The sequence below is a fragment of the Akebia trifoliata genome, chromosome 6 (assembly GCF_017979445.1).
Source record: "Akebia trifoliata isolate Shusen 1 chromosome 6, ASM1797944v1, whole genome shotgun sequence".
NCBI classification, from domain to species: Eukaryota; Viridiplantae; Streptophyta; class Magnoliopsida; order Ranunculales; family Lardizabalaceae; genus Akebia; species Akebia trifoliata.
The window spans coordinates 21553190-21625278 of NC_141380.1; the positions used below are offsets into that span (position 1 = coordinate 21553190).

Sequence of the window (72089 nt, forward strand, 5' to 3'; positions counted from 1 at the left end):
GGAATTTATTTTTGATATTTTTTGAAATTTTTATTGGATCGACAAAAAATAAAAGTAGAAAGAAATGGAAAGAAATAAATTCACTCAAAATCAAAGCTACTACACATTTCCTAAGTAACAACACCAAAATTTTAATGGGACTATCATTGTCCTTCCCATAAAAGTTAATATTTATGCAAATTTCCTTGATTTGTGGAGAATATAAATGATCGAACCTAAAAGAAATTGACTAGAATCAAACAAAGAGTATGAAATCAAATCTAACCAAAATGTAAAATTTGTTTTTGTATTTTTGAAGTAACCAAAAGAAAATAAAACTTGTTGAAAATTAAACTAATAGAAATAAAAGTTAAACTAAAGACAATGGATGGAAATCACCATTAGAGAGAGGATCCACCTAGAGCAACTACCCTACCAAACTTAGTTTCTATTATCTTTTTTAACTCAATCCAAGGACTTAATGTTAGCTCCTTGGTTTAGGAGATTTAGCAAAGAAAAACTTAATTTAGAAAATCAAATGTAGAACTCCTTCACTCACTAAAGGGTGAAATTCCTACCACAAAACATCTAAAAAAGTATGAAATATCTTAATCTTATATAAGTATGATCCATCAACTCTAGCATTTATGATGTAGGAGTTCACTATAACCTTGATCCATAGGAGTTGGACAAGCTTAAAGTAAACTCATGAACATTAAAGTAAGATAAGAGAATTAAAATTAAATAATAGCAGAAAGTAACTAAGCTTCTCCTCTCTCCAATGGAAGGGAGATTAGCCTAAGGTTATTACAAGTGATATAGAAAGATAGATGAAGAAGAATAAGTCTTGATTCATTGAATAAACTCTCAATTATAAATTTACAAAATTTTAATAGAAAATCTAATATAAAAATAGAAAAATACATGAGAAAAGGCTAAGGGACTCAGGTTAAAGGAGGAGAAGCCTTCTCCTCATTGGAGAAGGGGTCTATTTATAGAAATTCGATGTTGTAATAGGATCTATTTTGAGTCACTATCACTAATGTGAATAAGATCATATGCAAAGCAAGACCTCAAAAAATTAGGGCGATCTATCTAAAATTTTCAACTACACCACATGACATCATCAATTTTTTGACCAAATTTTTAATGGATTGCGCCATTTGTCATCATGGTTATAATGCAAAATGGCTTTCTTGATTTTGGATTCATCTTCAATGATTTTCTCTTTAACCTACAAAATGAACACGCTCGAAATCAGGATTTTTTGACAAATGCAATTATTTATATGCAATTAAGCCTAATTAACATGGTAGTACATGTAACGTGACAATTTAAGGTTTAATATGATTATTTACTTAATATAACAAAATAAAAATGGAAACCGAGATAAATGCATGGGAAAAATGTCGATAAATCAGTGTTTTGAGGCATTAATCAAAGGTTTCATTAACATTCTTTTGTTTTGATTTTGAAGTAAAGCACAAAAGATTGGGAATATTTTGTAATTGACTCCTAGTCTCAATACCACTATCCAAATTTCTCATAACTTCAAGATTGGATGATTTTTTCTCTCTCTTACTAATCTTTGATTTTTTGAAAGTTTTTTTAGGTTCATCAATTTTTGTCTTAGTTTTTTGTAGTTCATCTTCTTCATGATCTTTCTTTTCATTTACTTTTGAATCACAAAAACTCCATTAATTGACTCCATGATAGTTAAAGTCATTTTATTGTAGACTCTATAAGTTTTGTTAGTCAAAGAGTATCCCATAAAGATTGTATCATCACTTGTAGCCTCAATTGTTTCTAGATTTTCTTTATCTCTTAATATATAACGATCACTTCTAATGACTCTAAAATATTTAATACTCAATTTTCTACTTACCCAAAGTTCATAGGCAATCATGATGGTTTTACGTCTAAGATAAACTCTATTGAGAATATAACAAGTAGTATTTACTATTTTTATCAAAAAATTCTTCGAAAGATTTTAATCATTTAAGATTACTGTTGACATTTCCTAAAGGGCTTTTTTCTTCCTTTCAGCTACTCCATTCTACTGAGAAGTCTAAGAGCTGAAAATTCATGTTTAATCACGTTGTCTTTAAAGTACTCTATAATTTTGGAATGATCAAATTATGTACCATGGTCACCCTGAATCTTAATCATTGTACTTTATTTTTCATTTTGCACCTTCGTACAAATTTTGTTGAATTCATCAAAGGTACGTGAATTTTATCTAAGGAAAACTATCCAACTGAATCTAAAAAAATCATCAACCATAATAAGACAGTACATTTTTCCACCAATACACTCTACCCTAGTTGGCCCAATGAGATCCATATGAATTAGTTCTAGGGGTCTAGAGGTGCTAAGGAATTTGCTTTTCTTATGGACTAATTTAGTTTGCTTACCTATCTAACAAGCTTTACACGGAGATTTTTGGGGTTTTTCTAACTTAGGTAAACCTCTAACCAATTCCTTTTTACCAAGCCTAGAGAAGTCCTTAAAGTTCCTGTAACCTAGTCTACGATGCTAAATTTCTGCATTTTCTACTTTATTCACATTCAATCATGTATTAGAGCTATTGTCTGTCACATAACAATTGTTAGTAGTTATAAGCCCTTTCATGATAACGTTTCCAGTATTAAGCATTCACAATTTCACACGCATTGCTAGAAAACTTAACAACATGATCTTTATCACATATTTAATAATACTTAAAAGATTATGATTCAATCCATTAACACATAGTACATTATCAATTTTAAATATGTTAGGACCTTGAACAATTCATTTTCCAATAATTTTAGCATAATTACCATCACCAAAAGTTACCCTACCATCATTGCAATCATTCAAAAAGCAAAATCAAAAATTATCTCCAGTTATAACTCTAGAGAAACCACTATTAAGATACCATTTAGAAGTTTCAGAAGCTTTAAAAGTAATTGGAACCACAAAACATTTTAAGTTCTCGTTTCGAATCCATTTGTTAGAAATAATCTTTTGTGATTCAATTCTTTGGGAAGTTTCAGCTTTTCTCATTTAGCCTTTGAATTTCTTCTTTTATGACTCATGATTTTTTATTCAATTCTTTGATACACTTACCTATCCTTCAAAAAAATTTCACTTTAAATTCTAAGATCATTTTTTTTATTTCTACATTCAAATTGCACATGAAATTTAATTTAAAATAATGAAAAATGATTATACTTTTAGTCATCGTTATGTGTTGAGAATAAATTGAGTTTTTTTTATTAGAGTAGATTGACTTTCTTGGCTGATTTCGTGCAATTTTTTCATTTTCTTTTACAAATATGGTTTTGGATGTGTATTATTTTGAACATATCCTAAACATCTTTTATCTCCAAATGAATTTTCCGTACAAAGTAACTTATCAAGTCTTTCAGAACTTTGAAAAAATTACACTACTTTTTGTTTGTTGGATTCAAGTCTTTTAATTTTAGCTTCAGCTTGAATGATTTCTTCATTTAGAGATTGGTTTAACTTTAAGAGTTCATTCATCTTTTTTTTTTCTTTTCAAAGTAATCCACAAAGTCTTAAATTTTCACCAATTCCATTACAACCAAATCTTAACCTTAAGTTTTCACTTGTTAGGTTTTGAAAATTAGAAATTTCAGAAGTTAACTTCGAGTTTTTATTAATCAAGTTTTTTATATCTAATTTTAGTTTTGTAATCATTTTAACTTTTTTTTATGTTTTTTTATATAACAAATCATAGGCTTCAATTATAAAGTTAGTATTGTCATCTTCTTCTTTAGCTATATTTTCAATAATATTAGATTCCTTATTTTCAGTAGCTAAATTCATTAAAGACCTTAAAGAAACTGGTTCTTGTTTTTCATTTAAGTACTCATACTCATTTGATGAGTCATCATTTCATTATCTCATGTGACTGTCATAGTCTTGTTTTTATTCTTCTTTCGAGTATTTGCACACTCCCTAGAGATGTGACCAAAGCCTTCGCAAGCATAACATTGAATATCTTCATTTATGTTATCTTTTTTGTTATCTCTCTTCTTAAACTTGTTGGATTTATTTTCAGATTTCTTAAAGACTTTTCTTTGTTTGATATTCTTTTTAGTTTTATAGAATATTTTAGTCATCAAAGCAACTTCTTCATATGATTCTTTTTCAATTTTAGAATCTTCTTGCTCTTTAAATGAATTATTTAAAGTTTTGAAAGTAATATTATTTTCTTACTCGTAGGATGATAATTTAATTCATATGTCTGCATAGATCCTACAAGTTCTTCTATCTTGATTTGATCAACATCTTTACTTTCCTCTATAGCATTGATATTAAGATAGAAATATTCAAGAAGTAACTTAAGGATTTTTTAAACTATTTTAGCATTTGGAATGGATTCTCCTAAACCTCACATAGATGTGACTACTTTATTTAATTTAGTGTATAAGCCCATAAAAGACACATTTTTCTCTATTTTCATAAACAAAATCCCCATACGCGGAGGAAAGAAACTCGATCTTATGATTCAACTACTTCCTTGACTAAAGCTACCATCTTAGCTCCAGCTTCAAAGTCAACTATATTGACTGCTGAAATGAGCTCTATTGTTTCATCTGGAAGTGTGGTATCCGCACCCGAGCATAAGGAGATTGGATACTAAAAGACCACTTGTAAAGCACATAACGCTATCTCCTTACACTTACACTTACAACATAGGGGGGTAAGGGGGGAGGTATGATTGAAAATCTTTTTGGCTTTACCACCCAGACCATCCTTTATCTTTGTTTCAAACTTCGTAGTTAACATTTGAAGTTCATTCATGAATAGATTCTAAAAGAACCCACACTTGTTTAGCAGATTCAGATGAAAAATAATGATGAAATTCATCAGGAGAAAAAGCACAATGTAAAACACTTAAAACTTTATAGCTGGCCTTATGCATTTCACATTCATCTATTTTACATTCCATTCTTCTCTTTTTAATGGGAGTAGAAACATCATTAATCACAGTTAGTGTCATAGGTTCACTTCATCTGTCTACCATAGCATTCCAAACATTTCATCAAGTGCATTAAAAAAAAATTCTCATTCTAACTTTTCAATGCGCATAATAAGAATCATCAAAATATGGTGGTCGAGAGACTAAACCACCTTCCCCTCCTATTGCCATACTCATTTTAAAATGATCACACCAGGGATGTTAAGCCCAATCGATGTAACATTGCTTTGATACAAATGGAAATTACTCTAATGAAAACCTAAAAGGAGGGGTGAATAGGTTTTAACAAATCTTTTACCAATTTTTTTTATTTTTCTTAAACAAGAAAAGATAGCATATAATCAACAATCAAATAAAATAAATCACGCGTGAATAAGTATTTAGAGACATTCAGACCATCTAGTGAGGCATAGTTTTATATTGGTCTAGTGACCTTGGTCCCTACTCCTCTCTCAAGAAGCTCATTACTTGAGCTTGTGTCTTTATTCAATGCTTTCGGGTTACAATAGCTTACAATGAATAACAAGCACGTGGTCGCGACATTTTTCTGGACTTTCACCGATCTCACTATAAGAAATCTCCACGAATCCTTTTTGAAGCAAGATACAACTGCAGGTTGTGAAGAATAAACCTCTATAAGGTAGATCTGAAAACTTTGCTCATAATCTCCTCTTTACAACAAAATCTCATAATAATAAATGAGGAGATGAAGATAATTCTCACAAAATGATTTCCTATGAAAAGAATTACAAGATGATAAAGGAGTAGCATACCTCAAAGATTTATCAGAGACGAGATAGATTGGTGAATTGCTGATTTTCTTAAAGAAGGCCCTCATTTAAAGGCAAGAGGTATGGTTTAGAGAAACCCTAACTGACTCAAATAAGGATCTATTCAAACATATTAGAAGACCTGCTCAAATGGAATAGGACTCATTCAAAATCCTCGCTCAAAAACGAAATGAGAATCTTTAAAAATTTGTTGAAAAAATATCACTCGTCGACTTAAGAAAGTTCAATCAACCGATCAAGAATTTTTGGGTTGACCCAATGATCAACCTTTGAAGAATAAAAAGATATGCAACTCTCATGTTCGGTCGACCCAAGAATTCCTCGATTGCCCCATGAAGAAAAGTTGGGTTGACTGACTCATCGTTCTAAGAAGAGAAACAAACATACCCACCTCTCGGGTCCAATCAATCGAGTGATCCTAGGTCACCCCAAGGAGGAAAATAGCTGGGTCGACCAATCGGTTGTCCCTTGAAGAGAAGCAAAAATATATGCTTCTCTCAGGTTCGGTTGCCCAAGCCTTATGAACACTCACACCCCCCCTTTACCTCTTTTTATTTTCTTCAACTTGAGGTGGTTAAGATTGATCCTCCATCTTCTTTTCCACTTATCTTGAGTTGGCTTGATCTCCAATAAATTTGACATTTTGTGACTTCAACCTTTGGACTTTGATATTCCCCAATTACATTGAATATTAATAAATACCGGGAAATGTCTAATCTAGTCTTGGATTTTGACAAACACACTTACAAAGTTCTTTATTGGTAATATATAAGAAAAACTCAAAAATGATAACCAAAGGAATCAATGAAAGCATCATTTTGTTCTCCCTCATTTGGATCCACCAATGGCTCTTTGAAATTCAAGGGACATTTAAAGGGAGACACTAGATGAGTTCTTTTACCCCTTTTTTCCATCACAATGATAATGGATTAAGGATTCAACCTCACAAATGATGAAGTAGTTCTTAAGTCTTCCTTGCATGTGTCAATGAAGAACTCCTATTCTAATTCTAATGGATTTAACTCCATTGACTTGTTGAAAATAAAAGAAAAGAAATAAATTAGAACTCACCAAAATAAAAAAAAAAATTTCAAATCACACTTAAATTAATGAGAAATCCTACAGATCTTCAAAGATGAACTACAAAATGGACAACACCTCCACCCACCAAAAAGAATCTCTCTAAACCTCTACAAGACACCCCATTTATAGGTTCATATGGGGAATTAGTTAAAAAAATAAAAATAACAAAAGTGTCCCATAACATAAATCTGCCTCTGTTAATCACTCTACATTGTATAAAACTGCCTCTGTTGATCACTCTACATTGTATAGAGCGATCAATTGATCACTTAAGAGAGCAACTAACAATTGCTCTACATCTCTTTGTTGCTCTGTTGGATTCAAAGTCTTGGATTAAGTAAAAAAATTGGATTTTTTTTTTTCAAAAAACCTTATCTATGAACAACCCCCTTAATAAAATTTGAAATCTCTAATTAGCACACATCTTGGAGTCCTCTTAGTAAAAGTTGGTACGGCAATAAAAGCTCTCTAAATGTATTAATTGGCATGCTATAATCAAAAGGTGGTATGATAACATAAACTCTCCGTTTTGTGGTTAAACGGATGAAAGCCGCTCATAATTTACAATAAAAAACAAAAACAAACAAATTACAAAAACGGTAAAATGGTTCATTGCAAACCATTCTTGATATGAATAGATAAACCACATAGAGTCTGTTCTTACACATCCTTCTTTGTCTCATATTGCAAGTTAGAATCAAGCTCTTCATACCTGCAATGCGGTTGCTGCCATCTCCTTGTAAGCTTTATGTTGGATGTGAAGACACTTCTCTCTAGGAGTGTGTCAGATTCAGATATCAGGAGTGCGTTATTTTCAGCTCTTGGACCGAAAATCCCCTTATAGAGCTCTTTTTGCTTCTCGTAAACTGCCTTGTCATGCTCAGCAAGTAAACGTAATTCTTTGGCAATTGCTTTGTCTTCGGGTGCATGTTTACGGGCCTTAAGAAAGTCATCCCTAGCAGCATCTGTTCGCCCAAGTTCTGCTCTGGCTTTTCCTCGTCTGAATAGTGCTTTGACATTGTTTTCATCGTCTATCAATACCTGAGAGCAAATCACACAACCTGATCGATCAACAGTTTCAAAGATAGCCAAATAAGAGTCCAATCCCATGTATCAAAACTCGTTGAGGCAGCTCAAAACTAGGCCATGTAGACTTTGACTCAACTGAATTTCCAGTTTACTGATCCCTAAAACTTGTTTGAAGCAACTCAGAAACTCGACCATGTCAATTTGAATGTGCACCTTGTCTTGATTAGAAATTTATCTCAAGTATGCGGTTATACATATCATGTTTTCTTGATAAACCAAAAATTATTATTATCTGATACTTATTTTGAATATTTAATAAATTTAATACATAGTGACTCGCCCAAGTCAACTAGGAACCATTTACTTGACTTGACTCGATGGACATTCGAGTCAAGATTTCGAGTTTTAAAACTATAGTCTAAAGAAATGGAAATCTGAATGAAGTTGGCACACATAAAAAAGAGCCAACAGAGTTTTTTAGATGTCAAAACAGCACCTAGGATTTTGAGACTTTAGAACTTGTGGATTGAATAATGCATTAAAAATTCCCATGCCAGGCTGATACACTAAATAATGGGGCAGAGTTTCTGTTTTTTTTTTTTTTTTTTCGTTTTTCATAGACATCAGAAGTTTAAAAAAAAAAAAAAGATCTTGGAGAAACTAAAATGTGCAATAAGATTAATTAAAAATGAAGAAAGGTTGGGAATGTGAGAATGAAAAGTACTCTGAAGCTGACACAAGGATTCCCTGGAGTAAAGATGAGAAGCTTGTGTAACTTTCTTTTTTTTTCTTTCTTATCCCTTTGGATAGATCTAAAGCATGAAACCAGGGTTTTGATCAGAAGCTTATGTAACAGAAATTAAAATGAACATAAAGGAACCAATTATGTTCATGAAATCAGAAACATACAATGTTGCAATGTGCAATGGCTTCTTCATAGCGCTTGAGCTTCAATAAACAAGCTGCCATGTTGAGGTGGCACGGGTTCTTCACAGCCAAGGCCTTCTGTCGATACTTCCCAGATAATTGGACCATGAAGTCTTTTCCCATGTATGAAATAGCCTAATATGAGGGAGAAACATTAGCACAACTTCCCTTGCAAACTCAGAACAACATTTTGAATGATCATAAAATAGGGAAAATTAAGATATAATTAGTCTCTAACCATTTCATATCGTTGCATTGCCTCCTCCAGCTTTTCATCCTTGAAAAAAGCATTCCCTTCCGTCTTTCTTTGATCTGCTTCTCCAATCCGTTCCTCCACGACTATATCACTCCGAGCTTTCCCCTAAAAATGTATCAGAAGTTTGTAGTCAGCATCTTAGAGATGCTGACACTAATAGGTTCAGAAGACAAATATATGGAACATTCGCACACACAAAAATTGCTAGAATTGTGGCTTAATCGAGGCATCATATTGGAGTATTAGATTACGTACTGTTGTATTAAGGTATCTAGTGAAACATCCATCATTATCTTGATGTAATTAGAATTATATTATGTAGTTGTAGTAGTTATGCTGCATTGTATTTCGGTATATCGAGATACACCGAATCATATTGATGTAGCTAGGGTAGTTAACTAACTTGTAGTCAATTTCTCTATTTAAATGGAATTCCACCAGAGGTTTGATCTGGGTTTTTCATTTAATCTTGTGTGTTTTCATGGTATCAGAGCCATGGACGGCACCGATCTTGCGATTAGGCCGGCCATGCTACTAGCTTCTAAACCAGGTCATCCAAATCAAACTTTCTTACGTATCATCTCTTATTTCTCACAGTTTCCTTTGTTTCTCATACCTATTTCTTTCACTTCAATACATCATCATTATCGAGGACCCACATAGTGCTGTTGGATCAAATCTCTTACTCAATCCAATCAACCAATGGTCCCACTACCATTAGGCTTTAGATCTCCATCTTCTTCTTGATCTTCAATTTTATTTTGTTAAATAAAAATATTTCCTTACCTCTGTGTCTTAATCTCTCCTTCAGTTCTTGTATTGGTTAGTTTTATCAATTCATAAATTGGTTTTCTTTCCTCTCTTTTATTTTCTTTGATGGGCAAACCGGTTTCTCAAACAAATTCCTCTCATTATTCTCATATTCTTCCAAAAAAGGCATATATTAAAAATAAAAAAAGATTGCACACAGGTGCAGTAATTTTGCTGGCCAAGTCAACTTCTTTTGGAATCTTCTGACCCACGTCTTGCATTCATGAAGCCGATAATGTTTGTGCTTGATAATTCCACCGTTGGTTAGAGGATCCTCACTCAAACCTTGTTAGCATTCTCAAGTTCAATGATCTCTCTCTCTCTCTCTCTCTCTCTCTCTCTCTCTCTCTCTCTCTCTCTCTCTCTCCCCATTGCAATAAAAAAGATATTTGCTAGCCCAATCACGAGGCCCAAAGCCCATTGGCTCAAGATGAGCCCAACCTCTTGTAAAGGCCCATAGAGGCCATTTGAGTTGAGTGTATGTAGTGCTCCTCGTCTATATCCCACATGGGCATATTGTCTACTCTCTCTCTCTCTCTCTCTCTCTCTCTCTCTCTCTCATAGAGGCAACAATCAAGATAAACTCTTCTTTTTAATCAATGACATGCAATTTGCATTCAAGATTCATCAACAAACAAGTGGTGATCTCTAAGGAGTATGATCAACTGTGATGTAGTTAGGGTAGTAGCTAAGTAACTAACTTGTACTCAGTTTCTCTATTTAAATGGAATTCCACCAGATGTCAATTTGATCTGAGTTTTTCATTTAATCTTGGTGTTTTCACATCGGCATCACAAAATATTATAGTTGAGGAAATCATTGTAGATTCTTAGGGGTTTGGGAGACTTACTTCTTCTTTGGGTTCATCGAAACCAATAAGTTTAACCTCATATAAGAGATTCGCCATAGGTGGAACACATGAGCTTCCTTCTTTACCATAGCCCAACTCCCAGCCCACATGCAACAGGGCACATTCACCAGCCTTCATGCTCGAGACACCAATACCCAATCCCGTCATCTCCTTTTTCTCTGTCATGAAATAAGAATAATGATTATTTCATTTTGTTTTCTAACAGCCAAGGAAAATCAATAATCAGTAGGATAATGGAAATATAGAAACAATGCGGCGAAAACATGAATAACTAGTCGTACTATAATAAAAGAGAGCCTCTATTGCCACACCAACTTTTGCTAACACCACCCCAAGATGAGTGCTGATTCTTTGGTGATTTACATATGAATTGGGGTGCTGTTAGCAAAAGTTGGCGTGCTAGTAGAATCTCTCTAATAAAAACCAGATAAATGCTAAGAGGACCAGAAATAAGGTTGTCCTTTTCATTTGAAGTGCATTTTATTTACCTCTAACTGAGCTTTTTTTAAATTATTATCATAATTCTTTTTTGAAGGTTTCACTGTAATCATGTTCAAGATTAGGGGTAATTTTTCGCAGAATTAAAAGGTATGTATCAACTTTTACAAATGATGATGTGAGACCATTCAAACAAAAACTGGTTAACAAAGGTCCACGATTCTTTTTTCCTGCAACTAACATCATCTGCTTTCAAATAAAAATCTAGGGCAAATAATCAAAATCCTTGTATGGAGTTCAGGATCTTTGAATCAAAATTGATTCAAACATCATGTTAGTCCTCGTTTCCATATGGTAGCACATTTTATCAACTGGTTTTGGTTCTTCTTTTGTTCTTTGTTTTTTATTTATTTAGTTATTTATTTATTTATTTATTTTTATTTATTTAATTAAAGGATTTTATCAAAATTAGATGAAAGAAGATTAAAAGCTTATTGGTCACAAAAAAAAAAAAAAAAAACTACCCAGATAACCAGCAAAAAACTAAAAGATAATAATGAAGAATTGAGTACATTTACCCATCTCCCCTTACAGCCGTATCCCAACTAAAAATAAAATCCTCGAAAAAAGGCCTCTAACTCTCAAAATATCTTTAGACCATAAGAAAGGCTTTATATTTAAAACAATGAATTGTGTGCCATCCTATTTCCTTCAAAAACCCTTTTGTTTACTCTCCGTTTAGAGACCCCAGCAAATGGCAAATGGTAACAATATCCAAATTAATCACTCTAGTGAAAAGGCCTATTAAAGTAACCTTCTGGTGGAAAAGGCCTGTTAAAGTAAATTCCCTCCAATGGTAAAATCTCCAATTTCTTTTTTCAACTTTCCTGATCAGTGCTTTTTTTCTTTCCTTTTCTTTTCTTCTTGATTGACAGTAAAGGAAGAACTGTAAGAAAGGTTAAGGAAAGATAGTGCGTGCACAATTATTGTCTTTAAATGCCTCCTTATGCATTGGGCGTTCCTTGTCATTGGGAACTTGCAGTGAGTCTATAAAACATAATAAAAAATTTATAATTCCTTCACTATATCCCTTATATGATGATATTGGTTTTTCCAAGGATAGTCCGCCTCCTTCCCTCCTAAAATGCTGCAGGACAAATCCCATAAACAGCAAGAAAAAAAAATGGATACATAAAAGCAACATAACAAACAAATAGGAAGATAAACACCTAATTTCGATTACAGAGAAAACTAGCAAAATATGGGTTAAGCAACCTTATCATAGTCACCAAAGTCTCTGACTTAATGAAAAAGTCGTGATTAAATCATGACTTTTTTAATAATACGTGACTTTTATGAAATTCACAATTAAATCACGAATAATGCGAAAATAATGAGGATGCAAATGAGAATGACACTGATTTGTTAAGGAATCCTAATTCAGACTCATAATTGTCAACTTTTTTTATATTTTGAATAATATAAACCTTGAATATGTTGTGGATTTGTGGATCTGTGGTTACTTGTTTGTGGATGCATAATGATATCAATATGGGAATTGCTGATTTATCATTCTAGTTTAATATGGAACTTAATGATATAATATAAGAATGCCCACTAGTAGGAATAATTACATAGCCCTAACCAAGCACGATTTTTTCCCATCTTTTTTCCAATGTTTCCCGATTTTACCGGATTTTTCCTTTGCCGACTTATTCCCGAACCCCAACTTGGTGACTATGACCTTAATAAGTCCAAGTATATATCAACTTCCAATAACAGTATAGAGATGAACATCAAACTTCAGTTTGCCTATAATATTAAGACCAAGGGATTCAAAAACAAAAATAAAATAAAAATAAATGGAAAATAGGGAGAGAATCATGAAAATTGGATTATATGTGAAACCTAGATCTCCTTCAATATGCAGCAAAAATCAGACCTCAGGCAAGGGCAGCAGAGACTAAAGGGAAACTCAACAACTCTCATCACATATGTGAACTCAATGATAGCTATTATAGTTTATGTATTCGTTTAAGGCCTCCTTTTTGTTTAAGTGAACAAGTAGGGCCCACTGAATTGTAAATGGATAGAGGATATCTAAGGTCATGGTTCAAACATCGTTTCATCTAGAGATGCCTACGGTGAGATGTCGCAGTCTCAGGAGTGATCAGAATGAGAGATTAAAAGTTTGTCTTGGTTGCTCGAGTTTATCTCGGTTGTCTCAGTCAAGATGTCTTTTTTTTTTCAACTGACCAAGACATACCTCAAGATCAAGAATTTAAAGAATGATTCTGGTAGCTCAACTAGGTGCTACTCGAGGTTGAGAAATTGGATGGCTCCATTGACTCAGATCTGAAGGAACCTCGGACAAGATTCCACAAATTGACCATTCTCATAAATGGCTTGACACTAGCACAAAAAGCTCGAATTGATGGGTGCAGATTGATGTCATCCGCGATGAGGACTCCATAATTCCATGGAGGAGGAACAATAGTATGAAGCTACTGTGGCAGGGGCTCTAGAGATTGGATCAGTTCATGGTTACTATAGGCACCAAAATTTTGAGGAGACCTTTACAAATTTATAAATAAAAATCCCTAATTTTATTAATGGGCCTCAAATCCAAGTTGAGTCCATTAAATGGGAATGTGCCTCTTACAGGCCTGGGTTTTGAGTTTTCGCAGATAAAACCCATGATCTAAATAAAAATCAAGTGATCCACACATTAAATATTGAACCCTACACCCAAACAAATGAGATCGGCCCAATAATGATCCATAAAATCCTTAAAATTGGATTTGGACAAATTTAGCCCTTTAAACAAATTAAACCTCTTTAAGTTGGGGTATAATTGGAAAGTTAAATTACCTTTAAGTTTATAAATACAATAGCCCCTCTTATTGAGAGGGGATCGGGATCACTTTCTCTCAGAAGACAAAAGCTCTCCCTCTAGAGAAGAAGAAGCACTCAAGCCCTCCTCCAAAGATAAAGCAAAAGTTCTTCAAAGATCTGGACTCCGATTAAAGAGAAGATCAAGCATAAAGCCCTTCTCCGGAAGCCAAGGAAACCTTCTCAGCCGATAAAGCGCAAAGCCCGGAGAGAAGAAAATCTACAGAAACCTCTACAGAAGATCAAGTACGCAGCAAAGCCATTACCCAAACAACTTTCTCAACCGATAAAGCGCGAAGTCCGGAGAGAAGAAAAGCTACATACATCATCTTCATCTATTTTGTATTTGACTGTTAATCAAAGGAAACACTGAGATCTGTATCTACTTTTCATCAAAAATCAATAAAAGCATTTGCGATCATATTTCACAAATCTTGAGGTAGATCTGTTGAAATTTATTGTCGACAAATTTCTTGCACATCTCAACCTCTCATCTTTCAGTAAACTACAAAAGATCAACCAAAGCATCGATGCAATCTCGCAATGTCAACACTGTCGCATCAGCTACTACTGAGAAAGGTAAGAAAATCAATTCTTCAAACCTTGAATCTACCAAGGTTATCAATCGCGATCATCATATAACGCGAACAATGACGAAAACTAGTGGATCCAAGCTAATGGAGCCTCTTCAACATCACTCCAAGAAACGTGCCACAAAAACGGCATTCACAATAAAGGCATCGTGGGCGAACGTTGTAGAAAATGACTTGTCAGATTCTGGATCTGATTCGAAGTCAAGCGAGGGATCGTCTAGATCTCTATCAATCACTTCTCCGTCACAAACTCACACCTCTATCAGAGCAGTGATGACAGCTGAAGTGCTAACAAAGGAGGAACAAGTTGCTCAGATGGCACACCATCAACAAATTAACAAAGGCAATGGAGGACAAAGACATCCAGATTGCAACCCTTGTTAGTTGTTTGGAGCATAAAGACAAGGAGAATAAATCGAGCGCTGGACCTTCGCATCCTCCAGGATTCACTCCTGAAGTGTATACGACTCCGCGTCAAGAAGAACGAGAAGACTATGCTGGCTCACGTAAAGCTACGCGAGACCCACCACAGGGGTTTGTTGCCTCACTTTCTGTTCAACAGCTACAAGCAATGATTACGGACACCATTCGTGCTCAGTATGGGGGCATGCCAGAGTCCTCATTAGTCTATTCCAAACCCTACACTCAACGCATCGAACAAATGCGTCTTCCAGCGGGATATCAGCCACCAAAATTTCAACAATTCGAAGGAAAAGGCAATCCAAAGCAGCATATTACTCATTTCATCGAAACTTGCAACAATGCCGGTACATTCGGTGACTTCATGGTGAAACAATTCGTTCGCTCCCTACGCGGCAATACGTTCAATTGGTACACCGACTTGGAACCCAACTCAATAGATTCTTGGGATCAACTTGAAAGAGTGTTCCTCGGCCGCTTCTACAGCACTAGAAGAACAGTGAGTATGGTAGAGCTTGCTGCCGTCAAACAAAGGAAGGATGAACCAGTCATCAAGTACATAGAGCGCTAGAAAAATCTTTCCCTCAACTGCATGGATCGACTTTCTCAATCTTCTACTATCGAGATGTGTGTTCAAGGAATGCACTGGCAACTCCTTTACATCTTGAAAGGAATTAAACCACATATTTTTTAAGAGCTAGCTACTCAAGCCCACGACATGGAGCAAAGTATAGCTGTGCATCAGACTCTACGACCAAGTGAGTCTCGAAAGCAAGAGAAGAAGGATGGCAAGTCCTTCAAAGCTAAAGAAGTCTTGTCTACCACCACCAACAAACCTGTCAAGATCACAGGTAAAAGAAGAGAAGATCAACCAAGAGCTGATTCAACACAAGAAAAAAGAAAAACTTGGAAAACTCTCAAAGAGCTTGAGGCAAAAGAGTACCCTTTTCCTAATGCTGACGTCTTGGGCATGTTCGAAGAGCTGCTGAAATTAAAGCTCATTGAATTTCCAGTGCCCAAACGACCCGAGGAAGCAGGTCACGACAATGATCCAAAGTATTGTCGCTATCATAGGGTAATTAGTCACCCGATTGAAAAATGCTTCGTCTTCAAGGAGAAAATTATGGATTTAGCACGTCAAGGGAAATTGAACTTGAATGTGTTGAAAATGTTGCTACTTCCAACATGACCTCTTGTCACTTTTGGATCTTTTGATCCAATATTCTTAGCAAATCAGTATGCAACACAGACTCCATCTCCCCAAACACAAAAGTTCTACTTCAACCACCCCAACTCATGTTCGACATTGAAAAGGCCCATCCCACGTCGGGGGCTACGCCAAATCAAAGAAAGATCATCACATTTCCCACTCCACCTCAACAAAGACCACAATCTCATTTGACTTCAAATTCAAAGTCAAACATCTCAAAGTCTGCTTCAGTAGATGACGAGGGGTGGACGGTTGTTGCTCGTCGAAAAAGACGTTTTACACATGTGCCGACTCCTCCAACTCCAAAGCCAAAGAGAAAGCGAAGAAAGTCAAAACCAAGTACAGGATCAAAGAAACGAAAGAGAGCAACAAAGAAGAAGGCTTTCCGAGTTCCGCCCACAGACCCCAAAGACATCCTTCAGCAATCTCCCCGTGTGCCGATTACTCTTCTAGAATTCTTACCCAAGAAGCTCTTGAAGGAAATCTGCACGGTTTCATGTCATCTAGTGGAAGCGTAAGTGCTAGAAGATGATATTGATGATAGGTCCAATAATTGAGATCAACGACTTGAGAAAGACAATAGCGCCTCGAAAATAGAAGATTCGCAGGTTGACTTGGATTTCTCCAGTGAATTCCAAAAAGTTCAGCTTACTTAAAAGCAAAGCTCAACTGAATCAAAACAAAAAGTTCAACCTGACATAAATCCACAACAAGACAGTATGTGCATGGCCACAATTACCTTCACTGATGAGGATCTCCAATTGGAGTCTCGACCTCACAATAGGCCTCTTTACGTCACAAGTTATGTGAGGGAGAATAAAGTTCAAAGAATTTCTTGGATTGTGATTCTGCGGTCAACATTATGCCAATTCGTACCATGAAACAAGTTGGGATCTCGTCGAATCAACTTGCTCGCAGTAAGTTGATGATCCAAGACTTCAACTTAGCTGGTCAGAGAGCTATTGGCATGATAAGAGTCAAGCTCTCTATCGTAGATTTAGAGTCAACAACACTCTTCCACGTGATTGATTGTAAAACTTCATATCACTTGCTTCTCAATAGACCGTGGCTACATGAAACTGGAGTAGTACCATCCACGTTACATCAATGCTTTAAGTATTACCAAGATGGTGTGCAGAAATGTGTAGTGGCCGAAGATCAACCGTTTGACAAGGTAGAAATGTATTTTGCAGATGCAAAATTTTATTTTGGAGGTGATATCATTCAAGAAGCACTTCTAATTTCGGTACCTCCATCTAGTAAGCAAAAATCTGACAGAGGAAAGCATACTATGAATGATACCGAGAAAATTTCTCCTAGTCCTCAGCTTCAGAAAGAACAAGTAAAGAAACAAGAACCAGAAACTCAACAGACCAAGGTGAGTCAATCAATGGTGGACGCATCATCCATAGTTGTGTTGTCAACCCCAATACTTCGTTACGTGCCGCAATCGATACGAAAGCCGGGACAATTACCTTTCGAAGACATTTCTTCAAAGACTAAGCCTTTTGTCTCTAAAGTCAAATTGGAGATGCTAAAAGAAGAGTTAACCCTGCCAGTTACACCTCTCCAGAAATCTTACATAGTAAGGACACCCATGGAAAATGTTATCTCAGCTACATCAAACACGAAAAGTCATGAAGACAATCTCACAAAAGTAGACTCCAAAAGTTGGTTCGGTCCTAAGACTTCAAAGTTACTCGAGATAGTCGGTTATGAGAAAGGTGAACGTGCGCGATTGGGTGAACTACCACAAACTGATCAAATTCATGGTTTAACCGCAACACAAGTCAAACTTGTTCGAGTTGGAGAAAAAATTTCATTCACACGAGCAGGGCTAGGTATAACGCCAAAGGCTCCAATCAAAATTTATAAGATGAAAACGGCCTTTTCACAACATACTACAGTAGAAGTCATTGATGAGTCTATTAACGAAACACCAGTTCCACGCACATCGGTCTGTCTTTGATCGAATTGGTGGCCATATCTCGACCACATCGGTATTTGATCGATTGGGTACTTTAGATGATCATCATAATGTACAAGTTCATAAACCTCGTGCATCTGCATTATCTAGACTCGATCAGAATGTTGGAGTAAAAATACGAAGGGAATCATGACGTTAACCTAAGCAAAAAAATAAACATGTTGAGCATAAAGACAGTAGTGGCTTGCATAGCACTATTCCGTCTCGCATGAAACGACAAGCAGCTTTAGAAGTCTCAATATCAGATGCGTTAGTTGTAAAGCGATGTACCATTGTCCTCACAAATCAAAAGAGCGACAGTCAACCTTCAACTACAAGGATAGAAAATTCTAAAGATATTGTTTATGTAAATCACATTATAATTGAGGAATTCCCTGAAAAAGATTCTACGTCGTCAGATGAAGAACTCGAAAATGCTCCACCAATTTTTTAAGAAGGCGGACAAGTCACCATCAACGACTTGAAATAAATAAATCTTGGGATAATTGAAGAGTCGCGACCCACGTTCGTCAACACCCTTCTAAATCAGAATAAAGAAGCCGAATACTTCAAGTTGTTACATAAATACAAAGATGTCTTTGCTTGGACTTACAAAGAAATGCCAAGACTTGACCCTAAGATCGCTGTTCATCAGCTCGCAGTCAAACACGGAGTTCGTCGAATAAAATAGGCACAACGTCGTTTTCGCCAGAGTTGGTACCACAGATTGAAACAGAGGTCAACAAATTGATCGAAGCTAGTTTCATTCGAGAAGTAAAATATCCAACCTGGATTTCCAACATAGTTCCAATAAGAAAGAAAAATGGACAGATTCGAGTATGTGTCAATTTTCGCGACTTGAATAATGCATGTCTAAAAGACGATTTTCCGCTCCTAATCTTAGAACTTATGGTTGATGCGACTGCAGGACATGAAGCTCTGTCTTTCATGGATGGATCTTCTGGTTACAATCAAATTCGAATGTCGCCAAAAGACGAGGAGCTTACAGCCTTTCGTACCCCAAAAGGTATATATTGTTACAAAGTTATACTTTTTGGACTTAAGAATGCTGGTGCCACTTACCAGCGAGCTATGCAAAAATCTTTGATGACATGCTACATGACAAGGTGGAATGTTATGTTGATGACTTGGTGGTAAAGTCGAAGAAAAGAGAAGATCACTTACAACATCTACGTGATACCTTCGACGGATTGCGACAGTATCAGTTCAAGATGAATCCATTAAAATGTGCTTTTGGAGTTACCTCAAGTAAGTTTTTGGGATTCATGGTTCGGCATCGTGATATTGAAATCGATCAAAACAAGATTAAAGCCATTCAAAAGATGCTAGCACCAAAGAATATTCATGAACTCAAAAGTCTACAAGGCCGGCATGTTTACATTCGTAGATTCATTTCGACGTTGTCATCCCTTTAGTCGATTGATGAAGAAAGATACATCATTTGAATGGGATGAAACTTGTGAGAATGCTCTGAAAAGTATCAAGGAGTATCTTCTCAAGCCTCCTGTTCTGTCTGCACCAATTCCCGAGAAGCCACTGATTCTCTATATTAGTGCGTAAGAAATGTCACTAAGAGCATTGCTAGCTCAAGAAAATGACAAAGGAAAAGAAGGTGCACTCTACTATTTGAATCGAACTCTTGTTGGAATAGATGTAAATTATTCACCAATTGAGAAGACATGTTTAGCACTCATCTTTGCTACAAAGAAAGTGCGGCATTACATGTTATCACACATAATCCGACTCACCACGCGAGCTGATCCGCTCCAGTACATTATGACAAGACCAGTCTTGTCAGGAAAACTAGCTAAATGGGCCCTTCTCTTATCAGAATTCGAGATTATTTACATCCCTCAAAAAGACTGTAAAAGGGCAAGCATTAGCCGACTTTCTTTCTGATCATCCTATTCCGGCTAAATGGGAATTGTCTCACAACTTGCCTGACGAAGAAGTATTCTCTATTGATGTGCTTCCAGCTTGGAGAATGTTCTTTAATGCCGCAAGTAGAAAAGATGGAGCGGGGGTAAGTGTAATTTTTATCACCACACAAAATGAAGTATTGCCATTCTCGTTTGCCTTGACAAAATTATGTTCAAACAATGTTGCAAAATACCAATCTCTAATCATTGGTTTAGAACTCGAGCTAAAGATGAAGTTACACCAATTCTATGTGTATGGGAACTCACAACTTGTCATTAACCAACTCTCAACAGAGTATGACGTTCGTAAGCATGAGTTAGTGTCTTATCACTACTATGCTGTACAACTTATAAGTCAATTTGAAGACGTCATCATCAGGCATATACCAAGAGCTAAAAACAAGAAGGTTGACGCTTTAGCTAGTCTTGCTGCAAGTTTAGCTATGCTAGAAGGAGAGACAATAAGTATCCCTATCTGCCATAGGTGGGTACTACCTCCTTTGATAGATGAAAATTGTGAGTCTCACGAAGCAAACGCTGTCGAAATAGTCGAAGTCAAAGATTGGAGAACCACTTATTGACTATCTACAGTATGGGAAGCTGCTAGACGACCTAAAGCACAAAATCGAAATACGTCGTAAGGCACCTCGATTTTTATATTTCAACGATAAGTTCTATCGTTGCTCTTTCGACGACATCTTAATGAGATATCTCGGAAATGATGAAATCCAAGATGTTTTAGAAGAAGCACACTCTGGAGTGTGCAGTTCACATCAATCAGGTCGAAACTCCATCACAATCTGAAGAGGATGGGATTTTACTGGCCTACTATGGTGAAAGATTCTTTAGAACATGCAAAGAGGTGTAAAGCTTGCCAATTTCATGGGGATTACATTCGTCAACCACCGGAACCATTGCATCCTACAATCGCATCTTGGCCCTTTGACGAGTGGGGACTTGATGTCGTTGGACCACTCCCAAAATCTTCAAGACAACATCTTTATATCCTTGCCGCAACAAATTACTTTTCTAAATGGGCTGAAGCAGTTCCCTTTTGAGAGGTGAAGAAAGAAACGGTAGTCGATTTCATCAAAAATAATATCGTCTTCTGTTACGGCATTCCACAATACATTATAATAAATAATGGTAAATCTTTTAGCAATACATTAATGGATCAGTTCTGCATGAAGTTTGACATCAAGTAAAGATTTTCTACAATGTACAACACTACAGCAAATGGACTCACTGAAGCCTTCAACAAAACTCTTTGTAAGCTTCTTGAGAAGGTTGTTTCAAAATCGAAAAAAGATTGGCATGAAAAAATTGGGGAAGTACTATGGGCATACAGAACCTCATACCACACCCCCACACAAGCCACACCTTACTCATTGGTTTATGGAGTTGAAGTTGTTCTCCCTTTGGAATGTCAGATACCTTCATTAAGGATTGCAATCCAAGAAGGTCTAACTTGCGATGAGAATACCAAATTACATCTAACTAAACTCGATGCATTGGAACGAAAAGAGATTGGAAACACAACAACGACTAGAGTGTTACCAAGCTTGTCTATCACGTGCATTCAATAAGAAAGTTCGACCACGTTCCTTTCAAGTTGGTGATCTAGTCCTAGCCGTACAACGACCAATCATCCTCTCACACCGTTCTAGAAAGAAGTTTGATCCAAAATGGGATGGACCTCATGTAGTGAAACAAATATACACTAATGGTGCATACCGTCTTGTAACACCGGAAGGATTACGTCTTGGTCCAACCAATGGCAAATTCCTCAAACGATACTATGCTTAAAAGAATGTTGCTCCCCAGCACGAGCCTAAACTGTTTGATAATTGCTCCTCGACACAAGCTTAAACTGTTTGGCAATGCTCATTATCATACGAGTTTAAACTACATGATACTCCTAACCCGCATGAGTTAAAACTGTGAACGGTCCCAAAAAAAAAAAAATTTGAACTCGCTAAATTGAAAATCCGAGAGGGCGATCTAGGCAAAACTTAGAGCATTATCCATCTGAACTACGTTATGGTTTGATCCCATTTTAGGTACGTAGGCAGCCTATAAAGTTACTTCAGGTTCAACCACATCAACAAAAAAAATAATATACTCATATAAGGAAAGAAGGGAATTTTATTAATTTCAAACAAAATAAACAATGTTATAATTTCCTAAGTCCTATACAGTAAAAATAAATAAATAAATAAGCTTAATATAAAGAAGTAAGGTTCCAAAACTTCTTCTTCAAAGACTCTGCTTCGCAAACAGCTACTTCATCATCATCAATGATTAGAGCATTAGATAGGCAAGTACACTCCGTTTCAACAGTAAGTAGAGCCTCCCGCTCTTCCTGAACTTGAGTACTAAGAAACTCTTCAGAAACAGCGACTTGTGTTAGCATTTCTCTAATTTGAGTCAACTCGATTTCTAGCTCAGCTTCTCGCTTAGTCAGTTCAACCCTTTTCTCATTAGTTTCAGTCAGTTGTGTACGTAAACTATTCACTAATTGACGTTTTAGTTGAGCTTCCTAATCTAAAACAGATAGCTGAAGATCCCTATCATCTGTTGACAAAGATGATAAAGCCTTCTCTCATCTTAAAAGATACGCCTCTACTCCAGTTATAAGCGATTCGAAGAAATTTGCAAAAGGCATAGGATCAGTTCTGAAAGTATCCTTAAGAGAAGAGATGATGGCAGGCATATGAAAAGATTGCCATTCTCTTAAGTTGGAAAAGCCAATATTGAGCATCAACTCAACTCTAGATCGAAGGAATTCATCACGAGCTCTATGTAATGTTTGTTGAACGCATAAGTCGATATCACTATCATGCAAGGAAACTTGTCGAGTTTGGGTAGAAACAGTAAGCATTCCACGCGACTTCAAAGCAATCACTGATGAATCAACCAACTTATTAGCAGTAGGTAACGCCAATGCGATAGGAGCCGTATGTGTAGTTGAGGTTGATGGAGTGCCATGAGAATTTTGACGAGGACATGAAGAAACCTCGTCCCCATCACTCTTTGAAAGATCTTCAGTATCAACCAATTTCGAAATCCCCCTACTAAAATGACTGACATTCCAAACATCTCCCATACCCGAGAAGGCAAGGAAGACTACAAAATCCTTTGGGGCGAACAAATCGGCAATGGAGTATATATCGGTTGATAATTCTGCGAAACAATTAAATCACAAAGAATTATAAATATACATAATAAACGTGAAATTTCCAACAAAGAAAAAGTGTGTAAAATTACCTCTCCTAGGAGACACGTCATTCTCAACTTCAACTTCTTGCCTATCCGGAGTCACACTCGTATTTTTAGGCTCAGTCTGAACAACAGGCTTCAAAAAATCCACAGGACTTGATCTATGAATAGCTTGTTCTACATCTACCCCAAGAATGTTGGCCTGCTCTATTTGAGTAGTCGCTGAAGTCGGTACTATTTTTTTGAAACGGAATTTCAATCTAGGCTCCGTAATGACATTCTGCGTTTCATCAATTCGCATGTGTTCTATTCTTCTTTTTCGAGAAGATTTTTGCGTGGCAAGCAAAGTACGACGCGTCTCACGATTTTCGACTCCTTTCCTTTCATCGAAATTAAAGTTCAGAACGGAGACGCTATCCTCAAGAAGGCGGAAATCAAGGGCATCCAAGTGAGGCACTACGTCTTGAACCCACCAATCCTTATAACTCTTATCAAATTGCTGACTCATGTCTTGCACTTTTTGAGGAATAAAAAAGTTGACTCGGCTCTTGGTCTAGGTCAAAGACAACCACAAACTGTATAACTCTATCACATCCACAGATCTTGTAAAAGGAATCGGAGTTTCAGGGATACGTTGACGAAAGCCTTGTTGACGAGCAAACCTATAAGGACTATACATTTCACCCCGCAAACATCACCACATCGAAACACGACAAATCCAGAACGACAGCTTATCATGAAAGATTGAATCTCAGAAGGATCCTCACCATTATCAGTCCGTATCCTTCTATGACCTTTTGGCGATCAAACTTCCTCAGGATGCCATTTAAAATCACTAGAACTCATGGTTATGATTAAATCCCTCGCATCCTTAGCACCATCTTCCCAATAAAAGTACGAGTTGGAAACACCAGCTGCACGAACCAAATACGGAGCTCCAAAGTCAACATCAAGATCACTAAATACTCCCCAAGGAAAATGAAGTCCAACCCACCCAAACAAGTAATGAAGGGGACAATAACTCTTAAAAACACCTACAACTTTCTATGTTTTCATACCCCAATAGCTCTGAGTTAGACCTTTGTACAAACAACACAAAAGTGGAGGTACCAAGCTGAATGTAGTACCTCAGGCCATCAATGCTGCTACCTTGAAAGTGCCTGGACGAATAATATCACCATCCTCACAAAGGAGAACAAAACGACAACCATAAAGAGATGTATGCAGCTATCATAGCTTCATCTTTAACATTCTGATTCACAGGAAAACCGAGCCTGACAAATGGATTTTCTCCCTCTTTACGACCCCCTTAGCCAAAGTAACTCGAGAAGAAAAAGGTCTTCGTAATTTTGTTCTAGGATGCTAACGACCACTACGATCAAAGTAAAATGATTTTGCCATTTCTTTATACTCTACCGTCAGACGATGATTAGAAATCTTTTCAGCTTTGGTGTACCAAAAAGCAAGCCATTCACCTGTGGCTAACACAATCGTTCCCCGTTTCAAAAATCAGTAAAGCATACGCCTTGAACAGATACTAACAAGAAAAAGAAGACCTAGAACACCGTTGCAACCCATGAGTTCATCAAAACTAAGTACCACTTCTTTATAATACTCACCCGTGATAGAAAGTCCAGAAATCTTCTGCATTTCCCATAAAGAAATGCCAATTTCCCCACGACCCGTCACAAAAGTATTAGTCTTGGGACACCAAAACTCACATAAAGCTCGATACATGCCGTTAGGACGACTGTACTCCTTACTAGCTGTAAATATAGCTTCACCAAAGGAAGCTGTCAACTTTTTGCTCTGTAGTTTATGGCTCACATCCAAGCTCCAATCCCAAAAACCACTGAGATATCGAATGTCGCCTCGAGGTTTAATGTATGAACCCCATCGAGTAAAACGATGTATGATTTTCTGTGCCAAAACAGCCTGTGGACAATTGCGAGTTTGGTTATGATGTGGAGGATGACATAAAAATGGTTGACGCTCTGTATCATTCTCATCTCTAGGGAGTAAGTCAGCTGTTGGAGGATATTCACCTAAAGTTGTCATATCAAGTGATGTGTCCCTTTCTGTATCATGCGCCTTCAAAGGATCGATCATCGGTGTGCACAACAAGCTTCAGCTCCACAGATGAAATGTTTCCTCCTCTTGAATGACCAGCTAGCATAACATGGGGAAAACAAAGTCATTTTCCCTTCTGAGAAAGATCTGCAAGGTCATCTACTCAACCTTCACGCGGTAAGCTCCGTTTGGAACGACTCTTACTCCTTGAACCTTTGGAAAGATTGTCCCTAGCCATCTCAGCGAAAAAAAAAAAAAACCAAACACACTTATTTAAAAAAAAATAACATGTCTCATTAAGTACTAGGGTCACATTGATTAGGGATATATAAGAGTGAATAAAAAAAATCATCATGATCAATAATGCTCTGGCACTAGAGTTTGGCCAACCGACCATACAAATAATTCGTGCATGGTTCTTTTATCCAGTTGACGTTGTGCACTCTTAAGCACTACTAATAAACAATTGCTTTAAAGGTTGGCCAACTAGCTGGACAAATAATTCGTCTCATGATTTTTTCTAACCAGTTGACGTTGTGATGCTGCTAAACAATTGACATTTGTCAACCAATTGACGTTGTCCACTCCTAAGCACTACTGATAAACAGTTGTTTTAGAGGTTGGCCAACTAACTAGACAAATAGGTCGTCGAATGGTTCTTCTGCATATACAAATCTTGAGTCTTGTGATTCTGCAAGCCAGTTGACGTTTGTCAGCCAGTTGACATTGTTTATTCTAAACACCACTAATGGACAGCTGCTTAGAGATTGGCCAACTAGCTGGACAAATAGGTTGTCGCATGGTTCTACATATACAAATCTTACGTCTCGTGATTCTGCAAGCCAGTCGACGTTTGTCAGCCAGTCGACGTTGTCACCTCCTAAGCACTACTGATGAACAGCTTCGCTATAGAGTGGCCTACTGGCTGGACAAATAATTCGTCACATGGTTCTTCTATGTATACGAATCTTGCGTCCTATGATTCTGCAAGCTAGTTGACGTTTATCAGCCAGTTAACGTTGTCACCTCCTAAGCACTACTGATGAACAACTGCGTTAAAGATTGGCCAACTAGCTAGACAAATAATTCGTCGCATGGTTCTTCTGTGTACAAATCTTGCGTCCCGTGATTCTTCTAGCCAGTTGACGTTGTCCACTCCTAAGCACTACTGATGATCAGTTGCTTTAGAGATTGGCCAACTGGCTGGGCAAATTTCTCGTCGCATGGTTCTTCTACGGGTACATCTCTCATTATGCAATTCTTTTAACAAGTCAACAGTGTTCGTCCCAAACATGATTAACAAATATAGTCATTATAAAATTTAGCGGACAAGAACAGTTCCTGATATCTTGATCAATGCACCCTGTTACAAATCATTGTGTACAAGAACAAAAGGTATTAAAAATTTCAAGTTTGGGAGATTACATTGTTTTGGTAGTGACAGGGACTAAAGCTCTTAGTTGCAGAGATTAGATAATGAGAACTAGACCTACTAATTTATGAGATAAAAAATTTATATACCCCTTAAAAAAAAGGAGGGATGTATGTTAGGCGCTTGATCAAAGCTAGATTGGAGAAGAAAGTTAGTCATCAAGAATTATATCATGTGAAAGATTCCAATCGTATGTTCATCCACTAGGCTCGAGAAAATAAAAATAAATAAATAAATAAAAACGTACGACCTTTCATACTGCTAGAGGATTGTTATAATTTCTTGAAATCATGGAGGATGATGGTCAATTTAAAATTTTCACAAATTGACTTTCTCAAGATCATCGGACAAGAAGGTTACATCATTTACGTTCCTGATTTATGCTCACACACCTCTTTCCTTTGTCATCACATTCTGTAGGTAAACAGATGAATTGGGTACAGGGGTTGTATAGACTACAACATTTTGTGACTTTGCAATATATGCATCTAGTAGGGAATAGTGGGTGCTTGCTCAAAGAAGGAGACAACAAAAACCAATTAAAGCTTACCAATCTGTAAGTTATGAACCATTATGACGGCTAAAAGAATATTTTTTTTTTTTAAATCTGTTTTGGGCTTCATTCAAGGTTTTCAGGATGGGCATAACTCCCGGATTTAAAGTGACAGTCGAACTCAACAACCCTTAGTAGGATTTGAGATTTTACTTTCTTAGTAAGGGTAGCATGACTCAAAGAAGGCATAGCCCTGTTCTAGTTTCCATATACGGTAAAATCAAATTGGAAAATAGAAAATAACAAGAAAGGAAAAGAAAGGGACATACCTATGGCAACAATGGAGGCACGTTGGTGTGGCGTACTCTCATGGTTCTTCAAATCCAACGGAAAAAAAAAATATAATACCTTTTTTTTTTTTGTAGTCATCTAAAGAAAGAATGGGACTCGTGTTTCGTAGACTGCAAGTTGCTGAAAGATCTCCACAGATTATTTTAGGAAAACGGTGTTTGGGAAAGAAATGTTTGACTTGGTATATTCCTGATTTAGTTAAAGAAATCCCTGATCTTATGGGATTTAAAATTTGTATTCTTTCCTAATGTATAGCTGTGTATTCTTTCCTAATGTTCAGCTGTAATTACAGCTGTGTATTCTTTCTTAATGTACAACTGTAATTGGCTCTTTATAAGGGCTGGCATCTCTTTGTATTTAATCAATCGATTTCTTAATATAATTAAAAACAATTCTGATCTCATTTGTCCACATGGTATCAGAGCCTTAGGCTCATATACAGGGAATCGTTTTTGTTTTGTTTGTTGTTCATTTGTTTTTTCCCTTCCCTTAGTTTTTCCTTTGTGATCTTTGCTGAATTCACAATGTCAGAAGAGTCAGGAGCCACCAATCAGTCCGAGATGGTGACGATCAATCAGGTTGCAGGGGAGTTGTAGAATATTCAGGCTGCTTATAGACTTAATGGTAAAAATTACCTAAAATGGTCACAGTTGGTTCGAACTTTTCTCAAAGGCGAGGGAAAACTCAGTCATCTCCTTGGTACCAGACCCGATAAGAAGGATCATGTATTCGCTGCTTGGGACAAAGCAGACTTCATGGTCATGTCCTGGCTCTGGAATGCAATGGTGCCGGAAATCAGTGACACTTGTATGTTCCTCACCACAGCCAATGACATATGGGAAACAGTTCGACAGATATATTCAAAAGTAAATGATTCAGCCCAGATTTATGATATTAGGACCAAACTCATTGCTACAAAACAAGGTAATCGTTCAATTACAGAGTATTCTAATCTGTTGAAAAACATGTGGCAAGAGATGGATCATTATAGGTGTCTTGTGATGAAAGATAGTGAAGATGCTGTCATTCTCAAAAAATTTAATGAGAATGATCGACCATATGACTTCTTGGCGAGTTCCATTCCCGAGTTTGATCAAGTAAGAGTGCAAATCTTTGGAAATGAAGAATTACCGTCTCTAAATGAGACAATTGTAATTGTTCGTGCCAAGAAAAGTCGAAGGGGAGTCATGCTTGTTCCACACGCATCGCTGGAAGCCTCAGCGTTAGTTACAACAAGTTCTAAAGAGTCAACTCCCTCAGAGAAGGCTCTTGTTGTAAACTCAGAAGGCAAACGACAAGATCAAAGAAGTGGTAATAAGGCCAATCTCATCTGCAACTATTGCAAGAAGACAGGACATTTGAAGGAGCAGTGTTAGAAACTTCATGGGAGACAACAAAACTTTGCTGGCCGAAATGGAGGAGGATCAAGAAACTGACAGCAGAATTGGCAACAAAAGGGACAAGCTACTCTAACACAAAACGACAGTGATGGCTCAGGTGTTCAAGAGAATTCTAATAGCAAAGAGATCAACAAAGAAGACATTGAACGGCTAAGATCACTTCTCAACTCCTTGGAGAAACCATCGGATATGTGTTCATTTGCACATTCAGGTATGGTTTCTTCTTCTCATGCCCTTAGTGTCTCGGATAGTAACCATTTCGGCTCTTGAATCATTGATTCTGGAGCAACCGACCACATGACTCATTGCTCCCTTATATTCTCCACATATAGTCCATGTCATAGTAACCGAAAAATTACATTGGCCGATGGGTCATTTGCTACTGTAGTAGGGGTCAACGAGATATTCACATAAGTCCATTAATTCTGAAAAATGTTTTGCACGTTCTAAAACTTACAATAAATTTAATCTCTGTCCAACATCTCACAAAGGATTTGATTGTAGCTTGATCTTTTTATCCACCTCTTGTATTTTTCAAGACTAAGCTACGGGAATGACAATTGGGCATGTTAAGGAAAGCAATGGTCTCTATTACCTTAATGTATAGAATAAAGATAAGATTTGTAGGATTGACAATCCATCTTCCTTGTTGTCAGATACAAGATCTCCAATAAAAGACCAAATTTGGCTTTATCACCTTCAGTTTGGACATCCCTCCTTTAGGACTTTGAGTATCATGTTTCCTTCCTTATTTAAGAATGTTGATATTCGTGAATTTCATTGTGACATTTGTGAGTTTGCCAAACACAAACGAGTTTCTTTTCCTTTGAGTAATAAAAAATCCTCATTTCCTTTTCAATTGATCCATAGTGACAATTGGGGACCGTCGAGAATTTCAAATATTTCAGGGGCTAAATGGTTTTCACGTTTATTGACGACTGTACTCGTGTCACATGGGTCTTTTTGCTAAAAAAAAAATCTGATGTTTGCACGATTTTCCCTATCTTTCATGACATGGTCAAAAATCAGTTTGGGGTTAAAATAAAAAAAATAAGATCTGACAATGCAAGAGAATATTTTAATCAAGTATTATCTCCAAATTTTCAAAAAGAGGGGATAATAAATGAATCCTCTTGCATAGATACACCCTAGCAGAATGGAGTGGCAAAAAGGAAAAATGGCCATCTCTTGTCAACAACTCGTGCATTCTTATTCCAACAGAATGTTCCCAAATACTTATGGGGTGAAGCAGTTCTCACATCAGCCCACTTAATAAACCGTACTCCATCTCGAGTTCATGATTTTAAAAGTCCCTAGGAGGTTTTTTCCAAATTTTTTCCTGATTTTGCATCTCACAATCAATTGTCACCTCGAATTTTTAGATGTGTCTCGTTTGTTCATATTCATTCTCATGGTCGTAGTAACCTTGATCCTCGAGCTCTTAGGTGTGTCTTCATGGGGTATTCCTCAACTCAAAAGGGTTATAAATGTTATCATCCACCATCTCGCAAAATCTTTGTATCCGCCGATGTAACCTTTGTTGAAAGTGAAAGTTTTTTTCCATCCTTCTCTTCAAGGAGAGACACTTACTAGTGAAGATAAGGACAAAGGGGATCATGGCTTTCTAATGGACTTTCCTGCTCAAGCTAGCCAACCACCAACCCAAAACACTCCACCATTTCCCTTGCCTAAAACCGAACCACCAAAACAGCTTGAACAAGAAGTTGAGCCATCAAAACAACCTGAAGCTGGACAGCCTGAACCTATAACACCAGGACAGACTTGTATTGAATCTGTTGTCACAAAACCATTACAGGTTTACTCAAGGAAAAGAGGTTCCACTGCTAAGTCGAAGCTAACTCAAACGTCTGAACCAGTTCTCGTAAATGAGGTAAGTACCGATATCCCTGTCATCGACCTGTCTTCTAAATTTTTTGAAAAAAATGAGCATGACTTACCCATTGCAGTTAGAAAAGGTACCCAAAATTGTACAAAACATCCATCGTCTCATTTTGTGTCATTCGAAAAAGTGTCACCATTACACAAAAGCTTTCTCACCCATCTAAACTCCACAACCATACCACAAACACTATCCGAAGCCCTAAGCAAAGAAGAATGGAGACAGGCTATGAAAGTGGAAATGGATGCACTCGCGAAAAACAAAACCTGGGAGTTGGTAGAGTTGCCCAAAGGAAAGAAACCTGTTGGATGCAAGTGGGTGTTTTCTCTGAAGTATAAAACTGATGGATCACTTGAACGATACAAGGCCAAGTTAGTTGCAAAGGGTTATACACAGACCTATGGAGTGGACTATGAAGAAACATTTGCACCGGTGGCTAAGATGAACACAATAAGGATTTTGTTGTCATTGGCAACCAACTTAGATTGGAGTTTACACCAATTCGACGTGAAAATCGCCTTTCTTCACGGAGACCTAGAGGAAGAAATTTATATGATGAAGCCTCCAAGATTTGATGACAATTCAGGAGATAAGAAGGTATGCAGGTTGAAAAAGCATTGTATGGGTTAAAACAATCTCCACGAGCATGGTTTGGAAGGTTTACAAAGGCAATGTTAGGAATGGATTACAAACAAAGTCAAGGTGATCATACTCTATTCGTAAAACACTTGGCCTCGGGGGGAGTAACTACACTACTGGTATATGTGGACGATATTATTGTCACTGGTAATGATGCGAAGGAAGGAGCACTCAAGAAACGTCCTGCAGAAGAATTTGAAATAAAGGACCTAGGCAAGTTGAAGTATTTCCTAGGTATAGAAGTTGCCCGTTCAAAAGAAGGAATATTTGTCTCACAACAAAAGTATGTGCTAGATCTTCTCAAGGAAACTGGAAAAATAAGTTGCAGGCCCATAGAGATGCCGATAGAAGCAAATCACAGGCTAAGTGAAGCTCCAGAAGATGAGATTGTCGACAAAGGGATGTATCAACGTTTGGTTGGAAAACTGATTTATCTCTCTCATACTAGGCCTGACATAACATATTCTGTTAATGTGGTTAGCCAATTCATGCACAATCCTAAGAGTATACACCTGCAAGCCGTATACCGCATCCTACAATACTTAAAACGTAGTCCAAGTAAGGGAATTTTATTTAAAAGGGGAGCAAACTTGCTTTTGGAAGCATACACAGACTCAGATTATGCTGGGTCCGTGGTGGATAGAAGATCGACGTCCGGTTATTGCACATTTCTAGGAGGAAATCTAGTTACATGGAGAAGTAAAAAGCAACCGGTTGTAGCAAGATCAAGTGCAGAGGCAGAGTTTCGGGCAATGGCACAGGGAATTTGTGAACTTCTGTGTATCAAGATAATTTTGGAAGATCTTAGAATCACCTGGGACAGTCCAATGAGATTGTATTGTGATAACAAGTCAGCCATCAATATTGCTCACAATCCAGTGCAACATGATCGTACAAAACATGTGGAAGTGGATCGACATTTTATAAAGGAAAAACAAGACAGCGGTTTAATTTGCACCCCATAAGTTTCAACAGAAGGGCAACTTGCAGATATTCTAACAAAAGGGTTACCTGGAACCACATTTCAGAAGGTCCTTGGCAAGCTGGGAATGGAAAACATATATTCACCAGCTTGAGGGGGAGTGCTAAAAGATCTCCACAGATTATTTTAGGAAAACAGTGTTTGGGAAAGAAATGTTTGACTTGGTATTTTCCTGATTTAGTTAAAGAAATCCTTGATCTTATGGGATTTAAAATTTGTATTCTTTCCTAATGCATAGCTGTGTATTCTTTCCTAATGTACAGCTGTGTATTCTTTCCTAATGTACAACTGTAATTAACTCTTTATAAGGGCTGGCATCTCTTTGTATTTAAGCAATCGATTCCTTAATACAATTAAAAACAATTCTGATCTCATTTGTCCACACAAGTCCTCTGTGTTTGGGAACAAACCAGCAAAAAAGTTAATAAATAGACAAATAAAAGGGAGGGAGAAAAGGAAACGAAGCATACCTGTAACACTTCCCTTCAAAACAGAAACGATGTGCTACAAATCACAAACCCACGGCAGCCGAACGTTTTATTTATAAAAGAAGTGATAGAAGCCTTTCTTGAACACGTTGTTGTAGATTGGATATAAATAAAAAAAATCAGATCCGTTTTTCGTATTTGTTGTGGGGTTAAATAGAGAAGGAGAGGTGGTGTTGGAAAGGGATTAAAGAAGAAGAAAGAGGAGTGGTTACCTACAAGCATGTAGTGCCCAAGAAACTGGCTCCTTGCTGCAAATCCCTTCAAGAATTAGCCATTAACCGCAAAAGGATCGAAAGAGATTCATCTAACTGGCTCGCTCGGTTTGTAGAAGAAGAAATCCTTCTTGGACACAGTTGTAGGTGGCAGAGACATGAAGAAGAAGAGGAGAAGATAAGGTTTGAGAGAGCGGAGACGAAGAGAATTGCCATTATTCACCAAAGAGCATGAGAGAACACATCGATTTTTCAAACTCTCAAGAATGAGCAACCATGGAAGAGATTTTGGGTTTTAGTTTGGATATAACTTATATCAACACCCCAACTTTTTACTTCTTAAAACTCCAACCTTATATCGGCACCCCAACTATTAATTGTTAAACCTCAAAGGTTTTACACAAAATCATCAACAAAAAAAAAATCAGTAAAAGAAAACAAAAAAAAAAAAAGATGGTAAGCTAAGCTTACTAACTTAGTAAGATTCAAATCTTACTAAGGTTGTTGAGCTCACCTTGTGGTATTCGAATGCATGACCCACTCCTTTTGGGCCAACAATCAACAAATCGGGTCCATTGCTACCCATTTAACTCGACCCAATTAAATTTGAGGTGACTCAGATGCAACTCACAAGAGCCCTTGAGATCATTCTGAAATTCTAGATAGTTGACTCAAACACAAACGTTTGATGATTGACCAAATCCTTCGATCCTTCAGTCCATATCCATTCTCAAGATCTTGATTCAGCCATTGATTATCATTTCCTCAAAAAAAAAAAAAAATACCTTTGACTCTACCACCAAAAACAATTGTACCTTCTTCAAATCCAGCCACTGGAATTTCTAGAACATGAAAAAACTTGGTTTCATTATATAATCTAACCCCCAATATTAACTTTCTTCTCTTTATCAAAATGAGAACTAAAAAATTTCCATATGAATGGATCACTAAGCCGCTGTCGATGCTTTATATGTCTTTGAACCACAACAAAGGTTTTTTTTTTTGAAGGAGTTAAAAGTCCCCAATTTGAGTTCTGTTCAAGTGTTGAAGATCATGACAAAGAGATATGATCTTGTGCTTCTCACATAATCAACTTTGGGTTTAATGATTCTAGGCCTCCAAAGATTTAATGGGCTTGATTTTTTGGTTACCTATGAAAAAGGCAGTGGACCTGAATACGTGGGCCTCTAAAGCCAATACATGGGCCATTAGCTTGTATGGGATAGAGTTTAAATGAGAAATACCATGATCAATGATTATCGTACATCATGGTCAATTTTAGTTTAGTCTTCATCAGCAAGATCCGCACAATAAATATTTGCACAAATCTTTCAATGTTGAAACTAGGAGGGGTTCATAATCAAGCAGCCCAACAATTATTTCTACGTGCTTTGGATGAAGTATTGATACTACCTTCTGGTATATGCATATACCAAACACGTGGATTTAATTTCATGCACCTCAACTACAAAAAAGGTAAGTATATGAGGACTATACATCTTCATGTGGGATAAATTGTTCTCGAGGATCACCCATCCTTTAGTGAAAGACGTCCTACTACAAGGTTCAAAAGACACGTGGCAAATCCCTCTAAACTCGAAGTCTTCACGTGTCAACCGACATAATCAAGGATACCTCATCCTTAACCTCACATTCGACGATGCATCCTTGAGGGGGCATTTGTAAGCACTAAAATTTTGAAGAGGCCTTTACAAATTTTATAAATAAAAATCCCTAATTTTATTAATGGACCTCAAATCCAAGTGGAGTCCATTAAATGGGAATGTACTTCTTACAGGCCTGGGTTTTGAGTTTTCGCAGATAAAACCCATGATCTAAATAAAAATCAAGTGATCCACACATTAAATATTGAGCCCTACACCCAAACAAATGAGTTCAGCCCAATAATGATCCATAAAATCCTTAAAATTGGATTTGGACAAATTTAGCCCTTTAAACAAATTAATTAAACCTCTTTAAGTTGGAGTATAATTAGAAAGCTAAATTACCTTTAAGTCTATAAATACAAGAACCCCTCTTATTGAGAGGGGATCTGGATCACTTTCTCTCAAAAGACAGAAACTCTCCCTCTAGAGAAGAAGAAGCTCTCAAGCCCTCCTCCAAAGACAAAGCAAAAGTTCTTCAGAGATCTGGACTCCGATTAAAGAGAAGAGCAAGCATAAAACCCTTCTCCAGAAGCCAAGAAAACCTTCTCAGCCGATAAAACGCGAAGTCCGGAGAGAAGAAAATCTACAGAAGATCAAGTACACAGTAAAGCCATTACCCAAGCAACTTTCTCAGCCGATAAAGCGCGAAGTCCGGAGAGAAGAAAAGCTACATACATCATCTTCATCTATTTTGTATTTGACTGTTAATTAGAGAAAACACTGAGATCTGTATCTACTTTTCATCAAAAATCAATAAAATCATTTGCAATCATATTTCACGAATCTCGAGGTAGATCTGTTGAAATTTATTATCGACAGTTACTTCACTGAATAATGAGATCATCAGTTTTAATGTTCTCACGATTGATGCCAATAGATTCTTTGAGCCCAAGTCTACCCTTGAATAGGTTCTAGCCTATATCATAAAACTTTGGTAAAAAAAATTATAATACAAGTGAAGGATTTTATTGAAGCATCGACAAACAAAATGATAAGCTTACTTGGTTGAGAAGACTTACCTTGGATAATCCAAAAAAAAAAAAAAAAAAAATATATATATATATATATATATATATATATATATATATATTATAATACAAGTAAAGGATTTTATTGTAGCATCGACAAAAAAAAATGATAAGCTTACTAGGTCGAGAAGACTTACCTTGGATGATCCAAAAAATCAAATGTAAAAATGATAAAGATAAAGATAGTATCTATAGTTTCTATACAACGAATTACATACCCAGAAAAAACACCACCAATTTGATTTCCATTCCTTGGCTTCTTATCCAGTTTGCAGAAATTGGTAACCATATAACTTGGTAAAACACAAATCAAAAACTACTTCAAAACATCAAAATATTTACCAATATAAAATGGTTCTTCATAGATAAGGATTGAAATCCCAATCATGTTAAGGGTAACTATAAGTTGTCAAAAAGATATGTCTAAATCAAGATGGAATTAGATTTAATGTGCACTGAAAATAATCATACATTCAACATGCTATGATGTCAAAAGGATGATGTTTGACAAAACAAACACTGCTTTCAACCATGAAAAGAACATAATTCTATTCAGATATCTATTTTTGATTAATTATAATAAAATTTCTGGTATGATGCGATACATACTCCTGTATCTTGTATCGGTACCTAACCTGTACAAGATGTTTCAATCAAGACATCTCAAGACCAAACAATACTTAGGAACATGTTCAGAGAGTAATTTTCTTGGGTAATGTCATCTTTTTAGATTAAAAACAGGAAAGCATCATTCCAATGAGAGAGAATCTAAACTGGAGAGAAAGAACTAACAAAAAGAGTACAAGTGAATATTTTTTCAAAAAAGATGTTAAAACCAAGAAAGTAAATACCTTTTCCCAAAACCAATTCAGTTGGTCGTTGTCCATTCCATGTGTCTTCAAACTTGTGTTGGGTGCTTTCAATCCACGCCCTGTAGTGCACTGTTACAACAATGGAAGTTACTCATTCACAACTAGTCTCCAAAATACATCTTGAAATTCCTCTTTTCTTCACAAATATTCTATGGGACAAAATTAGCTCTATGTTCCATTTAAAATTCAAGTCCTTAGTCCTAGAATGTACAAAAAAAAAAAAAAATTGGCAAATACAAAAAATGCAACATAAATTGCATTTTTTTCACCAAAACAAAAAACTTGTTAAACGGTTGTTCAGGTATAAGGTTGACCTGATACATTTTTGGTAGTTTGACTGTGAGAAGTACAAAGGAAATAGAAATATTTTCCCAATAGTTTTAGAAATATCTAAAATCAACTAATAAGGAATTGAATGGTCATTTTTATGTGGACAAGGAGAAGTAAAACCTTATTTTGGAAATTAATTAGTTCAAGACCCTCAAACAACAAATTCTGTGGGCATTTCTTGCAAGAAGGATTACTTTGACAATTTAATAGGGTGTGCCATGTGAAATCACATATCTTAGAAGTACAAATCGTAATGAATGAAAGATGTCGGAAGAATTACAAAAGGTAGGCATCTTGACGATATGATCACATTACATCATAAACCATAAAAAAAAAACTATGAAATCAACAGTCTTCAAACTCGAAGAGAATTAGTTTTATTCACAAGTTCGCTAATGGGAGAGAATATTTCCAGTGGGGGCTCTCACAAAATGTGATACCAATTTATCTTCTCTACGATTTACAATATGACCTAGATTTGAGTTTTTCTAGGATCGAATTGAACATTATTTGAATCAATTGAGGCATGTACAATGCTAGATTTCCTAAAGTGCAGTCACAACCCAAATGAAATCATCGGATATCAAAGTGATTAGGAAGAATGATCAATGATCTTCATGAGACATCAAGGTAATTAGTTAGAATGATCATCATGAAATTGAGGAAACACCTACATAGTGAAATAGGAAAGACTGCCTATAGAAGCAACTTAGATCCATAGTGAAGAGAGGGTGTATTCAAGGAGGATGATTCTAGCAGGAGGATGCCTCTAAAAAGAATGGATAAAGAGTTGCAACTGAACGTGGGATGGAGACATGAGATGTAAGGATATGGAAGAGGAAGATGATATAAAGAAGATTCAGCACATACTAGGGAAGGAATTAATGGGAATCCATAAAAGACCTATTAGGAGAGGGAGGAAACTGAGGCTGGTAAAAGGCAGAAAGTCTGAAAGAGAGCCTCAACAGGAGTGGAATAAGACAAAATGGGGGCAAATGTTGAGGGCAAAGAAACCTTGTTATCAAATGAAGTTGAGATTAATGTCATACAATGAGAGAGGTTTTTCAGCTTGGTATAGTTGTGTTAAAGGAGACCAACTCAAGAATGTGAATGATAGTATAAATAGGGAGATGTGAAACTGAAAAAAATTGGGGTGACGTGATTCATCGGCTATATGCACCGAAAAGGGCATTGTGATTATGTGAGACAAAAGGACCATTTATGTAGCTACCACATTGTGGGAGCTTTCTTGATATCCTCATTGTGCTCATGTTTCATGTAAAGGAGAGGATTTCCATGAGTCTTCGGGCTAAAGGATCGATGGAGTAGAGATCAATGTGGAATGAACTTGATAATATTACATGACTATGGGATGTTTCGTGGTTCCTAGAGGGTGATTTCATTGTCACAATATTTTTCTGCAAAAGAGAAAGGAAGTCATGTGGCAAGGAGTATGAAATAATTTGGAGAATTTTTTAGTTTATATATGTCGATAAATCTACATCTTGAAGGAGGCCTCTTACCATGGTTGAATAGGTAAGACACCCAGTGCTTTTTTTTTTCTTTGTCTAGGTAAGTAAGGGATCAATGGTTAATGGCGGTGAAGGTTAGTTCAACAGGATTTGAACCTAAGTCATGGGATCAACTCTCCTCAAGCCTTTACCACTTAGTTAAGTGGCACCTTCAAGACACCCAATGCTTAGCAACACAAACAGATTCCCTATATCCTACCAATTGGAAGAACATTTTTCTCGATTGATGAAGAGTCCTCAACCATTGTCTTATGATTATAAACGAACAATTCCATTTCTTTTTTTTATTATAGGTAAATGCTTGATTAGTGTTTAGTGACAGGTAGTTAGTGGTTAGCATAAGAAGTATGGGTTCAAGGGGGATTGAACCTGGGACATGGGAACAACTCTCCATATGGCTTACCACTTAGCTAAGTGGCACATCTTACAATTCCATTCTTATTGTTTTCATATTCGATAGATTCTTACTTTCTTGTTGTCAATCCTATTCTCTAGTTGGTCCAATCATGTTCTCAATGCTAGAGGGAGAATCCTATGGAATATTTTACCTTTTGCAAGTTGTTGAAGTATTTTGGAAAGAGAGGAAGAAGGAATCTTTTGAGGGGAAGAGAGGAAATCTATATGATTAAAAAATTTGGTTAAAAAGGCAACATGTTCATTGTAGCGAGTCACAATCCTAAGAAGCACATCCGTCATCAATGTGGTGCCTCTGGATTTGTATTGATGTACATGAAAGCTTTACTCCGACCAATCCGTTAGTTTGAGGTTCGTCTTTAACCCTCCAATAACCAATTACCTTAGATCAACCAACTAAGATCGCTATTAATATGAGGTTCCCTTGACCCTAAAATGATAGGCCACCTCAGATTAATTGTGGTGAAGTCACCCTTCATTTGAGGTTATATCCAAGCCATCACCACCTCAACCTGCCATTTTAATCGTGGTGCAAGAAGGCCTCTCTCTCTCTCCTCATGGATACCTACAACCTCCTTACCTCAACTCAGGGTCCATCTTATTGTTGCCTGATAGAAACGTCACCCCAAGATATAGTTCAAAATAATTAGCCAGCATGCAAACAAGTTGGACACAAGTAATCTCCAATAGAGTACCTTGGCCATCAAGCACTACCCCAGACAGGGTGCCAAACAAGTAAGATACCATCCCAATAGGGTGCTAGTTTGTCCTAATTAGAAAACTCCCAAATCATTTCCAATTTAAGGTAGTATGAGGAAACATGTCACTCTATAAATTGAGGCATCACCTCAGCTAAGCTCAGAGACTCAAGGTACTATCTCCAGCAGTAGTCCCACATGGGAGACTATTAGTGCTAGAACATCAATCATAAGTGTCCCTTATAAATAGATAGTAGAGCACAACCTCCAATGTCAAAACTCGATTTTCAACCTCTATGCTTCCCCCTTCCTTTCCCTATATAAAAGGATGAGAGAATCTAGGCAAGAGGGACTTTTGGCAGGAAAAAAAGAGTTCAAAGCACAACCCTAAAGCTTTAAGGGAAATCTATGACTTTTCCTTTGCAACTTTAGACGTGTTATCTTTCTTTTTGTTCAATGCTCGACTTGATCATCAGAGAGTATTTGGAAGGCACACACTGATAATCAAATGGAGAAGATTTTCTACAAAAGAAGGACCCCACCAAAGAAGAAGCAATGTCACCGGAGGCACGAATCTTGAAAATTGTTTGACCCCAAAAATCACCACATTCCTTGGGCTAAATTTCATAAGAAATTTAAGGGGGATCGTTTATCATAAACTTTCATTTTCAAATGGATTCCTTGGTTGTAATGGTTTAGCCTAGCCTGATTGGAATTTGGATTGACTTGTGCTTTTCTTCATTTAGTTTCACTACTTTGTTAGGGAACTCTGACCTCCATGTGAGTTATCCCCCTCATTTTTGTAGTTCTCTCCTCATCTTCAGTGATATATTATTTTACTCATTAATAAAGAGATAAATAAGGATATGGTTATTTGTGGATTCGGGACTCATGATGTTTTTCAGTGAACTTATGATTTTGGTTTCCGGTTACAAAATGGAACCAATACAAGAACTAAATGAATTACAAACATGCTCTCAATACAAGAACTAACAACCATTTTACTTACAGAAGCATTTTGAATGCTTTGATGGTTTTTGCTCCCCATGACCTTCCTCGATGACTTGCTTGGTGACTTTCTTGTGAAGAATTTCCACTTTTTCTGAATCAATCTTTGGGATACCTTTTGTATCTTGGGGAGTTTCTTCCCCATGATGAAATGGTTTCCATTTTTTTCTTAGCTTGTCATGAAAACCTTTCATTGTGATTAAAAAACTGCAAAGAGCTCCAAAATTGAGCAAATAACAGATCACTCAGAAGATGATAATAATTAATTAATAATTGGAACAAATCAACAGAAAGAAAGAAAGAAAGAAAGAATTGAGAATGACATTCCAAATAATTGATTTGAACTGTTTTTATTTTGACAAACACGGCAAAGACACAGATCATAAATGTTGTTAATCCAACAATGAAATTGAGGTTAAATCGTAGATCGATCTGACAGAAAAATATAACTTACAAAGCTAGGGTTCTTAAATTGCAAGGAATAACGATCACAGCAAACACATTTGAGAGGAAAGATTCGTACTCCTTACTTTGGCCAAAACAAATAAAAGGTCATTCTTCCAGAACCGGATTTTCGGATCGGATAGGCGGGTTCCGAGTAGAGTTCGAACCAGCCAAGTCAACACGTTTCATATCAAAGATTCTGACTCCTACATTTAGGTGAATATATAATGTACCCCCACTAATTTTAAAATTAATGACATAGCCCCTTGTCCTTGGTCTTATCTGAGAAGCTAATGGAAATGTCTTAACTGCCCTTGTCTTCAACCTTGAACAAAGTTTTTTTTTCCCAAGTAATTTACCCAATAAACCTAACTTTTGCAATTTTAGTACAAAAACTCCCTTACGAGTTCTAACAACTCCAAAGGGAACCCTACTTTATGAAGTGTGTTATCCATCAAGCCTCACTTTATCAAGTTCTTTATTGACCAAAATCTGGAGATCCACGTTTTAAAATTCAAATATATGCAATAAATTTGTTACTTAACATACCTTAGTGTGGATTCTAACAACATCAATTTTAGGCACCCAAAACCATGATCTGATGCCATAAGGTTATAAAGGAAAAAATTCTAAGAACTTTAAAAAAAAAATTATTTTCCACCATCGAATTTTAGTTTTAATTTTTGGGAGTTTGGTAACCATCCATCCATATATATATATATATATATATATATATATATGTGTGTGTGTGTGTGTGTGTGTGTGTGTGTGTGTGTGTGTGTGTGTGCGTGCGCTTTTAAGCTGAATTTTTCCGTAAAATATAGAAAGTTGTGTTGTTAGATTGCTACTTTTATAATTCATGTGGGCCTAACAACCCTTATTAAGATTTGAAATCTTAATAAGTTGGTCATGGTAGTATGATTCATAAAGTAAGGTTTGCTCGAGTAAGAAACTTAGGATCTATTCTTTACAGAAGTCAGCTCCAGCTCCAGAAGTTGGCTTCTAGAAGAAGTAGAAGCCCAAAGCCTGAAAAGTCACATCCAGTAAAAGCTTGATCGTTACAGAAGCACATAAGCCAGAAATTAATGTTCGTTTGACAGCTTTTTATTGCTGGATTCTTATAAAATGATCAGAATACCCTTAATGTTGATAATACACAAAAAATTAGCAAAATACCTTAACAAATATATAATTACATATATATATATATATATATATATAATAAATTTATATTAAAAAATTATAAGAATAATTATTTTAATAAATTTATAAATTTTATAATTCTATTAAAATTTCGATAGCATCTCCTCTTAAAAATAAATATATGATAAAGAAAATACCTGCATAATATACAATCTAACATCCACATAAAAATGAAAGGTGTTTTGATAATAAAGTAGTGATGATGAATTACTTTTGGTCTTTGTGGTAAAGGTGAAGGGTATTTTGATAATTCTGTTTTATTTTTTAAGGTTAAGTTTGATTGAAAATTTGATTAAAATGAAGGGTATTTTGATAAAGATGAAGGGTATTTTGATGAAGATAAAAGGTATTTTGATAATTTCATTTTATTTTTTAAGATTAAGTTTGGTTGAAAATTTAATTAAAGGGGTATTTTGGAAGATGAAAGATATTTTGATAATTAGTAAAGATGAAGGGTATTTTGATAATTTTATTTTATTTTTAAGGTTAAGTTTAGTTGAAAATTTGATTAAAAATGAAAGGTATTTTGATAATTGGTAAAGATGAAGGGTATTTTGGTAATTTCATTTTATTTTTTAAGGTTAAATTGGGTTGAAAATTTGATTAAAGATGAAGGGTATTTTTGGTAATTTCCTTTTATTTTTTAAGGTTAAATTTGATTGAAAATTTGATTAAAAATATAGGGTATTTTGATAATTCCTTTTTGTTTTTTAAGGTAAAGTTTGGTTGAAAATTTGATTAAAGATGAAGGGTATTTTGGAAAATGAAGGGTATTTTGATAAATATAAAGGGTATTTTAGTTATCTCATTTCATTTTTTAAGGTTAAGTTTAGTTGAAAATTTGATTAAAGATGAAGGGTATTTTGGTAATTACACTTGAACTATTTTATGTTTTTTGCTTCGAACAAAAGCCATTTGAAGAAACCCCTCTTGGGCGACTTCTTTTAGGAGCTAATTTTGGGCTTCAATTGAAATCTACAGGAGTCAAAAAAGCCTAAACGAACATCATTTTTCTGGCTTTTTTGGCTTAAAAGCTAAAAAAACTGGCTCTTGAAGCTGAAAAGAACAGGGCCTTAATAAAGTAAGTGAATTTTTGTAATAAAATTGCAATAGATAGGTTTGCTTGATAAATCTCTCTTTTTTTTCTTCCCAATACCAATAGTCATTAACGTGTTGGTTAAAACTTTACCTAATGTCCAAACCTCAATAATAAGATAGGAATATTGTGGAAGTAGAAAATGGTAGAATATTGGGTGGAAAAATAAGGATTATCCATAAAAGGTTAATATGAGGTTGACAATGAGCTTAAATAGGTCAAAAGTAAACAATATACATAGAGATTGGAGAGCTTGAAGATGACAGTTTAGGGGGGAGAAAATTCAAGTTTTCTGGCTAGAGGTTGGAGTTGAGGGCATTGAAGTCAATTTTATTAGTCTTCTAGAGTATAATGAGATCGAGGGGGATGTGTCATCAGTTTCAAATAAAGAGGGGTATCTCAAATATTCACTAAAACATGGAGTACTAGACTAAATGGCATTAGTTGAGATCGGTTGACTAATGAAAAAAACAAACACGAAAACCCAATTGTCAAGATTTCACTTAGGATACATGACATATTTTCAGCATGACTAGAGATGAACCGACTCCAAAAAAGCCACTCGAAATTCACTTGTTGACATGGATCAATGAGTGCGTGTACTGAACCATAAATCTTTTTTCCTTGTGCATCCCGAAGATAAAGATCTATGATTTTTTATACATGCCTCACCAGTGAGTAAATTTCGAGTGACTTTTTCCGAGTCAATTTATCTCAACTCTTTCAGAATACATATTTTACCAATTGTTGCATTTTGTATTTTAACGACTAAGATTTCATGTTTTTTCACAAATTCATGAGTCACTAGATTACAAACCATTTATGATATCTATGGATCGGGGATCAAATGACTTATAAAAAATATGAAATTGTCTAAACCATTTTAGAAAAGTGTACACCTGTCATATGGTGCCATGGACTCACATTATTTGGTGTTTAAAATAGATATAAATTTGATCAAAATAGGAGTACAAGAAAGAGAATTGAAGAAGAAAGCACACACTAGAAGAAATGCAGAGGAAACAACTCTTAGAATAACCATTCGCTATCTAAGCAAATAGTAGGAAAATTCTTCTATTTTAGTTAAGGGTATTTTTGTAACTTCAATTTTCTTGTTGTAACAATCTCCTTCTCTATGAGTCTATGAATAGGGGAGTTATGTAAAGATTTAGGGAGAACTTTTTTGGAGAAAAAAACCAAGGAAAAATTATGTCCAAGTATATTTCAAACTCTTCTTAGAGGATTTTTTTGGATTTTAATTCCATTTTGGTAAGTGGTCTACTTTTAGTTTTTGTTTTGTAATTTTTTTTTTTTTTTAATTATTGGATTCAAAGCCACAAAACTCTTCTCTAGTTTTTCTTCTTTAATACTTCATTAGATAGGATCACAATCATATCATCACTTAAGAGGGTGGATTTGGATCCATCATCCTTGTGATGAGAACAAGGGAAAATTGATTATCTTTCTCTTAAATCTTTTGTAGTTTGGTTGCTTTTGCTAGTTGATAAAGTAGTACTCCAAAGTTGAGAGTTTCATGAATTTAGTTATTTAATAGTAACTGTTAAGTGCCTAAGAGTGTGTATTTTTCCATTATTATATAGAGCATTTAACCGTAATTTCTAATCTAAGAGCTACGATTTCTTTATAAATCATGCATAATAGTTAATTCATCATAAATTATATTTTACTGACTAAATTGAATGTATTTTCAAGAATTTCGAGGGTTTAATTATATGTTCATTTCTTAGAGACAAAATAAATAAGAATTGAATAATTAAAGAGTGGAAAAAGATCAAGGTCAAAGACAAGTTCAAGAGATTCGATGGTTCCAGATTGATAGAATCAAGTTTTAAATCTGTCACGTCATACCATCTTGTCTATAACTTTTCACTCACTTATCAAAATAAAGAGAAATTTTAGGATTACCAAATTAATTCAGAGGATAATAAATTTGTATTTCACGCAGAAAGCTTATTTAGACTTCGAATTGGTAAAAAATATGTAACAAATCAAAAACTCTAAGTTTGTCATATTTCACCATTTTGGACGTAACTTTTAACTCGATTATCAAAACGGAGCAAGGCCAAGAATTAGAAATCTACTTAAGAGGGGAACATATTTATATTTTTCATAGAAAATTAGATTTAGACAAAAAAATGACGAAAACATATTGTCAAAGCAATCTTAATTTTTATCTATAAAAGATCTTCTTTCTTTTCTTTTTGATCCTTCTCTTTTCTCTTTTTGATCATTCTCTCCACTCCTTTCCTAATTTATTTTTCTTCTATTTTTTATATTTTTAGGTTTTAATTTATTTTTTTGCAATTAAAAAACACATTGTTCAAGTTTATTCAAGAGATCAATAAAAATTAAGTATAATTTTGATTTTATGTTATTTATCTAGAATGAATCTTAGCGAATCGCCCAATCTAAGGAGATTGATGGAGTCAAGGTTATTACTTATTTTTAATTTATTCTTCTAATTCTTGATGTTTTTATTGTTAAAATAGATTTCTCTTTTAAATCTTATTTCTTCAGTATTCTTGATTTATTTCTCCTTATCCTTCATCTCGGCATGATCCATTACTATTAGGTACAACCCATTATATCGGATGCTCGTTGTAATGTTAAATCATTAGGCGATAAAAATATTGAAAGGAAAGAAATTTTAGGCAATTTCAAAATTTTAATTATTTAATTCATTATTATTAAATCTTTCAAATCAAGAATCTTTGTCAATTTTTTTATTTGAGTTATCCAAAAAGAATTTGAAAATAAATTAATTATCCTAATTGGATTCATTATCCTTATATGTTTTCCAATTCAAACAATTTTTTAATTAATTTACTTAACTTTTGGTTTAGTCTCCAAAATCACACTATTTTTCTTTTGATTTTCTAAAATCTAGAATATTAGTCCTCCAATCCTCAACAGAATGACCCTACTTGCCAATTTAAAATAAGTTTTTAATTTTAATTTTATATTTTGATCTTACCCTTTTAAAAACATCTTTACACAATGAACAAATTGGCATTACTGTTGGGGATTGACGTGATTGATTTTTCGGATTGAAAAAAAAATCAAGGAAAATTTATATTTTTCTTACTTTTTTATTTTTCTTTCTTTCTTTTAATTTTTTAATTTTATTTTAATTTTTATTTTAAGTTTAATTTTTTTTTTTGTGTAGGAAATGAATCTAGAAGATGGAGTGAAGAAGAAGATCAAATTTTGTTCAAAACCAATTTAGAAGTAAATTAGGATTAATTTAGGTTAGGTTTAAATTTTTAACAAGTAGTTTTTTTTACTAATTATTTATTTTAATTATCCAGGAAAACCCAGATTATAATAGAATTAAGGACGAAGTTACAGTGGCACGTATTATACACCAAAATTTGTGTTAATAGCCTAAGTCGACTCAACTTGATCATCCCCATTTAGAACATGTGGTAAGTTCTTCTAACACTCACACATCTATTGCAAGTGGGTTTGTGATTGCTTTTTCTTGTTCTACATTTCACATATTGATTGCACCGTTATAGTAAAAGGGCATCGTATAGGAAGGACACTCGATAAGATAAAGATCAGATTTCATCACTGATCCCTTTCCCTCTAGGATTAAATTGAATTACTCAAATCAACCCAATTAATTATTAAAATTTAGTAGACTTGGACCTTAGGAACCTCAAGCTCAATATGAGAGACCCATTTCAATTTGTCCCAATTGTTGTTCTTGACCCTAATCAGTGCCTAAGAACAATCTTGCCCCATTGTACCATGTTGTGCGATGGGGATAGACTATGTCTATTCTAGATTAGAGATAATTTAAAAGTATCTTTGTTACGTATTGTGCACCACCTCTTATTTAGATATCTAACTGGTCGATTTTGATTTCCAAGAACTGGGTTGGAAGGCTCAATTTATTGTTTCAAAATTTGTTTGAATTGTCTAGTTTTAGGCATTATAGCAAGTCAACTAGGTTGTTTGATCATGTCTTTGTGTGCATTGGTATATGCTTGCTAGACACAATCTTAGAGACGACAAAACATGGAAAATAATCAAGATAACACCGTTGATAGAATGAATAATTAAGGTAACTTTATTTATAAAGTACATATCATGTTAGAAAGAGAGAGCATGCATGACTTATTAACTCCTTCATCGACTCATCTTCCTTTTTGTATTATTTTGCCTTAGATTGAGGCAAATTACTTCAAAATTAGCTAGACTACCATTAACATGCTGTGCAAGTTTCATGGGCTAGATAATGAGTAACCATATACACATCTCATCAAGTTCTTGACAATTTGTAGCACTTTTAAGTAAAAGAACTTGGATGAAAATAGTATAAATTTGTGTCTTTTCTCATTTACACTAGAAGATCATGCAATTACATGGTTAACTCACCCAGTCTAGATTCCATCTAAGCATGAGATAAACTTTCAAACAAGTTTATGGCCAAGTACTACCTTGTGGCCAAACCGAAAGGATTAGGAAAGTCATTAAAAGTTTCAAAGAAAGATGTAATGAGAAATTCACCCAAGCTTAGGAGAGATTCTGGAACTTAAAAGTTAAGTGCCCACACCACAAGCTTACTAAAATGTAGCTGTTGCACTCCTTTATAAAGACTTTCCAATAATGTAGAAAACTTTAACAGAGTCCATACACAGAGGAAAATTTATACACCAAACCCCTAATCAAGCTTATGACTTTTTAGTCGAGTTAACCAAGAGTGTCAAAAATTAGAGTAATGCAAGAGAAAAATATGATAGAGAAGACTTAGGAACTCGAAGGTAAGGTATTTATAAGGTTAAATTCGACCCTGAATTGAAAAATGTCATGGTCATTCTCATCAATAGAGTCTAGAATTTAACTCAAAAAATCAACACTCTTGTTGTGTCATCTCCACCTAGAGTTCAGTTCCAAGAGTCCAACCCCACTATGAACATAGGGAGTGAACACTGAACCATGTGTATTCTATATGAAAGTAATGAACACACAGTCGAGTACTATCTAAGCTTTCTCGAAATTAAGGTCGAGCAGGCCAATGCCATAGATTCGTATAGTACCTTTAGAAAACCTATGTTCAATTCCTATAGTTAGACGTACCACCCTAATACTAGGTATCATCCTAACTTCTCCTATAGATAGAATGATCTTAGTCAATCTCAAAGTGGGCCTCCTAGATTTCATAAAAATTTCTCCCAAAAATTTCAGGGCCCAATTCCTCAACATCAGTCTTAATATACTCAACAGTCTAATCAGTGAAAATGATACAAGATCAATATCATCAAATTCAGGCCATTGCCAAGTTTGAAGTTCAAATGGGGTAGTTGGCACATACTTAAGGAAAAGAGAGAGGTTATGTTTCTAACCAAATGGTACCCAACCTGAGAGACAATGCAAATAAGGAAATAACACTCGAAGACCAATATGAGGTAGGTAGTAATTTTAGCATAGGCCACAGAGTCTTTTAGGCAATTCATGCCTTAAAGTCTGGAAAATAAATGGACAATCATGTCCATGTTCCTAAAGAGAAACAATGAAAAAAATTAGTGATCCCACTGATCTACAAGGGCCTAGGGCCCCTGAATTAGGAAATCAGAAAAAAAAAAGTTAAAATACTACTAAATGTGCCATCAGTCCCTACATATGTGCCTAAGGCACCATTCCATCAGTGCCTTCAAAATAATAAGAAGGGTAAACAATTCAAGAAAATCTTAGAAGTTTTCAAGAACGTCCAAATCAATATCTCATTATAAGATGCCATAAAGCAAGCACCCTCTTACGTTAAGTTTTTAAAGGATCTCACCACCATCAAGAGGAAGATATTTGTCTCTCGACAAACTGTTATGGCAATACAAGCCTCAGGTCTCATTCAACAAATCATAGTACCAAAATATAAAGACCTGTGCTGCTCCATAATCTGAATCACCATTAGTGATACTGTGATGAAAAAATGTCTAGTAGATCTAAGGATGAGTGTGAATATCTTACCATACCCAGTTTACATGCAACTAGGTTTGGGAAAGTTGAAACCCACAAACATCACTTTTAGTCTAGTAGACCGGTAGTGAAAATCACAAAAGGAATTGTAAAAAATATTAACATCAATGTCAATGAGTTTTATTTCTCAATTGATTTTTTTGATTTTTCACACAGAACCTATTGTTAATCCAGACCGTCACGTGCTCATGATTCTAGGATGTCTTTTTCTAGTCATGTCGGATGTTGTAACCCATTGTAGGAATGTAGTGATGACATTAGCCTTCGGTAATATGAATGTCAATCTGAACGTCTTCCACAACAATCTACATACTCATGACTTAGAGGATGTTGATTATGTTAACATGATCGACACACTCATAACCGAGTCCTTCGAAAATTCATTTCCTTTTGATTCCTTAGAAAATTATTTAGCCCATTTTGGCATAAATTTTAACATCGATAAGTTTATTGATGAGGTGAATGCACTCCTAAAATATGTACCTAGTCTAGATTTCAATAAGTAAAACCCAAGATTAAATATCTTCTTGCTTCTGTTAGCGTGCACGTCCCATCAATTCTTGAGCCACCCAAGTTGGAGCTCAAACCACTACTAGACACGCTTACATATGCTACGTTGGCGATTCAGACACCCTTCCTGTAATTATAACATCTAATCTAGATTTTAAATAAGGTGGTAAACTTTGAATAATACTATGAGAACACCATGAGACTATTGGATGGATCATAGCCGACATAAAAGGGATTAATCCCTTAGTGATCATGCAACAGATTCATCTAAAAGTTAACACTAAATCATTAAGAAAACCACAAAGGAGACTAAATCCTATTTTGAAAGAAGTTGTGAGATTCGAATTGATCAAATTGTTAGTTGCAGGTATCATATACCCCATCTCGGGTAATTGGTAAATTAGCCCAGTTCAGGTTGCACCCAAGAAATTAGGAGTCACAATTGTGGCTAATAAAGAAAATGAGATTGTCCCTACTCACATCCAAATAAGATGGTGAGTGTGCATTGAAACTCAATGCCATGATCCAAAAGGATCATTTTCTTCTTGTATTCATAAATCAAATGTTGAGCACCTAGCTGCCTATTTCCATTACTACTTCTTACATGGTTATTCTAGCTATAGTCAAATCTTAATTGCTCTTAAAAATAAAGATAATGTTATCTTTATACGTTCATTCGGTACGTTCACCTATCTAAAAATGCCCTTGATCTGTGGGGTGTGCGGATCCACTTATGATTTTTGAGGTTTGAGAGTCACCACCTAATTATTATGATCTAGGAACTGAGCATTAACTCTAAATAGATAAAAACAACTGATCTACGAATAAAAGAAACTATGGTCCGGGGATCACATTACAGGGTTGGAATGTGTTAGGCACCAACCCCGTCCGTCAAACGTCGATCTCTACTATTTCTCAAAAAAATTACATTGTTAAAAGACCTAAAACCAATATAAAAAAAATAAGAAGTATACCTAGATGATCGCAACAATTTTTTCCCTCAAAGTTGGTGGAGAAACTCCTCGTATGAGATTCCTTACTTTATTTCTGTCACTAGATCTACTTCTAATCTTCAAATTGAGATATCTAGATTTGAGTATTTCTATCTTTTTTTGAAGGATTTCTAGATGTTTTTGAAAGGTTTCTAGGTGTTTTTTGAGTAAAAACTGGGGTTTAGATGATAGGTAGAGAGTTAAGGCTTCAAAATTAGAGTTTGGAGAAGGCTAGGGAGACTTTTTGACCTACTTTTTCTAGGATTTATTTTGACTTGTGAGATTGGGTAGTGAAGGCTCCTATTTATAGATTTTTTTTTAAAGAGTTAGGTCTTTTAGGATAAGGTTAATTAGGGTTTTGACTTAAGTCTTATTTGATTGACTAGGTTTCTTTAGATTAGGATTTTAATTAGGATTTTGACTTAAGTCTTATTTGATTGACTAGGTTTCTTTATATTAGGATTTTAATTCTTACGTACAATGAAATAATATATTTTTAGTTTTTGGAGAACCCCCCTTAATTATATTTTAATTCTTTAGACCCCCAAATGGAGGGGTTTTTAATAAATATCAGGGGGCTCTACTTAAATAAGTAGGCAACTATCAACAATTTTGCCTGAGGGTTTGATTGATTAATTTTCTTGGTTTAGATTTTTAAATTAATTTTATTAGGATTTCACTTTACATTAATTAATGTTTTATTTATTAATTTCAAATTTTAAAATTTTAAACTTAAAAAATTACCGTTTTGCCCTTAAAGAGAACTTTTGCATTTCAAGTTGTTTTTCGATGTTTTAGAATCGATTTTTCATAAGAAATTTGATGGGATTATCGATTTGTGTCACTTATGAATTTTTTCACGTGAAATGATTGCAAACCTTATGAGGGGTATTTTCATAATTTTGTCAAATTTAATAAAAATTGACGAAATGATTTATTTGATTTTAGTTTATTGTTTTATATGTTCGAAAAGATTTTCCTAAGAGTAATGTAGGCTCTATGAATATTTTGATATTAGGGGCATTTTAGTCATTTTTAGTGATTTTTATCGTTAAGTTTCTTTTTATCTGAAGAATGATGATTTCTACTTTTTGAGGTCTTATTTTCCTAGCGTAGCGTGGTTTCTAAAGTTTTGTTTGCTTGAGATACCTCATCTGAATTTCTGAAACATATCTAGTAACAAAATAGAGCATTGGAATATTCATCCATCATTGGGAACCGTCGCAATCAGATTGACGAGTTGATTAATCAGGTGAGTGCAAAAATAGGATGTCTACAGATGCCCCTCTTTGGGCGGAGGGTTGAAGCAAACTAAATAGCAAATCTATTTTAGTAGATAGTACGATATCTAAATGCCAAAGCTAGTGACAGTTCATTTTACAGTCTGATTTAGCAATTCATTAGGGCATTCAGATCCTTGAGGGTAAAACTCTCCTTAAACTAAAAAATTATCAGGTCCTCTAGCGTAAACTCTCACTGATGGCGTCAGATCCTTGAATTTTAGAAAATTACCCCTGACTAAAAATGTGCAAGTGTATGCACTTGAAATCTGAGATAAATCTCAGATGGTCTGAGCAAAATGTAAGCATAAACTAAGCATAATCTGAGCATAAACTAAGCATAACTGAGTAAAATCTGAGAATAAACTAAGCATAATTTGAGTAAAAGTTAAATGTCTTACTCTACCTACCCTGGGTAAAAGAGTAATGAACAGTTTTTTTTTGGAGTCCTACTTTACCTACTCAGGGTAAAAGAGTAATGAACTATTTTTCTGGGAGTCCTACTCTACCTATACGGGGTGAAAGAGTAATGAACTATTTTTCTGGGAGTCCTACTCTACCTATTCAGAGTGAAAGAGTAATGGACTAATTTTCTGGGAGTTCTACTCTACATACTCAGGGTGAAAGAGTAATGAACTATTTTTCTAGGAGTTCTACTCTATCTACTCAAGGTAAAAGAGTAATGGACTAATTTTCTGGAGTTCTACTTTACATACTCGGGGTGAAAGAGTAATGAACTCTTTTTTTGGGAGTCCTACTCTACCTACTCGGGGTGAAAGAATAATGAACTAATTTTATGGGAGTTCTATTCTACATATTCAGGGTGAAAGAGTAATGAACTATTTTCCTGTGAGTCCTACTCTACCTACTCGGGGTGAAAGAGTAATGAACTATCTGAGTAAAATCTGAGCAAAATTCGAGAAAACTCTCGGCGGTATCTGAAAAAAATCCAAGAAAACCTCGGTTGTATCTGAGAAAAATCCGAGAAAACTCTCGGTGGTATCTGAGTAAAATCCGAGAAACCATCGACGGTATTTGAGCAAAATCCGAGAAAACCCTCAATAGTATTTGAGTAAAATCCAAGAAAATCCTCGGCGGTAACTGAGCAAAATCCGAGAAAAGCCTCGGCGGTATCTGAACAAGATTTGAGAAAACCCTCGGCAGTAACTGAGTAAAATCCAGGAAAACCTTCGGTGATATCTTAGCAAAATCTGAGAAAACCCTTGGTGGTATTTAAGCAAAATCTGAGAAAACCCTTGGCGGTATTTGAGCAAAATCCGAGAAAACCCTCGGCGGTATCTAAGAAAGAATGAATAAATTTAGGAAAGAATAGATGAATCTGAGAAATAATGAAAAAATCTGGGAAGGAATCAATAAATCTGGGAAAGAAAGAATGCCCTATCTCCTATTCTATGTGAAAGGGTAATGAGTTAATCTTGGGCAAAATCAAATATGAGATCAGAAATACTTCTATTTAAATCTTAAGAGTTTTCAAAAAATTTATGAATTTTTTAACTTCTTTGTACCTTAGGGGTTTTCAAAAGATTACTATCAAGAGGGTAACCTTAAATTCGGGGTTCCTATTATCTTTTAGGATTAACATTGATCAAGCTTGAGAACAAAATGCCCCTAGTTTGATAGGAAAAACTACACTAAAGATAATTGAATATAGTTTTTTTTTAAATGCCCCTAGTGTAAAGAGAAAAATTACATGCTATAGAAAAAAGAAAGTGCCCCTTATTACAAAGGTGTGAAATATTTGATTACCACAAGCGTAATAAAGATTTAACTTTTAATTTTGACTTTTTATATTGAAGATGTTAAGTCAGGCTCAAGAGAACAAAATATTTCCTTTTGAGATTCATTGTAGAATCCACCATTTTTCCTCTTGCTTCACTTAGGAAGCAAAAAATCTCAGATCAATCGTAGACAAGATACTCATGGCTTTTGAGTTTTTGTCTGGTTTAAGCTGGGTATTAAAACTTGATCACTCAGACTTCTAATATTTCGGTTCGGACCGCCCTTTTAGCTTTTCAATTCAAGGGAGATTTTTTTTTTGTCCTAACTTTTGCCTAGATTACTTTTTCAGATTTTCGATCTAGCGAGCTTATATTTTTTATTTTTGCTCTAATTGTTGTAAAAGTCGTCCTTTCGGATTTTCAACCTCGCAAACTTGCCTTAATTTTGCCTAAATCGCTCTTTCAAGTTTTTAACCTAACAGGCTCTTTTTATTTGTTCTAATTGTTGCCAAGATCGTTCTTTCGGATTTTTAACCTTGCGAGCTTGCCTTAATTTTTGCCTAAGTCGCCCTTCCGGGTTTTCAACCTAACATGCCTTATATTTTTTTTCTTTTTGAACTTCTGGAGTTATTGTCTGATAATCCTTTGCTACCTTCCTTGACTTTTTCACACGGTACTTAAGAGGACTTTCATGGGTATACTTAGGACTGGGCATAAAAGGAAAGGAATTTTGAGCCTCAAAAACCCAAATGCCCCTTGTGTGGTATTTTTTTTATTTTTATTTGAATTTTCTTCCCCATTTTGAAAATATTTCTTTTTCTTTTGAATATTTTCTTTTTGGATTTTTTTTGTGGGAAAATCTATTTTTTTATTTTGATGTGGTCGGGCCTAAAGTAACTTCTAAGGTTGCCTACGTATCCTAGAATTTTGGGATCAGACCAAAATGTAATTCAAATTTTCCCTCCCCTAAGTTGGGTGATCGGGTTGAGAAAGAAAAATACATTTAAAAAAAAAAATACTGTAAAAGGTTGAAAAAGGAGATGTTGAACTGGGTAGTAGGAAAATTGATTCGGCCAAAGATGGACTCCTTAAATGTAGTACCACTTGATCTGGTCAAGGTTGGTTGGTTCTAATAGTTCAATTCTATCATGATCTTGAAGTCTGATGACTTTTTCAGGCAATATTTCCTTAATGATTGGATCTCTCTAATTGGGTTTAAACTTCTTATTATAATCGAGGAAGAGTGCTTAATTTTCTTTGAAGTCTGATGGTTAAATCCTTGACTTGTAAGTGGTGAACTTTAACCTTCTTATCAAACGTGCGAGCGATTCTTCTTTGATAAGTTTGCACGTAGTATAAAACTCTTAAGTTATTTTTCTTCAATTAAGTTTAGCTCTTCGTACCCCATGATGAGCCTAGTCTGTTTTTAACAATTGACTTTCCATCAAGACCTTAAGATACAGGATTTCCTTTTCAACTGGTAAGATTGTTTCTATATCATATGCTAGACGATAAAAAGTAGTTCTAGTGAAAGGCTGTATTGAAGTACGATATACCCATAGTGAGACCGGTAACTTCTTTAACCAATCTCGATTTTTGATTGACACATTTTCCTGATGATCATTTTGAGATTCTTATTGGCTGTTTTAACTGCTTCATTGGTCTGAGGACGGTAGGAAGATGATTTGTGATGCCGGATCTTGAACTTTGAACATAGAGTAATAACCTCGACTTTGAAGTATGACCCATTATCAGAAACTAATTCCAAAGGTACCATGTATCGGCCTATGACATCTACTTTGATGAAATTTGCAACTTGAGATGCAATGAGGACAACATCGATACGTTTTGTAACATCTTCTTTGATCTCATTGGTATTTTCATTCCATCAAACAAGTATGTATTCCGTGTCGGATAATACCCAAGCTTGCACCTAACATATCCTCATAGGATCACGCGAAAAAGTCTTTTAAAGTTTCTGAGTAAATTCATTATCCTTTTGTATTCCTCTAGGATAGGATGGTTTCTATTTGAATTTATTGGGAATTTTTTGTTCTAAGGTCAATGACTTAAAGGTTGAACCCAACCATTATCTTCTCATTCAAGAAAGAAATATATCCTTGAAGTCAGATTATTAGTTAATTCGTTAATGCGTTTGGGTATTCAAAAATTTCATTTATTCAAATGGGGCGACAAACGTGGTTCTAGACTTGGCAAATGAACTTGACTCATAGAAATAACAGGGGTAGACTCAACCTAAAGAAGACATGACCTTGCTGAAAAAAAGGACTCAAGCTAACCCAAATGACTCATGAAAACTCAAGACAATTACTTACAATGGGCTTGATTAGGACTGAGGACTGAGACATTACTTACAACTAGCAGGAGGACTGAGGCATTGTGATATTCAGGGAATAACTGTGTAATTTTGAAAGTTTTAGGGTCATTTCTGACAATTGATTTTGTGCTGAAATTTGTTTTAACTGATCGGACTTACAACCTTAGCTAGACGATGGACAATTGAACTTAGGTGCAATGATAACCCTTAAACCTCATTGAAGGTGAATTTAATCCATTTTAGTGTTACTCCCTTAATAACATTTTAAATAAATCATGAGATTTTATTGAATTTTGTGCACCAATCCATTAAACAATTCATCCATTCAATGATTACTCAGAAGGAAAATAATTTTATTGCACTCTTGAAAATTATTGAAAAATAATATTTTTATTAAATAAAAATTTTCACAAATTTGATTATTTTTTGCAATCATTTTCTTTTAAAAAAAATATATTTTGGTAATTTTTCAATGTCCATGCAAAAAAATAGATTTTTTGTAAATCATTTTTCCTTCTTTTTCTTTTCTTTTGGAAAATATTTTTCTTCTTTTGAAATGGGTTGGGACGCGAATTTAAAAAATGTTTGAATACCATTTTAATTTGGATGGTTCGATCCATCATGATTGTTGGACTGAGATGGACTTCTGGTCCATGTAAAAAATAGATTTTTTGTAAATTATTTTTCATTCCTTTTCTTTTCTTTTGGAAAATATTTTTCTTTTTTTGAAATGGGTTGGGACCCGAATTAGAAAAATGTTTTAATACCATTTTGATTTGAATGGTCCGACCCACATGATTGTTGGACTGAGATGGATTGGATCATTATGAATCATTACCACATTTAAATTGAATTCTTTATTGGGTTGGTGCACCTAGCCTTAACTTAAATTAAATAAAAATTTGACATCTTGAAGACAAACTATAACTTCCTAATCTCAACATTTGTAAAGTTCCTTTTAGAAAAGCAACCTAGGAACACCCACGATAAGTTCGAGTCGTGACCGATAGGGAGGTTTCTAGACTCTAAGTTTACTACGTGCAATACAATTTATCTGGCCACCCTTGCCTAAGTGCACCTATATATCTCTCGAGCGTACTCAATCAGATGGTACGTGATGACTTTGTTTAATATATCGTATAGGTGATAATCTAAGACTTTAACTAAAATCTCTGAAGTCAAAAGCAACTAGTTTAATCCCCAGTTGGGAGGTGGCGCACGATGCTAAGCAATGGCACTTTTAAGTCACCTCTCGTCTAGAATAGACGTAGTCTATCTCCCTTGTACCATAGTATATCGGGGCAGGATCTCGTTAGACACTGATTTTAACCAAGAAGTGCAGTTGGTGAACTCAGATTAACTTTAATATACCATACATGTACGAGTCTAAGGTTGGCAATCGAGACATGTGACTTTGTGACTTACAATAGGACAAAGGCTCAGGTCGCTCCAGCCTGGGTGCATCGATATACCTTTCAGTGTCACCTGATCGAACGGTGCTGATGCCCCAATTTTATATACCATAAAGGTACATGACTGGAGTTGTAGTTTTCATGAATGACGTCCCATCTCCGAGGAGATCGGGCCACGCACTAGTGCTACGTAGGCTATATGGGACATGCAAGCGTTCAAAGCGATAAATGTGCTAGTGGTGTGTACAAAATAGGGTGGGGTATACCCGGGCCTTTTTCAAACCAATGGGCCTGATCATTTCATCACAACATTGATACCACATGAATATTAATCACAACTAATATCAATCCAATGACATCATTAAGATCAAAATAAGTATATCAAGCATATACCTCAATCAAGATCATGGCAATGTTAGATAGGTAATCAACACAAGGACTAAAAATCGGATTCGATCGTTGAAACAAGCATACAATTCTTAGTCCAAAACAAGAAATATATGTTTTTTATGGTCCAATTAAAGATCACTTTGGGTGACCCAAATAAAATCAAGACTTTAATGAATATTGAATTGAGGATAGAATGAAAGTTATGGACATGGAGAGTTATGTCCATTATTTTTTTTAAAACAAACCAATTTTTATTTTACCAAGCAACAAAAAAAATAATCTTAAAAAAAAAAAGGAATCCTTTAAAAAAAACTGATTTTAAAAAACAAAGTAAAGAATTAACACATATCCTGATTTGGTGTGTTATAGGTAAAGATTGGTGCAACAATAAATATTTTTTTTTCTCTCTCTTTCTAGATCTCAAAATTCAATTTGGGGTCCACAATATTTGCATTTCTACCAACGTCCACAACTAACTCTTCTTGAGCATCAAGAAAAGCTTCACCCTTTCCGGCATCTTTGGTTTGATTTTCGTCTTCAATAGTGAAGGAAGAAAATAGTGGGATGTGATATTGAGAGAAAAAAAAAGAGGTGCGTTTGAAATTTCTTCTTGTTGAACACAGGCCAAGATATGCGATTGCACATTAGATTAAGTCGATTGAGATCAACGAGGCTAGAAGTAGGAATCAGGCTCGTAGTTGCAAGTATTATGACTGCTTCAACCTCCTTATTGGTGAATTCAGATTTATAAGGGAGAGCGAAGTTGGCAGTGAGCTTAGATGGAATTGAAGAGGAACTTGGTGGTCAAGGTTTCCTAAAAGAGAGAGGAGTCTCAGGTTCATTGGTTCAGGCAGTCTTTGTGAGAGAAGAATCAAACGTAGGAATAAAAGGGAGAGAATGAAGAGAGAGAGAGAAGTTCATCTCTGTTCAAGCACCAAAGAAATCTCAACACTCATCAATGGACTTTTTTCGATCTGGACCATTCTTCCACTGTTTTTCACAGACCACTAAAATGTAGAACAGAAGCATTTCGATCTTTTGATGTTGCAGATAAATTTCAAAACAAGCTCAATTTCTACCATTTTTAGTCCTAATTTGTTTGAGGAAATCGGGAAAAAGGGATATATAGATCTAGTGAGCATTATCTCTCTTTGACTGTTCGTATATATATAACTTTTTGTCCCTTTTTGGGTTTCGACCTTATTAGTTGAGAAAATCGGGGATCTTTTTTTTTATATAAAAAAATGTATAAAGAGAGAGGGAGGGGATAGGCGTCCCTTTCTTACTATCTTCTTCTTTCTTCCATGGGAGAAGAAGATAAAAATTGTAAAAAACGCTTTCGTCTAACGGCACACCACCCCTTTAAAAAAAATTATTGTTGTTGCTAACAGCATGCCCTTTATGCAAATTTTTTTTTTTTAAAAAGATAAAAAAAAAAACACCAACAACCCTAAAATAAAATACTTATTGACGTTGTTAATAGCATGTCTCCTACGCAAATTAAAAAAAAAAAAAAAACTGCCAAAAATCAGACTACCTCCAAAAAAAATTAAAAAAAGTTATTTATTTATTTTTTCTTTTAAGATATTCATGGTTCAACAACCATCATTCCACCTTCAATGAAACTAATCTCTTGAATTATTTAGTTCATCCCAAGTGACCCTCGATTGAACCATAAAAAATAACATGCCAAAATCAAGTATTCAAAGACTAAACAAATGCTCAATAATTGAACCAAAGAGAATAATAAAAATAAAAATAAATCGATAAACAAGTAATTAATAAAACAAACTAAAAAAAAACTAGGTCGTTTGAGCAATGTTCCCATACTTGGGGCTTTTCAAATTTGATCCTCAATAATCCCCAATGAAGTGGCCACAGAAAGCGCCCTCGATCCGCGGGGTGTACGGATCCACTTTTGATTTTTGAGGTTTGGGAGACGTCATCTAGTTATTACGATCTAGGAACCGAGCATTGACTATAAATAAACAAAAATAACTAATCTACGAATAAAAAGAAACTATGGTCCGGGGATCACGTTATGGGGTTGAAAAGTGTTAGGCACCAACCCTGCCCGGCAAACTCCGATCTCTACTATTTTTCAAAAAAGATTACATTGCTAAAAGACCTAAAACCAATAAAAAAAAAAAAGAAGTATACCTAGATGATCACAACTATTCGTTCCCTCAGAGCTGACGGAGAGACTCCTCGTATGAGATTCCTTATTTTGTTTTCCGTCACTAGATTTACTTCTGATCTCCAAGTTGAGGTATCTAGATCTAAGTATTTTCTGTCTTTTTGAAGGGTTTCTAGATATTTTTGAAAGGTTTCTGAATGTTTTTTGAGTAAAAGTTGGGATTTGGATGATAGGTAGTGAAAACGCCCTCGATCTGTGAGGTGTGCGGATCCGCTTTTGATTTTTGAGGTTTGGGAGTCGCCACCTAGTTATTATAATCTAGGAACCAAATATTGACTCTAGTAGATAAAACACTAATCTACAAAGAGAATAGATCTAGGGATCACGTTACTAGGTTGGAAGGTGTCAGGCACTAAACCCACCCGGCAAACGCCGGTCTCTACTATTTCTAAAAAAAAATTACATTGCTAAAAGACCTAAAACAAATAAATAAAATAAATAAATAAAAAGTAAAAAAAATATACCTAGATGATCGCAACGATTTCTTCCCTTAGTATTAGCGGGGTGCGTCCTTGTATGAGTTTCCTTGTTTTTCCTCCGTTATTGGATCTGCTTCAAATTTCTAAGTTGAGGTGTCTTCTTCTTAGATCTGAGTATTTTATTTATTTTTTTAAAGGATTTTTGGATGTTTTTACAGGGTTTCTGGGTGTTTTTTGAGTAAAAGCTGGAGTTTGGATGATAGGTAGGGAGTTAAGATTTCAAAATTAGGGTTTAGTGAAGGTTAGTGGGACTTTTTGACCTACTTTTCTTAGGATTTTCTTTGACCTATGAAATTAGGTTGTGGAGGCTCCTATTTATAAAGTTTTTTTGGAAGAATTAGGGTTTGAGTAGGTCTCCTTTTAGATAAGGTGAATTAGGGTTTTGACTTAAGTCTTATTTAATTGACTAGGTTTCTTTAAATTAGGATTTTTATTAGAGTTTTGATTTAAGTCTTATGAGATTGACTTGGTCTTTTTAGATTAGGGTTTTAATTCTTACGTACAATGAAATAATATATTTTTATTTTTTGTGGAGAACCCCCTAATTATATCTTTAATTATTTGGACCCCTAGATGGAATGGTCTTTTAATAAATATCAAGGGGGCTCCATTTAAATAAGTGGGCAACCATTAACAATTTTACCTGAAGGTTTGATTGATTAATTTTCTTGGTTCAATTTTTTAAATTAATTTTGTTAAGGTTTCACTTCACGTTAATTAATTTTTTATTTATTAATTTTGAAATTTAAAAATTTAAAATTGAAAAATTATCGTTTTGCCCTTGAAGAGTTTTGCATTTCAGGTCATTTTTTGATGTTTTGAAATATTTTGGAATCGATTTTTCGTAAGGAATTCGATGAGATTATTGGTTTGTGTCACTTACAAATTTTTTGATGTGAAATGATTGTTAATCCTTATGAGGGGCATTTTCATATTTTATCAAATTTGGTGAAAAATTACTGGAATGATTTATTTGGTTTCACTTTGTTGTTCGAAAGGGTTTTCTTAAGCGTAATATGGGCTCTAAGAATGTTTTGATGTTAGGGGTATTTTGGTAATTTAGGTCATTTTTTAGTGATGTTACGAAATTGAATATGATTGAGTTCCTTGTATTTGACATTAACTCGTTCAATCTTTTTCAAACTTCGAAAGAAATCTCATATTCTTTTGTTAATGAGAAAATTGATGAATCCCTTATTGTGAGTCTTGCACCTTTGTCAATGGTTTCAATTACATCATTCTTAACTGATAATCTTTGATTTTGAAGTTCATCTTCAACTTTATATCCTCATGAGACTATGTAGGAACGTTATTGAGTTTCTCAAATAAGGTTATTATTCTCTCATATTCTCCTGTAGTATCCATTTGCACCTTTTGAGTGTACTATTTAACTCCAATATTTATCAAGTTCGATTTATGAGCCTTGAGTCATTCCTCATGTTTGCTTTTATGTTCATATCATTATTGTACGCATGATAATCAAAAGCTTCTTTATTTATTGAAAGAAAAAAAAACATAGACTCTAACTTGACCGAAACTTGAAAATTGAAGAAAGACTGACGTAACTGAAATAACTAACTGAATGACTGACGAAGATTGAATTGAAACTAAAAGAAAACTCAAGGATGCTTATCTACAAAGTGAAGAGGTCTTTCTGGGTGGATAGACATAATATTATGGTGCAAGGGTAGATTACTTGGACTTGACATTGGTACTTTGGCTAAATGATACTTTTGACGGACTCACAATAGCATAGATGGTGATTTAGAACGTCTAGGAGCAATTATTACCTAAGTGGAAGTACACCAAGATTAACCATTGATTTGAAGTTTGACTCTTAACCACATGATTAAAATTTTGAGATTAGCCTAAGTTCGGTGGGAAACATTAAATCCAATTGCACTATAAGTCTATAGTGACCAATACTCTGTTTGGAAAAGCCGTGTGCAGGCAAAATAGACGTCGAACATGTTGCTGTTTTGGAACTTCAGTGTTTGGCATCCATAAAACCTCTTTGTAGTTGTCGATTCGTTCGTAAAAATTAGCCAAATCTCACGACTACCCATACTTCAATGAGCCTCTTCAAATCACACGGTTCTTCCATAAGTTTCTGCAAAAACAGAGTACCGAAATTTTGGCACCATCTCTCTCTCTCTCTTTCTGATCTTACAAAGGAAGCTCAAGAAGATTTTTTTGCCATCTTCATCTTTGCAATCTTTCTCTCTCTCTCTTTCTGATCTTACAAAGGAAGCTCAAGAAGCCCTCTTTCCATCTTCATCTCTACAACTCTGTCAGGTAAGCAACCATCATTCTCTTTAAAAAAAATTATTTTTTGTTATGAATTTCCGTTTCAAGGAAGAGATTGATTGGTTCGTCGATTGTTAATTTGATTGGAGAAATTTTAATTTAATTTTACTGATTCCACTGCTTGATTAAGTGTATGTCAGCAATTTTAGTTCCAATGTTTTATTTTTAATTTATAGTTTTCTATTTGGGTTTCTGATATTGTTACCAGCTTACACGAATTTTAATTTGATTTCTTTTGATGATTTCTAAGTTCTTGGATTCCTAATTTGGTGTTTTTCGTTGAGAGATTCGAATCAGGCATTGCCAATCAATTTGTTGGCTTCTTCAAAAAATTAAGGCATTGAAGTCTTCTGGTAATTATACACATAAATAGTTTTAAATTCTTTATATCTACTTTTGCTTGTAGTTTTGAGATGTTGTTGGTTAATTTTTTTTACATTTATTAAGTTATTTCCATCCTTGTTGATCTTACTTACATGGTTTCAATACCGAATGCTAAGTAAGTAATCTGTAAAGATTAGTATATTAGTTTCAATGTGAAAACGTATATCTAGTGGGAATTTGATCATATTTGGCATTGGCAATTTTATTGTGCAATAGCACTTATGATAACTAGTTTTGATTGATTTATTTTGAAGGAATTTTTAGTTGACTACGATCATGTATTAGTGGGGTTTTGGTTGCTCATTTATTTTGAAGAGGGAAGTGGAATCTGATATAAGGCACAAATTCTAGATATTGCCATTCAAGGGAAATTGAAGGACCATGATCCCAAGTACTTCAGAATATGAAAGCTTATGATGCATGGAGACAATGGGGTTTAATAAGAGGTTAAGGTAGTAGCAAACCAAATGATGAATTTTCGTAATTCAAGATGTATTTACCCGAATATGTTGAATTACACTTAGTGATGAATACACATGCCTTCCAATTGAATAATTAGCAAGATTATCTACATTGGTGGATCAACTAATTTGAGTTTGGATGAACCAAAGCTTAAGTGATGCAACGACAGGCAAGAGACATTCCTCTGCTGCTAAATCTTATGTCACCATTATAGAATTTGAATAGTTGAAGGCAATAAGAACAACTCTGTTGAGAGAAACATTTATGTTTTCTAGTGTCTACAATGACAGCACAGACACATTATATTCGAGTGAGCCAAGGTCTTAGCTTCCTCTCCAACTCTACTAATCAAGAGCCGTAGTATCCCTTGTGGTCAAAGAAAGCCCTTTCTTATCCAAAAAGGTTTGAAAATGGGATTTATCGTATAGTTAGGATTGTCCAACTGAACACATGTAAATTAGAATACTATGTGTATGCAGTTCAATATATTAAGAGAAGACTAATATATGCTTGGATAGAAAGAGGTTCGCCACACCTCATATAGTTAAATGCGGTGGTCATATGGTGTGTATATAGATGTAGGAACTGTGAGCACATACCAACAAACTTTTTGAGCAAGTCTGTCTTTATTCAAAACTTAGTGGAAGAGGGTGTCTAACACTATAGGTTTATGATACTGACGTACTTGAGTCCTTGTTACTTACTGTAGGAGGATCAAACCTCTACTATCCGGGACCTACCGATGATATTAAAATTAGACAAATTGTTAGTGAGCTTAACTAAATGTTGGTTGTTTATCTGTAACTTGCTGAAGGAAAATTTACATGTAAATCTATAATATTTTGGCAATATATAGTTCACAACCTAATTTTAAAACAGATGAGAAGTGTGTAAAAAAATTGTGTCCTTATTTTTCTTTATTTACGGGCTCTGGGGTGATTTTTAAGTGAAAATGATGATTAAATTAAGAGGTTTTGAATCAAGAAACTTAGCAGGGTTAAAATCAACATCAATTTTCTATATAATTTCACATTTTTGTACATTTAAGATAACATTAGTAATACAAATGTGTAAATGACGTTGATCTATAGATCTATGATACATTAACAAGAGTTATGTGTCATATTTTGGATTTTTAGACAAACTAACTTTAAATCTCGCCTCTACAATTTCAGTCCTATTTTGATATTTTAGTCAAAATGCATGTCTCCCCATTCAACTTGTATATATTGAATCATGATGATGATGATTATTATTATTTTCCTTTTTTTCTTTTTGTGTGTACTTAGGTTATCGTGTTTTATTTTCCTATAATTTTCTTTAACTTTAATGTGTTTTTCCTATGTTTCGACAATAATTTTCCATTTTTTGGTGAGTTTTTAGAGAACTTCTCCACATAAAGATCAACACCCTCAATTAATTTTAATTTTGACGTAGCGTGTTTAATGAGAATTCAAAGTTCAGTAGCAGTCTCACTAGAATCATAGTACTAAATGATCATAATTTCCCACCTCTCCATTCCATATCTTTCTATTGGGAGCTTTTCTCATGTTGTCCAGAGAATGTACAGAGTAGTGGATGATTTGTGTTGGTCTTCCCATCATGATCCATGTTTGTGGCATTATTCATTGAGTTTAACTGCAACAGATATATGTCAAATTCTGATGTGTATCACTATATTCATCTTTGATTTTCTTTTTCCAAGATTAAAACTCTAATGAGGATTTGTATTATTGGGTCCTGTAATGGATGAGTTGGTTAAAGCAATATGTGACATGGCAAAAGAGAATGGCTCATATTCCCATGCTTTCACGAACTCATGGGCAGATAAGCATTTGCTAGGGAATATTTTTTACTTTTATAATGAGAGAAGGAGAAGTAGAAGTGGTTCGACACCAAAATTTGGATTCCAAAAATGCCCCTACCTTTACATTTAAACCAAGAAAATTATAAACAACAACCGTATAATGACGTTGGTTAGTTTTGAGAATTACAAAAATATCTTTTTTTTATTATATAATCTTCAAGAACCCTTTAATCAATATTTTAAATTATGCTAGAAAGTGTAATTTATATTGTTTGAAGAAAATCTGCATTGAATTTGACCATGACTTTTTGAATCCTTCTGTGTTATCTCTCTTCTTGCAAATATGTAAAACTCGGTGTAGTAAGGATTAGAAATGGTTATTTAAAACTTGAGATTTTGAATTTGAAATTGAGAATCGCTTCATTTCTGAAATTGTTATTAGTAATTAAATACCAAATTTGCATTCCATCTTGTGAAATCCATCAAAACGCAGATTTTTGAGATACTTCCTGTGTTTTGCGTGCATGTGTGTCCCAAGAGGCAACTGTGATATTTTCTTTTTATTTAGTTTTTTAGTTTTCTGATTAGAACTACTCTTGCAACTAGTGTGTGTGTTGTCTGGGATGCATCTGTGATTGTTTTCTATTTATTTATTTAGTTTTCTGATTTGAAATACTCTTGCAACTAGCTTCTCCTACCACTGTGGGAAAGGAAACGACAATTTTTGCTGCCAATCACCGACAACAATGTCGCTATTTTTCTCAAAATTTTATTACAAAGAAGCAATCTTTTCGTTGCTTGATTGTTTTCAAGCGATGAATTCATTGCTTGATTATTTCAAAGTAATGAATCACCTCGTGGATTGATGGTTTAAAAATGACACTAATTTGCTAGTTTGTTTATTTCGAAAGTGGTGAATTCTCTTCTTGTTTATTGTAATGGTAGGGGGCGATTGGTTGAAAAAGTTCATTTATTGGATTATTAAATTATCACCAAAATTAGATAGCATTTAGTGAAAGAATTCGAATCAGGCATTGCCAATCAATTTATTAGTTTCTTTAAAAAATTAAAGGCATTGAAGTTTTCTGCTAATTTATACACATAAATAGCTTTATATTCTTGATTTCTACTTTTGCTTGTAGTTTGGAGTTGCTGTTGGTTAATTTTTTTACATTTATTGACTTATGTCTACAAGTAAGTTGAACAAGAACTTAGTCAAGTTGATGCATAAACAAATTTGTGTGTGGATTAATTTACTAGTTTCTTTGTCTTAATTTTTTTTAAATTTAAATTTTGTTTTTATAGTTTTTATCAAGATAATGTCTAGTCAACCATCAGCAAAGGCATATTGAGATTCAATGATACATAAAATTTGGGTGGAATGTTATGTTGAAGTAGTTTAAAAATATGGTAAAGGATGAGGGGGTCTAACCTCAAAAGGACATGATTATTTTATAACTATATTTGAGGAAAAGTAAAAAAAATCTTACACCAACGTTCAATACAAGCATCGTTGGGATTACGTGAATGATAGATGGAAAGCATGAAAAAATCTTAAGATGAAATCTGGATTAAGATGGGATGTAAATATAGGATCCTTTGAAGCAATTGATGAACAATGGAAGTCATATGTTTTGGTAATTTTTTTTATTTATTGTCATATGATAATTGAAGTTAAATGAATTAGTCAATTTTTTTTTTCTGATTATATTTTATATATTTTATCAGTTAAATAAACATTCCAATCAATTTTGATATAAGGCACTAGAGTACAAAGATAAACTATACCAAATATTTGGTGGGACCGTTGCAACTGAAAAATATTGTATGACCTCAAACGAGACGTCTTCTTCAATCATGCAAGGTAGTCGGGTTTCTCTCGATGATTTGGATGTAGATATTGATGATGCGAATGAATGGTCAAAACCAAATACTTCAATTGATCTAGTTGGAAAATCTATTGAAGAGATATCTAAAAGACGTCATAAGAAATCGAGTGAGTTTGACCCCTCTTCTACCACAAGTGTAAATGCAAAAAGGAATGCAAAAATGGGCGACGTTGAAGTTCATAGAATGCTTTGTGTGATGGCTGACAGTATAGAGGCAGATTTGAAAAAATAAGAGATGACACAGAACGCAAAGAAAGACACTTCTATTATCTCATGCATCAACCTGTTGAGTACTTTTCATGACATGGATCGGTGTTGACCAGTATAAATATTTTTAGTTAACAAATTATTCAACGAATATTCTAATAGGGAGATTTTTGTTGGATTGATGGATATTGACCGCATGTTTGCATCAGAGTGGATTAAAATGAAGTTTGAAAATGCTCATGGGATCTCATGATGAATGATCTTCTTAGGATAGGGTAGATTTATGATTACAAATTCTATTAAATGTTATAATAGAATAGTGATATTATTTATTATTTTTTTATTGTCATAGTTGTTAGAAGACATTATTTTATTTTATTAAATTTTTACATGTATTTTTTATTTAATAGTTTTACGTTATGGTTGGTAGAAATGCTTGTTAAATTTTTTTATTATTTTTCATTTAAACTCTATGTGATTGGATGATTATGAATTGTTATATGTTTATAATAATATGATTTGCATATATGCAATAACAGATAGATGATAGCACAAAGAAAAAAATATTCTTTTTTATTTTACTGTGGTATTACTACCGTACAAAGAATCGACGCATGAAGCAACTATGTCAAACTTCATTACTTTCTGGTGATTCATATGTCAGAGAAATATTTGATTCAGACAATCCAGTGCCTTGTTACTACAATTTTCGTATGGATAAGTATGTCTTTAATAGATTATGTTATTTTATGAGAGATAGAGGATTACTTAAGATAATAGAGCGGTGAGAGTTGAAGAACAAATTGTAATTTTTTTATATACAGTTGGGCATAATGTTAGGAATAAAAATAATCAAGATAGATTCCAACATTCTGGTGAAATGATAAACTGATATTTTTATCACGTGTTACAAGCATTATATAGTTTTGCCCATGACTTAACAAAAGCACTTGACTTGAGCGTCACACCACCAAAAATATTAGTAGATCGACGATATTTTCCATGGTTTAAGGTAATTAATTATTTAATATTTGAATTAATATAATTAATAACATAATAATTGTTTAATGTTTACTTTTAAATGAAATAGGATTGTGTGGGTGTAATTGACGGGATTCATATACCTGTAGTTATACCATTTGACAAACAAATACCATTTCGATCATGAAGAAAGACCAAATGTACATAGAATGTCTTGACTATTTGTTTATTTGATATTCAGTTCACTTCTGTTTTAGTTGGATGGGAAGGTTCGGCACACGATTGGCGAGTCTTTCAATCTGCGCTTAGTGATCCGAGTTTATATTTCCCACATCCTCCTACTGGTAATGAAACGTTATTTTATTTTTTTATTTTTTATATTTTTTATATCCATTAAGGTAATTTAAATTTACTAAAAAAATATCTTAATTGTCTTAAGTAAATATTACATGGTTGATGCGGGTTACCAAAATATGTGAGGATATCTTACACCATATCGTAATATACGGTATCACATTCACGATTTCCATAGAGGAAATGGGCCAAGAACGAAGGAGGAGTGGTTCAATTATTATCACTCTTCGTGTAGAAACGTTATTGAGCGATGTTTCGGTGTATTGAAAAAATGATTTTCGATTTTGAAACGGATGTCTTCATACTCTTTTGTGACTGAGATACGTATTGTATGTGTGTGCATGGCCTTACATAATTTCATCTGACAACAATCAGTTACTGATAGTTGGTTTACACAATATGAGAATGAAAATGTTGACATTGATAAAAGAAGCGCATCTAATACGACACCAAATGAAGTTGATGATGAATTGATTGCTGATATGAATATTGTAGAGATTATTTATTTGATAGACATTAAATATGTTAGTACAGAAAAAATGAAATTGAATATTTATTTTTATTTTTTTAATATTAAATCCTATGTTTACACTTATTGTTAACATAGTAGTACTTATATCAGATAAATAATCTCTTTTATAAATATTATTTTTAATTTCATCCAGTAATTTCTAGACAGTAAATTATCAAACAGTTTAATATCTTAACAGCATAATTAGACGGCATATTACCAAACAATATACTCAGTTTAGCAAGTTGTTTCAGTAACAACAACAGTAACTTTCTTTCAACTTCAACAACTTAATTCAGCATCAACAACTTTATATACAGCTTTTCCAAACAGAGCACAAGAATGTGAGAAAGGTTAGTTACGAGTTTACCCCTGATTGGGATAGAACCTTTGATTAAACAAATTAATTTGACCTTAAGATCGAATCTCTTTTGTATAAAATAATCTGAATCTTTGAAAGTAAAACCAATTGGTCCAACTGGTTTGATATTGATCAGTTTGATCCTGTAGACACCCAAATTTGAACAGGCCCCTACTTGAAAATGCCCAAAAATATCGATTTTCCAAATAAATGGGCCAACGGACCTTAAGGGCCCAAGTCATTGAAAAGTGACATTTTGATCGAACCAAGGCGCCGAAGACCTCCTAATGGTTTAGGGGACCTACTAAAAAGATTTGGCTTACTCTACGCTTTCCCAATATCCGTCACTTCGCTTCTAAAATCAAAAATGCCAAATTTTAGATAAAGTCCATCAACAGGCCTAAAAAGCTCGATTTGCCAACACGTGGCATTTTGATTAATCCAATAATTTCAAAACCTAAAAAAAAATGGATAAAATTAAAATGAGACTTAAGACACCTATCACTTCCTCTACTCTCACCGCTCCATCTCCATATCCGAAAAAACCTAAGCTCATCTAAGGCCCAAGAACCCGCAAGTCACCTAAAATGTATTTCTTGCATTATCCCCTAATCTAAATACAATCCCATATCATCTAAAAATCTAAAAACGTATCCACCTTCCTAAATCCAATCCAAAATGACCCCAACAATTCCTAAAACCCAAAACCTAAGCCCAATGCCCTTAAGCCCAAACCCATATCCAATTCATATCTAACCCACAACCCTAACCCATAAACCACAATCAACATCAACCAATCACTCTTTTATCATCAAAAGGTGAGACATGTCATCACCCTCTTTCACCTCCCTCATCAAACCACTCACTCTATCACCTTTCTCTAAAAAATTAACTACCCACATCACCTTTTTTCTAAAAAAATCATATCAACCCACACCCTCCCCTAACCTAGCCTCATTACTCCCTATAAATCTCCATTTTCTCAAATTATACACCTTCAACCCATACCTCCCCTAACCTACCCTCATTACTCCCTATAAACCTCCATTCTCTCAAATCAAACACCTCTAATCCACACCTCCCCCTAATCTACCATCATCATATCTCCCCCTAATCTATCATCATCATTCCCTATAAACCCATCTTTACAATCTAAACCTACACCCATCCTCTCAAATCAAATATTTATTCTCTCCCATCAATTCATCTAAATATCTAATCTCCACACATCTTGTCACATGTCACCATCTCCCTCACCCTTCTAAAATCTAATTAAAACCCACTCCCCTCAACTCACCAAACACTCAACCACCATTTTACAACCTCCATTCTCTTAAACCAAACACCACTCAATCAATCAATCACCTTCTTAAACATATATCATCTCACCTTACCAAACACTCCACCTAAATGGTTTAGGTAAGATCCAAACCATTTGGATCAAAATACAACCCATTTACTTTTATTACATAATTACTCCTCTCACAACTCCTAATTTCATATCCCCCACCTTTAAAACATGTGTCATTCTCTACTCTCCCACATTTTACCCCATTATACCCTCAAAGTATCCTCCCAACACTTATAAATATCCCTTTCCTCTCCTAAAAATGAGTACCCAATTCTTATCACAAAAATCTTACCAATTCTCATTTACCAAGTCTCTCACAAAAATACATAATCAATCCAATTCTCTCATCATCTCTTCTCTACTCTTTCAATTACACAAGAAAAAAAGTGACATTTTTCTAAATCACTAAGGATTCAAGAAGACATGGAAGAAGAAGGAAAGAAGAAAAGAGAAGCTTCA

General features: G+C 34.8%; 1 protein-coding gene across 1 annotated transcript; it reads right to left on the bottom strand.

Annotated features, from left to right (window-relative positions):
- Nucleotides 1-7319: 7319 nt before the first annotated feature.
- LOC147400398 (peptidyl-prolyl cis-trans isomerase FKBP42-like) lies at nt 7320-41481 on the bottom strand. The gene is made up of 7 exons (XM_086446081.1): nt 41388-41481; nt 40935-41140; nt 36931-37020; nt 10719-10897; nt 9041-9163; nt 8785-8937; nt 7320-7887 (listed from the first exon to the last, which is right to left on the bottom strand). The coding sequence occupies exons 2-7, from the start codon at nt 41125-41127 to the stop codon at nt 7507-7509; spliced, it is 1119 nt and encodes a 372-aa protein (XP_086302207.1). The 5' UTR covers nt 41128-41140; nt 41388-41481; the 3' UTR covers nt 7320-7506.
- Between the last annotated feature and the right edge of the window lie 30608 nt (nt 41482-72089).

Bases quoted from the DNA above. Each gene is read 5' to 3' on its own strand.
- LOC147400398 (XM_086446081.1), bottom strand. From the start codon at position 41,127: ATGAAAGGTTTTCATGACAAGCTAAGAAAAAAATGGAAACCATTTCAT. The intron at 37,021-40,934 runs GTAAGTAAAATG...TTGTTGTAACAG, and splicing joins AAAGCATTCAAAATGCTTCT to TGCACTACAGGGCGTGGATT. The intron at 10,898-36,930 runs GTATTTACTTTC...ATTTCATGACAG, and splicing joins TGAATTGGTTTTGGGAAAAG to AGAAAAAGGAGATGACGGGA.